Source organism: Lolium perenne, chromosome 6 (genome assembly GCF_019359855.2).
Source record: "Lolium perenne isolate Kyuss_39 chromosome 6, Kyuss_2.0, whole genome shotgun sequence".
Classification (NCBI taxonomy): domain Eukaryota; kingdom Viridiplantae; phylum Streptophyta; class Magnoliopsida; order Poales; family Poaceae; genus Lolium; species Lolium perenne.
The window spans coordinates 99,275,318-99,347,406 of NC_067249.2; the positions used below are offsets into that span (position 1 = coordinate 99,275,318).

The window sequence follows — 72,089 nt, forward strand, 5'->3', positions numbered from 1 at the left end:
AATTGAACTTGAACGGTGACTTTGAATTTGAATCAGAACAGAGTTGTGGGAATGACACTAATGTTCCCACTTGAGTTAGTTAGCACATGAGGAGTTGTTTACTAAAATGTTTCTAAACTAAAATTGGCTTTATGCAAATAACCTTAGAGCTTAGAACACTCTCAATAGCAATGTTAGTACTTACATTAGTATTAGATTGCGAGTACTTAAAGTACTCACGGCTTTGTCCCTGGCTATTCAAATGGCTAGACTATGAAGCCGAGCAGCAGTACGAGGATGACGATCAGCAGGACGCCTACCACAACTAGGAGCTTCTAACGTCAAGTGTTGGCCTGTGGACTAGAGAGTCCATTTATCTTTATGCTTCCGCTATGAACTTGTGTTTGTTCGTTGATCAATAGATCAACTATTCGTGTAATATGGATCATGTGATTCCAATTTGTAAGACATTATGGTTTGTAATGAATGATGACTGTGATACTTAACTATTATGCCTCACAACAATAATATTCCTGGGATTGCGATGTATGACATAATAGGCATCCGGACTTAAAAATCCGGGTGTTGACAAGTTGGTATCAGAGCCATTGTTTGACCTTAGGAGACCCTAGTTAGAAATGGACGTTGACAACCGGAGAGTTAGTAGAACACGTGTCTGAAAGGCCCAGAAAGTTCACCTGCAACCAGAGTTTAGCCAAACCAACCTTGGATCAGATCAGGGACATCTGTCGATACCCTGATGTGTTTCCTGATGATCTACCCGGTATGCCCCCAGATCGGGATATCGAGTTTATCATTGAGTTAATTCCTGGAACAGGACCCATAGCCCAGAGAGCCTATAGCATGAACCCAGCAGAGTTAGTGGAACTGAAGAAACAACTGGATGATATGCTACACAAAGGTCTGATTCGACCAAGTGCGTCGCCTTGGAGATCCCCAGTTTTGTTTGTGGATAAGAAGGACGGTGCCACTCGTTTATGTACGGATTACCGTAAGCTTAACGATGTCACCATCAAGAACAAATACCCCTTGCCAATGATAGAAGACCTGTTTGACCAGCTGACCGGTGCCAAAGTGTTCTCTAAGATTGATCTTAGGACTGGTTACCATCAACTGAAGATTCGTGCCATGGATATCCCCAAGATAGACTTCACCACCAGATATGGATTGTATGATTACAATGTCATGTCATTTGGATTGACAATTGCCCCAGCTTACTTCATGAATCTCATGAATAAGATCTTTATGAACTTTTTGGATAAGTTTGTCGTTGTTTTCATCGATGACATCCTAATCTACTCCAAGTCAGAAGAAGAACATGAGCAACATTTAGAAGTTGTCCTGGATACCCTTAGGGAGCATCAGTTCTATCCAAGTTCAGCAAATGTGAGTTTTGGTTAAAGGAAGTAGGATTCCTGGGACATATCTTGTCTGCAGGAGGAATTGCCGTTAACCCCTCCAAAATCAAGACCGTTGAAGAATGGAAAGCCCCAACCACTCAGACTGAAGTCCGCACATTTCTTTGATTAGCGGGATATTACCACAGGTTTGTTGAAGGATTCTCTAGCATAGCAAGACCAATGACTCAATTGTTGAAGAAGGATAAGAAGTTTGAATGGACTGATAAATGTGAAGAAAGTTTCCAGCGGCTCAAGAGCAGATTGACCTCAGCCCCAATATTGATCATGCCGGACATCACCAAGCCATTTGAAGTCTACTGTGACGCATCCAAGATTGGTCTTGGATGTGTGTTGATGCAAGAAGGCAAGGTGATATCACACCTGTCTAGGCAATTGAAGCAACATGAGCAGAACTACCCAACCCATGACTTAGAGCTAGCAGCAGTAGTCTTAGCCTTGAAAGTATGGTGTCATTACCTCATGGGTAATCGATGCGAGATCTATTCGGATCACAAGAGCCTGAAGTATATTTTCACTCAGAAGGAGCTGAATATGAGGCATAGAAGATGGATAGAGTTAATTAAGGATTATGACATGGAAATTCACTACCACCCCGGCAAGGCCAATGTGGTAGCGGATGCCCTGAGTAGATTGCCGTGTCAACTAAACTCCATGATCGCAAAAGAGCAACCTAGTTTGCATCAAGAATTTGAGCAGTTTAGACTGGAGCTAGTTAGTGAAGGATTCCTAGCAAGCATTGAACTCCAGCCTACCTTGATTAGTCAGATAAAGGAAGCCCAGAAGGGAAATACTAGCATTGATGGAATCAAGAGTCAAATAGTTGCAGGAAAGGCACCGGGATTTACCGAAGATGAAGAAGGAGTTCTTTGGTACAACAGACGCCTATGCGTACCGTCAGATTCAGAATTGAAACAAGTCATTTTGAAGGAGGCCCATGACACTCTTTACTCCATTCATCCCGGAGGAATCAAGATGTACCAAGACTTGAAGGAACAATTTTGGTGGCATGGAATGAAGAGAGAAATTGGAAGTTACATCACCAAGTGTGATATCTGTCAGAGAGTCAAGGCCGAGCATCAGCGACCCGCATGATTACTTCAACCATTACAGATTCCTGAATGGAAGTGGGATTCTGTAGGAATGGACTTCATCACCGGATTGCCCAAATCTAGTAGAGGAAATGATTCTATTTGGGTAGTGGTTGATAGATTAACCAAGGTCGCCCATTTCATCCCCGTCAAGACCACCTATCAAGGCCCTAAGCTTGCAGAGTTATATATCTCCAGAATAGTCAGCCTGCACGGAACCCCAAAGTCAATCGTATCAGATAGAGGATCTCAATTCACCTCAAGGTTCTGGCAGAAAGTACATGAAGGACTAGGAACCCGCCTGAATTTCAGCACCGCGTATCACCCGCAGACAGATGGACAGACCGAAAGAGTCAACCAGATACTGGAAGATATGTTGAGAGCATGTGTGCTAGAATATGGATCTAAGTGGGAAGACTGTCTGCCTTATGCAGAATTATCATACAACAACAGCTATCAAGCCAGCTTGCAAATGGCCCCCTTTGAAGCATTGTACGGAAGGAAGTGCCGTACCCCTCTGAACTGGTCAGAAGTCGGAGATAGTCAAATCTTCGGCCTAGATATTCTCCGAGAAGCTGAAGAGAAGGTTCACAAGATTCATGAATACCTCAAGACCGCCCAGTCGAGACAGAAGAGTTATGCCGACAAGAGACGCCGAGAGATGACCTTCGATATCGAAGATTTTGTGTATCTCAAAGTATCACCCCTTAAAGGAATGCAGAGATTCCAACTCAGAGGAAAGATTGCGCCCCGATATGTTGGACCCTTCAAAGTTCTGAGTCGCCGAGGGGAAGTATCTTATCAACTGGAACTACCGGAAGAAATGTCCACTGTGCGTAATGTCACTACACCACAGCACAGTATTCCCAACTGATGTTGGTCGGCGATAGTCACCATCTCCGATCGATTGTTGGTTGGGAAAACTTATATCGAACCGTTGGTCCGTAAAGTTGTATGTACACCATCTAATTGTTGGTCGGAAATGTTAATTTTTTTTGTGTCCAACCATCGGTCGGGAGTACAACCATCAGCATCAAACTGTCGGTCGGCAATCAATGCTGACCAACAGCTGGTTGCTAACTGGGCCGGCAATGCCTCGCGCGCGACTGAAACTTTGAAGCGCCAAAATTTAGCCCAACCCGCGAATTCGGCCTAAGAAGCGCCAAACCAAGATGGTATATATACAGTAGCTAACCCTAAGGGCATCTCCAACGCGGGCATCCAAACCAAAAAATGGACGTCGCATGTGTCCGTTTGGGTAAAACCTGCTCCCAACGGGGGGACCAAAATTAAAAAGGACAGCTGTGGTGTCCTGCACGACCCAAAGCTGGCCCAAATTTGGGAGACTTTTGGGGCGAGCCGGACGAACGCGGACGTCCATTGTATCCGTGTATGTCCACGGCCTGGCCCATCTGACAGTGACACAAAATACAACCACAAGGCCCCCACCCTTCTCTCTCCTCTGTCTTTCTATGTTTGCTTTTTCCCATGTAAACCTCCATCCTTCCTCGCCGGATTGGATCCCGTCTAACCAAGCTCCGCCGCCACCCTCACCTGGAGGCCCCTGCCGCCGCCGCCTCCTTTTTTTACAGCCCTGCTGGAAGTCGCCGGAGCAGAAACGAGCGCCGTCGGCCTCGATGCCGCCGAGCAAGACGAAGCCGGGGCGGAGCTCGCCGGGGCGGAACGTGGGAGCGTCCAGCTTGGGGACGAACGCGCGGAGGCCGTGGGAGCGTCTAGGTTGCCGGCCGTACGCGCGGTACAGCTCCGCCTGATCTGTAGCTCCGCCCACGCGGCGCCCTAGCCGCTGCGCTCGCCACGCCGCCCTACGCCGGCTGCTCGTCACGCCGTTGGAGCGGGCCGCCCCGCACTGCAGCTCCGCCCGCGCAGCAGCTCCGCCCACGCCGCTCCCTGGCCGCTGTGCTCGCCACGCCGCCCCACGCCGGCCGCTCGCCACGCCGTTGGAGCGGGTCGCCCCGCGCTGCAGCTCCGCCAACGCCGCGCCCTGGCCGCTGCGCCGCCACGCCGCCCACGCCAGCCGCTCGCCACGCCGTTGGAGCGGGCCGCCCGCGCTGCAGCTCCGCTGCGCTGCAGCTCCGCCCGCGCAGCAGCTCCGCCCACGCCGCGCCCTGGCCGCTGCGCTGCCACGCCGCCCCACGCCGGCCGCTCGCCACGCCATTGGAGCGGGCGGCCCCGCGCTGCTGCTCCGCCCGGGCAGCAGCTCCGCCCACGCCGTGCCCTGGTCGCTGCGCTCGCCACGCCGCCCACGCCGGCCCCTCGCCACGCCGTTGGAGCCGGCCGCCCGCGCTGCAGCTTCGCCCATGCCGCGCCCTCGCCATGACACCACCGGCCGCCTCCCGCGAGCACGTCCGCTACGAGCTCGCGCCTCACCTCGACGCCGCCCCGTGCCGTGCCACCACTCGCCACGACGCCGCGCGCTCCAACCGCTCCCGCCGCATCGCGCGCGCACACATGCAGGGCTAGGACGGGGCCGTGAGGAGGAAGCCGTGAACGGCCTGCAAGGAAGCGGCCGGCGATGGGTGCGCGGTGCACGAGCGCCGCAGGAGGTGCTGCTTGGTGTGGTCAACGCGGACCGAGCGCAGCGCGACAGCAGCCGAAGGAGGGCTTGGCGGCGCAACTCGACCTGGCGGTCGCAGGTACGCACAACCAGAGCTTTGTCGCGGCGGAGATGCAGCCGGTGGCGGTGCTTGGGCACAGGTTGGAGCGGACGCGCGAGGTGCTTATCTAGCTGTTGTTGGCCGCGTACGTGCGCACCACAGCAGCCAAAAGCAGGTTGCTTCTGATTTGCGAACGTGCGCATGCACTTGGCCGCTAGCCTCCTTGCAGGCGGAGGAGGGCGAGCTCACCGTGGAGCTACTGCTTTTGGCCATGCGCTGCTGCCGGTGCTCGCGCGCGCAGCCGCTGCTGATTGGGTGCGCTCGGAGACGGGGCAGCGCGCGGCGACAGGGCTACGCCCGCAACGACGGGCCCGCGGTGGCGAACGGGGCGGCGCCCGCGGCAACCGGCCGCCCCGTGCCTCGCCTCCTGTGAGCCAACACCGAGCTGCTCCCAATTTGGATCGTGGGTGCGTTGGGGAGTAAAAATCGAGCAGGACGAGCGTCCACTAGTGGAAAACTGCTCTTTTGCACCGGTTCAAAAGGCCCATATGCACCGGATAGCCAACTGGTGCAAACCATCCGGTGCAAAAGGCCCCCCCCCCCTTTTGCACCGGTTCGGTTACAAACCGGTGCTAAAGGGGGCACCACGTGGCCGTCTGTGGAGAGTCCAGCGGGGGACCTTTTGCACCGGTTCGTAATACGAACCGGTGCAAAAGGGTTGTGCCGCGGCAGGGTTTTGGTGCCATTCGCTGTCATGTAGACTTCGCCACGGCAGAGAATTGCACTAAAACGCTGCCGCGGCAGGAATTTTCACTAAAACGCTGTCGCGGCAGACTCTGCCTCCATTCGAAACACGGTATAATATTAATGCAAACAATTCAAATATATATATAGGAAACCATTGTATTACATATATCGATCAAAGTGACACACGTTCATGCATATATATATATGTCTACATCAACTTTGATATTGGCGGTTGTCCACATAGTGTTCTCCATCTAGAGCTATGACTTGCTCAAGTAAGAACCCCACCAGTTCTTCTTGAATTGCTCGTACACGCTCTGTTGCTAGAAGACCGTCCCGCAACCGTTCGATCTAATAATTTGAAGAAGGTACGATGGTCAGTATATATATATGTGTGTATGTGAATGAAACACAAGGTGATAAAATAAAGCCATGAATGTTGTTTAATTACTTACATCAAGTTGTTCCAAAATGTCCCTCACATCATGGGTATTCTGGCGGATGAACTCGCAAACGTAGAACCTGCATAAATTATTCCCGTCCTCTTGCCTCAAGCACTTTACGAGAACAAAGTTCAATCAAAATAATATATATATAATCAAGGATGATAATAATTGTATTGAAACTAGAATCAAAGAGATGCGCGGCCTAGCCATTAGTACTTACCGGTACATGTTTTATTCGAAGTTCTTTATTCTTTAAACCTGGAGCTTTGTTGGTGAACCGTTTCCAAGCCTTGTGGAGGATATCAGCCATGTCCCCCCACGCCTCAAGGGGTTTACTCTTCGAGTCCATGACTTCTACTATCCCGGTGTCGGGTTCAATGACTAGCAGGATATAGTGAAACCTGCGGACACACACATATATATATATATGCATAACTCATCAATTACACTTAACACATGGAGTAAGCGAAAAAGATTTAATGTGTGAAGAGAGTAACACTCACGCGAAGTTGTAAGGAAATAGTATTGCCCTTTTGTATGAGTTTTTCCTTAAGACATGTACCAAGTTATTCTCCGTGTCCTTGGGAGAGTTGTCGACAGTATACCCATTCACGGTATATGGGTCAACGAACCCAAGATCATAGATTTTCCCCTTGCGGCATTCGCGAATCTTCATTCTGCATAATACAGTGAGAGTATGGTTATATGCATGCAATAATGGACGAGCCGCGGTAGAGACTTAATTACATAAATAATACTTACAGACAGTATGCACTCAGCAGAGATTTGTCGAGGGTGTCTTGGTTGAATAACTGAAATAATTCACAAAATTCGATGTTCATCACGTCAGTTCGCCCGTAGTGCTCATCTCTTATTGCCACCATGATCCAGTTCTGGCCGTCCTTACATGCATCCAAGTACCAATTATGTAGTCTTCGCAGCTGTGTTGATAGATTAGGCAACTCCGCAGCTCTGACAAGAGGTTCCCCGTATGTGTAATGGTATGCTAATTGGACATCGTCCGTGTCCATGAATTCGATGCGGCTTAAGTACTCAGGAATACTCATACCGGCCGCATCTGCCTCATCTTTGTATAGTTTTACCATCGTTGGATCAAGGCACGCTAGGACATCAGGATACACTTGGAGCGGGGGGCACGAGTTTTTCTGGGCTCCAAGCTGGGGAACTGGTTTCCCATCTACCTTACTTTTTTCCCACCGCTCTCTTGCTAACACATTTGACTTGCAATAGACCGGTCATAGTTCGATGAAAGACTTGGCTCAGGTTGATGAAGGTTCTTCAGCAGTTTCAACTTCTTTTCCAGAGATATAGCTGGCTCCGGCTCAAGCTGGGGCTTTTTAAGTTTCAACATTTGTTGCTTGTGCTGTTCATCTACGATCTTGGCATTTTCCTCAACTGTATAGTCATAAGGTCTCTTGGGAGCAACCTTAGGCACTCTTGGGAGGGGCTCTTGTTTGCATCTCGGTGATTTGTTACGACTCAGCTGTGTCGTAGCGGTCCGCCTAATTTTCCTCTTATACTTGGGCGGCGGAGAAGGCTCACGCGGCGGCGGAGATGGCTCACGCGCCGGCGGGGAAGGCTCACGCGGCGGCGGAGATGGCTCACGCGCCGGTGGGGAAGGCTCACGCGCCGGCGGGAAAGGCTCACGCACTGGAGACGGCTGCATCGGTGGAGAATGCTGGCTCGGTGGAGACCTTGTTGGCGCCTTCCAACCCGGAATCACAATGAATTCCTTTCGCCATAGAACTGTAGTGTTCTTGGCCTCTCCCAGCTCTAGCAAATCCCCTTCACCGGCAGGGTGGTCAAGCCTCAGCGGCCCATACCCATCCATAACTTGATCCACCGCGGCAACAGCGTATCCAGGTGGAACCGGCTTGAAGTGATATCTTTGATCAGGTACCGGCGGTAAGACATAGCCGATCGCCGCCTTGAGCGTTAAGTAGCCCATCGTTTGGAAATGTAGCTCACAAGGTGTCGACTCTGTGATAAAGTCCACAGGGTAGAGATCAGAAGGCATATGCGGATCCACAGGGGAGGGAGGAGCCATCTGCGGATCCACATCTGCATCATCACCAGGCAGCTCCGTGGAAGCCACGCTGCTCTTCCGCTGAGATCCCTGGCCGGTAGCATCGAATGCAACTTCTTCTATCCGCGGATTAGGTTGAGGTTGGGTGACTGTGACTGAGCCTGACATTATCATCCTCACTTGCTCCTCTAGCTTAGCAACGCGTTCTTGAACCACATCCTTTTGCCTCTGACGGCTTCTATCGGGATATTTCTTCGTTTCTGCAGGAAACCCAATACACCACGGCTTGCCACCTGGTATGGTTCGTGTTCGTCCTGGGTGTTCAGGATTCCCAAGGGCGCGTGTGAGCTGGTCCTTCTCTCTTTCGGGACGGAACTTCCCCTCTTCAACTTCCTTTGCAGCATTTCTAAAGGCTTCGATGGGAAGTGGGTTTTCCCGATGTCTTTGTGTATATATGCAGAACCCTTGTGCGTCCAACGTGCCCCCATGCGCGTAAAACCAATCCCTTGACCGCTGGTTCCATTTCCGTACCTCTGGCTGGATCCCGTTCTTAATTAGGTCATTCTCCCATTTCTCCCACTTAGGTCTGCCAGCCTTGTAGCCTCCTCGCCCCATGGTATGGAAGTACATCTTATTAGCAGCATTTTTCTTGTTGGTGTCTGACCTTGTCTTTGCCCTCTCCGATGTCTTGTACTTCACAAATGCCTCCCAGTGGTCTTTTATCTTCTCATAGGGGCCCTTGAAATCTGGAGTCTTCTTTTTCTTGACAAAGGAGTTGTCCAATTTCTTCTTGTAGTCGTTGAACTGCGTTGCCATCTTCTTAAGAGCCCACTTCTTGACTCTTCGTTGTATGCTATTCAGCTCGAGATCCTCAGGGTCTGGCCTTTTATTATCACTATCAGAGTCAGCTGGCTCCGGAAATGTGAAATTTACCATGAGTTTCCTAAACATCAGATTTTTGGATCTCGTATCGACGTAAGTAACTCCTTCGTCCGCCTTTGCAGGTTTCTTCCATTCTTGAGTGGTGATCGGGATGGTTTCCCTAACAATAACTCCGCATTGACTTACAAACTTTTTTGCGTGATCCTTGGGAGAAATCGGTTCGCCGTCTATAGCGATTTCCGTGATGATGCACCTTTCATGCTCTTCCATCTTTCTGGCCACGCCTCGTTTAGTTCTGCCAGTAGAGTGTGTTGATTGGGAGGTCTAAAAGAAGAAACAATGTTAATATATGTATATGCACATATCTGTAGGCTTGGTTAATTAATATATATACACCTCGGCGTGGTGAGCTTCTCCCTCGCAGTCGTCACCTTCTCCCTCACCGGAGCCGTCTCCACGGTGGTCTTGCTCATCTTCCTCATCGGAGCCGTCTCCTCGGGTTCGCTCATCTCCCTCGCTGGATTGGTTTAGGTAAAGAGAGGTGATATCGTCATCATCACGGATAATCTCCTCGACGAGGTATTCTTGTTCTAGGTCTCTTTCCATAGTTTCTGCAAAGACTTAAAAGTTATTCTAATGCTATAAACACAACGAAGCTAGATTCTGCAAAGACTTACAAGTTTCTGCAAAGACTTACAAGTAATTAAGAATAATGCTCAATACATGATCAAAATATTAGAGTTATACATATATATATAGGTACTAATTAAGGATAATGCTCAATACATATATAGTTCTTAACTAAGGATCGATAATAGTGCTGAAAGCAGATAGTGCAGTTACATGCATACATAGATTGATAATACATCAATCACTACTACAAACACTCAACCGCGCAGACCGGGTCCTAGAGGGCGCCGACCGGGTCCTGAGCCGCGCTGGGTGTACCCCCAAAGCCACGGAACAACAACGGGAGCATAGCTAACATGAGATCCCTGCATAACGCTCCATCCGGTCCTATACATGTTGTCTAACGCATACATGTAACGGCGAACGTGCTGGTCCCTCCGCTTCAATGCGCTGAGCTACCTCCTCCGGCGGGGCCGGCTCCCTCTGAAACGAACGTGGCCCATAAGACCTCCACCAGAGAATATCCGGGTCGACGACGGGACCCGGATTCCGCACCAAGGTGCGCGCCCCGGAAGATAACACCTCCCAGTGCCACCCCGGCGGAGCCCAGTCCCGGACTTCCCCCATCTGCTGCATCTCCTCTAAAACTGTCCTAGCTCCAGGACGTGGAGGCCGCGGCATCGTATGCAAACTAACAAATATAATATTGAATTTGTAAAGTGCTTATGAATATGAATCAAAGTAATTAAAAATTTTCTAACACATACTAATATAGTACTGACATATTCCATCTAATTTTTTTCCTAATTTCCTAAACTAACTAAAATTAGCTAAACTAACTAAAATTAGCTAAACTAACTAAAATTAGCTAAACTAACTAAAATTAGCTAAACTAACTAAAATTACACATACTAATTTCCTAAACTAACTAAAACTAACACATCCAATTTCCTAAACTAACACATCCAATTTCCTAAACTAACTAAACTAACACATACTAATTTCCTAAACTAACACATACTAACTAAAATTTTCCTAAACTAACACATACTAACTAAAATTTTCCTAATTTTCCTAACACTAAAATTTTCCTAACACTAAAATTTCCTAAAAACTAAAACAAAAAAAAAGGAGGCAGGGGTGGTGCGCGCGGCGCCTACCTCGACTCGGCGGCCGGCTTGGCGGCGCGGGCGGGGCGTCGGAGAGGAGGAGGCGGCCGGGCGGAGGGCGCCGGACGGCGCGGCGGGCGGAGGTGGCCGGGCGCGCGGCGGCGCGGGCTGCGCGCGCGGACGAGGCCGGCAGGGGAGGAGGCGCGCGGCGGCGCGCGCGGGCCGAGGGCGCGGGAGGAGGCGGCGGCGCGGACGGGGCGGAGGCGCAGCAGCGGCGCGGACGGCGGCGGCGCGCGCAGGCGGAGGCGAGCGGCGGCGCGGGGGGAAATTTTGGCAGAGTTTCCCCTGGAAACTTCTCCTCGCGCGATGGAGAAGAAGGTAGGCGCGCGCCCCAGTTTATACTGGGGACCTTTTGCACCGGTTCGTGGCTGGAACCGGTGCAAAAGGGTCTTTTGCACCGGTTCCAGCCACGAACCGGTGCAAAAGGTCCCCAGTTGGACTGAAATTTTTTGAAATTTTTGCTGCTAGTTTGTTTATCTTCCCACCTTTTTTATATGTTTCGCGCGGGATCAAGTTCCCGCCACGACGTTGCGCGGGTTTCCGCCTCGAAGCCGCGCGGGATATGTTCCCGCCACGATGCCGCGCTGGACATTTTCCCGCCACGACGCCGCGCGGGATACGTTCCCGCCGCGACGCCGCGCGGGACATTTTCTCGCCACGACGCGCGGCGCGGAGATTTCCCGCCTAAACACCCTTTATAAATAGTACGCCCCCGTCTCTCCCATTTCACTCATCACCAAACCCTAGCCCATTGCACAATGCCCCCAAAGCCGCACCCGCCGCCGGTGGAAGTGGACCCGCAGCTCGCGGAGATAGAGGAGTGGGAGGAGCTGCTGCGGCAAGAGGCGGCAACCAGGAGGGCAGCAGCGGATGAGGTGGACCCGCAGCTCGCAGAGATAGAGGAGTGGGAGGAGGCGGCGCTAGCGGCTACCATAGAAGCATTTGAGAGGCAGAGTCTCCAGGAGCTGCATAAGCGGCCGCGTGTGACGGATCTGGATAGTGAGGAGATGCATAAGCGTCGTCGTGAGGAGGAGCTGCGGCAGGAGGCGGCAGCCAGGAGGGCAGCAGCGGATGCGTGGAAGAACTAGTAGAAGTTGTTATTTTAGTTTAAATTTTGTTAATGTTCAATTTCAATAAAGCAGTGTTGTCGTTGTTTTAGTTTAAGTTTAGTTAACGTATCTTGTTAAATTTCAATAAAGTCGTTGTCGTTTTATCCCGGTTAATGGCTGGAACCGGTGCTAAAGACGGTTGATTAGTTTATATACCCCTTTTATCCCGGTTACTGGCTGGAACCGGTGATATAGATGGTGGATTAGTTTATATATCCTTTTATCTCGGTTCCTGGCTGGAACCGGTGCTAAAGATGGGGGGGCTAAATCTGGGGGAGGCTTATCTGTTATTTGCCTGGATAATTGCATTTAGTTCAAACGACCAATGTTACTGATACATATCACAACAAACGCTTCACAATATGAGCTCAAGGTACATGATAATAATTAATACATTATGATCGCTTCGACCGTAACCATGGAGTATCTTCAGCATTTAACGCGATGGTTGGATCAATGTTCACTGTGAAGGGCGGAATTTCAGCAAACTTATTATAATCTTCTGACATGTCTGTCTTGTCCTCGACTCCCACGATGGTTCTTTTCCCTGAAAGAACTATGTGACGCTTTGGCTCATCGGATGAGCTCGTTTCCTTATGTTTTCTTTTCTTCGGTCTAGAGGACATGTCCTTCACATAGAAAACCTGAGCCACATCATTGGCTAGGACGAATGGTTCGTCTCTGTAACCAAGATTGTTGAGATCCACTGTTGTCATTCCGTACAGCTGGTCTACCTTTACCCCTTTTCCATCCAGCTTGAACCATTTGCACCGAAATAAAGGGACCTTAAAAGAAGGTCCATAGTCAAGTTCCCATATGTCCTCTATGTAACCATAATATGTGTCCTTTTTGCCACTGCTAGTGTTTGTTGCATCAATGCGGACACCACTGTTTTGGTTGGTGCTCTTTTTATCTTGGGCGAACGTGTAGAAGGTATTTCCATTTATCTCGTACCCCTGGAAAGTCACTATAGTCGAAAATGGTGACCCAGCCAACATGTACAACTGATCTACAATATTGTTGTTATTAATGAGATGTTCTCGGAGCCAACGACCGAATGTCTGCATATGTTTATGCGTAATCCAGTCTTCAGACTGCCCAGATGTTCTGAGCGCACAATATTCTTGTGATCAGTGATATACGGGGCCACCAAGGTGGAACTTTGTAGAACTGTGTAGTGTGCTTGAGTAAAAGAAATGCCGTCCCTACATATCATTGATTTCCTTCCTAGCGTGCCTTTTCCACTTAGTCGCCCCTCATGTCGCGATTCAGGAACACCAATCGACTTAATGTCAGGAATGAAGTCAACACAGAACTCGATGACCTCCTCTGTTCCATAGCCCTTGGAGATGCTTCCTTCTGGCCTAGCACGGTTATGAACATATTTCTTTAAGACCCCCATGAACCTCTCGAAGGGGAACATATTGTGTAGAAAGACAGGACCGAGGATGGCAATCTCTTCGACAAGGTGAACAAGGAGATGTGTCATAATATTGAAGAAAGATGGTGGAAACACCAACTCAAAGCTAACAAGACATTGCACCACATCCTTCTGTAACCTTGGAAGACTAGCTGGATCGATTACCTTCTGAGATATCGCATTAAGGAATGCACATAGCTTCACAATGGGTATTCGAACATTTTCCGGCAGAAGCCCCCTCAGTGCAACCGGAAGCAACTGCGTCATAATAATGTGGCAGTCATGCGACTTCAGGTTCTGGAATGTTTTCTTCTCCATATTTATAATTCCCTTTATATTGGAGGAGAAGCCAGACGGGACCTTGATACTGTAAAGGACTTCAAAAAAGATATCCTTCTCTCGCTTTGGTAAGAGCGTAGGCGGCAGGACTTAAGCGACTCCCTGTATCCTTGTAATCCTGTTCTTGCTTGTCTTTTGGGACTTTCATACGATACTGGTCCTCCCGTGCTTCTGGTGTATCTTTTGTCTTCCCATACACGCCTAAGAAACCTAGCAGGTTCACGGAAAGATTCTTCGTCACGTGCATCACGTCGATTGAAGAGCGGACCTCTAGGACTTTCCAATAGGGTAGATCCCAAAATATAGATTTTTTCTTCCACATGGGTGCGTGTCCGGTAACGTCGTCATTCGGAACAGATTGACCGCCAGGACCCTTTCCAAAGATTACTTTTAGGTCCTTGACCATATCAAGTAAAGCATCACCGGTACGGAGTTCAGGCTTCACCCGGCGATCTGCCTCACCTCCGAAATGATTGCCTTTCTTTCTGACGGGGTGCCTCTTTGGAAGAAATCGACGATGCCCCAGGTACACAACCTTCTTACATTTATGCAAATAGGCACCTTCGGTCTCATCTAAACAGTGTGTGCATGCATTGTATCCCTTGTTTGTCTGTCCTGAAAGGTTACTAAGAGCAGGCCAATCATTGATGGTCACGAAAAGCAACGCTCGTAGGTTAAATGACTCCTGTTTGTACTCATCCCATGCATGTACACATGGTTTGCTCCACAACTGTAAGAGTTCTTCAAATAATGGCTGTAGGTACACATCAATGTCGTTGCCGGGTTGCTTTGGGCCTTGGATGAGCACTGGCATCATAATGAACTTCCGCTTCATGCACAACCAAGGCGGAAGGTTATAGATACATAGAGTTACAGGCCAAGTGCTATGACTGTAGCTCTGCTCCCCAAAAGGATTCATTCCATCTGTACTTAGGCCAAACCTTAAGTTCCTCGCGTCATCTGCAAAATCCGGGAACTCTCTATCGATTGTCCTCCACTGCGACCCATCAGCGGGGTGTCTCAGCATCTCTTCTTTCTTACGGTCTTCTTTGTGCCATCGCAACAACCTGGCATGCTCTTTATTTCTGAACAGACGTTTCAACCGTGGTATTATAGGAGCATACCACATAACCTTGGCAGGAACCCTCTTCCTAGGGGGCTCGCCCTCAACATCACCAGGGTCATCTCGCCTGATCTTATACCGAAGTGCAGTGCATACCGGACATTTTTCCAAATTTTCATACTCAGCGCGGTAGAGGATGCAGTCATTAATGCATGCATGTATCTTCAGCACCTCTAATCCTAGAGGGCAGAGAACCTTCTTTGCTTTGTACGTACTGTCAGGCAATTCGTTATTCTTTGGAAACCTCCTCTTCATTATTTTCAGTAACTTCTCAAATGGCTTGTCACATATACCAGCCTCTGCCTTCCATTGCAGCAACTCCAGGGTGGCACCGAGCTTTGTGTTGCCATCTTCGCAATTTGGGTATAACTTCTTTTTGTGATCATCTAACATGCCCTTTAACTTTCGCTTCTCGTTTTCTGTTTCTGCATCTCTGTGTGCATCGGCGATGGCCCGACGAAGATCATCATCAACGGGCTCATCTGATGCCTCTTCATCTTGATCACCTCCTCCTGCATCTTCATCTTCATCATGCCCTGTTGCAGTATCACCGTAGTTAGGGTACATATCATCATCCTCTTCTTCTTCATTGTCTTCCATCATAACCCCTCTGTTTTCCCCTATAGTGCTAGTCCCGGTTAGATGCGATTACTCACTAGATGCAACAGCTAGAGGTCCTACTAGAAATCTAACAATGGTATCAGAGCATGTCTAGTATCGTTGATCTAGATGAGGTAGTTTATATGCCGGGATAGAATCAAAACAGAGAAGGTTTAGTTTCTTGCAGACCCTAACCCTAGATCGGCATATCCCGAGTAGAACAAGAAATCGAGTAAGGGGAATGAAAGAGAGAGGGAGGCGGCATCCATGCCGGCCTCCACCTACCGGAGGTGCTCCGGGAAGAGGCCCCACCAGGCCGTGCTAGGGCACCGCGGCTAGTCCACTCGGCGGCGGCGCGCTCACCCGCAAGGGGAACGCGCGCACCGGCGAGAGGACCAGCTGGGCGCCGCCGTCTCCCCGCGCGATGGCCCGTCTCGGCGGCCACCGTCGACTCCCTCGTCTGGCTCACGCCGCCGCAGTCGGGTGGTGAGTGAGAGAGGCAGAGAGATGAGAAATGAGGGTTAGGGTTTCGGGGCAGGCTCTCCGGCCGGTTTTGTGTGGCCGTTTTCGGCGCACAGCCGTCGGATCTCATCCGACGGTCCGGAGCCGCCGGCAGCTGCCCACGGGCCAAAGTGAGAGCAGGAGAGGCCGGGGCCGGTTGCTGGGCCAGGCCCGTCCGGCGATGCGGACTGATTTCCGCCCTCCTGCACATTTTCTCAACAGAGACAGAGCCCATCTGGGCTGTTTTGGCCTGTTTTCTTTTTTTTCCAGTAATTTTTCTGTTTTAATTTTCTGGAAATAGTTTAGTAATAAGAATAAATGTGAGATATGAATTTTTTCCTGTGGGTTAAAGTTTGAAAATTAAGTTAAGTTTCCGCTATGTTAGTTAAGTTGAAGTCATATTTTATTGTTTCCTAATTTAATTGGAACCAACGGGAAAATTGAATTAGGAAATGAGAGTTAATTTTGAGTATGATGATTTTATTTAATGACCAACGTTGTTAATAAAATTGTATTCCGCAAGATTCAGAGTTATCATTATTGGTTCTATTTCTGCCCAACGGTGATGTAGAATTAATATTGAGAAGTGCCATGTTTTAATTTGACCGACGTTGAATTAACTCATTTTGATGGAAATTTTGTTTCAGGAAATCCTATGAGTTTTATCTCGGCTATTGAGCCTCTCAATGGAGGGAACTATGGCTCGTGGCGAGAGAAGGTTGAGATGGGGCTTGCTTTGCTTGACCTCGACTTGGCACTGATAGAGGCTTGTCCCATAGAACCTAAGGACCCCGTAAGGGGCGACAAAGAAAGTGAAGATGACTTCAACAAAAGGGTTCTTGACCATGGACCAAAAAGAATGAAGTACGATCTTGATCGTGCTAAGTGGGACTCGTCCAACAGAAAGTGCTTGATGGTGATCAAGAGCTCCATTTTGGAGGCTATAAGGGGAGCAATCCCACAGTGTGACACCGCCAGTGAGTACCTGAAAAAGGTAGAGAGTCAGTTTACTGGGTCTTCCAAGGCCTATGCTAGCACTCTCATAAGAAAGCTTGTCACTACCAAGTACACTGGTGGTGGAGTAAGGGATCACATATTGAGGATGAGCCATATGTATTCCAAGCTCAAGTCTATGGAGATGGAGCTTCCAGAACAGTTCGTCATCCATCTGATTTTTGCCTCACTCCCAAAAGAATTTGAGACTTTTGCTGTGAACTATAATGCACAGCCAGAAAAGTGGGCCATTGAGAAGATGATTGCCATGTGTGTGCAAGAAGAAGAGAGGATCAAGGGGCAATCTGGTGATTCTGTCAATTACCTAAGCCCAACCAAGAAGAGGAACTTTCAGAGTTTTCAGAGTTCCAAGCCACAAGGGAAACCTCAGTGGAATCCTCCTCCGCCTAAGCCGCATGGCAAGGCTCAAGATCACCAGCCGCATGAAGAGGTGGCCAAGGACACTTGCAAGTGGTGCAAGGAAAAGGGCCACTACCAGAAAGACTGTGTGGCATTCCTGAAACATCTGTGCAAGAAAGGTGAGGATTTAATTACATTTGTAGATGAATCCTTATTTTTAAGTTATGCAAAATCTACTTGGTGGATTGACTCAGGTGCAACTGTTCATGTTGCAAATTCATTACAGGGATTCCGTATGAGACAGACCCTGCAAAGAGGAGAAGGTTGCATTAAAGTAGCAAACGGCGTCCAAGCTGAAGTCGAAGCCATTGGAGATCTCCCATTAGTATTAGCTAATGGCTTTGTACTTTTATTAGTAGATGTGCTTTATGTACCCTCTTTGCATCGGAACTTAATAAGTGTATCGCGCTTAGATGATGATGGTTTTGCTTGCCGTTTTGGTGATGGTCAATGTAAGATCAAGTTTAGTAATGAGATTGTTGGTCTTGCCTTCCGACAAGACAAGCTTTATTTATTGTCACTTTGTGATGAGAATGTGAATGTTTTAAGCGCTGATAATGAGAATGTCTCTACATCCCTGAATGAAAATAATAAGCGGAAGAGAATTGATGAAGTCTCTTCGAAATTATGGCACTGTCGTTTAGGCCATATTTCGAGGGGGAGAATAGAACGCTTAGTAAAAGAATCAATCCTTCCGCCTATGGAATTTTCGAATTTAGAACAATGCATCGATTGCATTAAAGGAAAGTATGTAAAGAACATAAAGAAGGGCGCCAAAAGAAGCACAGGAGTTTTAGAAATAATTCATACGGATATATGCGGTCCGTTTCCTGTGAAATCTGTGGATGGCTATGATTCCTTCATAACATTCACGGATGATTATTCGCGTTATGGTTATATTTATCCAATTAAAGAGCGTTCAGAAGCATTGGATAAATTCAAGATATTTAAGGCTGAAGTAGAAAATCAGCATAGCATAAAGATTAAAATAGTAAGGTCTGACCGTGGTGGGGAGTACTACGGTCGGCACACCCCATATGGCCAAGTTCCTGGACCTTTTGCAAGGTTCCTACAGGAACATGGCATAGTTACTTGATATTCTACACCGGGCGAGCCTCAGCAGAATGGAGTAGCTGAAAGACGAAACCGTACCCTGATGGATATGGTCAGAAGCATGTTAAGTTACTCCACTTTACCGGTTAGTTTGTGGATGGAGGCGTTAAAAACCGCTATTCACATACTTAATCGAGTTCCTAGTAAGTCGGTGTCTAAAACACCATATGAATTGTGGACTAGTCGAGAACCTTCACTCAATTATTTGCGAGTGTGGGGCTGTCCAGCTGAGGCTAAACTCTTTAACCCGAACATTGGGAAATTAGATCCTAAGACAGTAAGTTGCCATTTTATTGGCTATCCAGACAAGTCGAAAGGTTATCGTTTCTATTGTCCAGACAGACTCACTAAGTTTGTAGAAACGAGACACGCTGTGTTTCTAGAGGATGAGATGATCAGGGGGAGCACGGTATCCCGAGAAATCAACCTTGAGGAGAAGCGGGTGTATGCACCCACTCCGATGATCGAGGAACCATTTTTCTCGATACCTGCTGCTGCTGCACCGACACAGGACAATGTCATTGCGACACCTGTTGTTAGTTCTCCTGTGGCAACAATGAATGAAAATAGAGAGAATGTTACCACACATGAGGAAGAGCTGCAACAGCCCCACATAGAAAGTGCGCCAGAGATTGAGAACCTTAGAAGGTCTCAAAGAGCAAGAAAGCCAGCTATTCCTGACGATTTTGAGATCTATGTCAGTGAAGCAGTTCAAATGGAGGGTGATCCCACCACATTTGAAGAAGCCTCAAGAAGTGCTCATTCATCGAAGTGGATTGAGGCCATGGTTGATGAAATGAGATCAATGAGTAGCAACAAAGTCTGGGATTTAGAAGAAATTACTAAAGGAGCCAAAATGGTAGGCTGTAAATGGGTCTACAAAACAAAGTGTGACTCTAGAGGGAATGTTGAAAGATATAAAGCACGACTTGTTGCGAAAGGTTTCACTCAAAGAGAAGGAATAGATTATAATGAGACATTTTCTCCGGTCTCATGTAAGGATTCTTTTAGAATTATAATGGCTTTAGTGGCACACTATGATTTAGGGTTGCATCAAATGGATGTAAAGACGGCCTTCTTAAATTGAGACTTGGAAGAAAATGTTTACATGGCACAACCCAAGGGTTTTGTCGTGGAAGGAAAAGAACATATGGGATGCCGTCTGAAGAAATCCATTTATGGGTTAAAACAAGCCTCCAGACAATGGTACTTGAAGTTCCATGAGACAATCAAAAGTTTTGGGTTTAATGAGAATAGAGAGGACAATTGCGTATATGCAAAGTTTAAGAAAGGGAAATTCATTTTCCTTATCCTATATGTGGATGACATTCTGCTTGCTAGTAGTGATGTTAGTCTACTATTGGAGACGAAGAACTTCTTGTCCTCGAATTTCGATATGAAAGATCTTGGTGAAGCTTCATTCGTTCTAGGAATTGAAATTCACCGAGATAGACAAAGAGGGGTTTTAGGATTATCGCAAAAGGCATACTTAGAGAAAGTTCTAAAGAAGTATGGTATGCATGCGAGTAATGCCACGCCTGCTCCTATAGTCAAGGGCGATAGATTTGGGGATTTTCAATCTCCCAGGAACCAATATGAGATCGATCAAATGAAAGCGGTTCCATATGCTTCAGCTGTCGGAAGCCTAATGTATGCTCAAGTATGTACGCGCCCAGACTTAGCTTTTGTTACCGGGGTACTTGGGAGATTCCAAAGTAATCCAGGAAAAGATCACTGGAAAATGGTGAAGAAGGCATTGCGTTATGCGCAAGGCACGAAAGGCCTCATGCTAACATATAGAAGAACTGATTCCCTTGAGATAGAAGGGTATTCAGATGCAGACTTTGCGGGAGATGTAGATGACAGAAAATCCACATCAGGTTATGTATTCACTCTCGCAGGTGGAGCTATATCGTGGAAAAGCTTCAAGCAATCTATCACGGCACCGTCCACGATGGTTGCTGAGTATGTAGCATGTTATGAGGCATCGGGGCAGGCAAACTGGTTAAAGAAATTTATACCCGGGTTGAGAGTGGTAGACAGCATTCAAAGACCACTTAGAATGTACTGCGACAATGAGCCAGCAGTATTTTATGCTCACAACAATAAGTCAAGTGATGCTGGCAAGCACATTGACATCAAGTATTATGTTGTGAAAGATAGAATCCAGGATCATACCATAAGTTTAGAGCATATAAGCACAAAGAGAATGCTCGCGGATCCGCTTACGAAAGGCTTACCACCCAGTGTGTACAGAGAACATGTAGCCGGCATGGGTTTACGGGAAAGCCTATGATACCTGGATATTAAGGGCCTAGAGGAAGAATCTATTTTAAATGGAAAGGTGTGTAGTAGCTGTTGAATCTGATGGTGCGTAACTGGCCATCATAACGAGACATGCTCTATATGCTAATCTGTGATAAAATGGATACCAAGAAAAGTATAAGTCTAAGATTAAGATTAAAGTAAGATGAGATCAAGGGGGAGAATGTTAGTTTGATCTCCACGTACGACCCAACGGTCGTACGACCCTATCTCGCGCCCTGATCGGGGGCGCCCAACCACGTCTGGTTGGTGGGCCCCTGTCGCCAGCGCCACATATAAAAGAGGTGGGGGCCGGGGCACGGACGCCAAGGTTCGTCCGTTGCCGTCCTCCCCACCGACATACAAACCCTAAGCCACCCGATCTGGTGAGGCGCTGTAGCGGCGGGAAGCTCCACCGACATCACCGCCGCCCCTCCGTCGCCGCCATGGCGAGCTCCTCGTCGACCAAGACCGACGGTATGAACCCCACTGTTTTCCCCTCTAGTGCTAGTCCCGGTTAGATGCGATTACTCACTAGATGCAACAGCTAGAGGTCCTACTAGAAATCTAACAGTCTGCTCGTTCCAACTAATGGTTTGCGTTTATGTACTCCATTACAGCTGAAGCAATTATGTTCTCAACTCTTAGAAATCACCAAGAATCGAGATTTGCTTTAGTAACTATCCTGGAAGGTACATTTTGTTGTTTCTGTGAAGATATTAGTCACTAGCATCTAGTGGAAATACATGTAGCTGATTAGAACAGTATAAGATTTGGACTGTATATGTGTAGTTGTTTAGTACATGATTGATACATGAATATAACATTCTAATGAGTTATGTAACCTGAAAAGCAATCTCAAAGCGATCTGTAGCATAAGTTCTTCTTGCTTGGCTGTGAAGCTCTGTTCATTCTTTTTGGAAATAAATGGTCTGGCTGGGCATGGACTCCCAGAGATGGCCATGTTCTGTGTACTATCGTACGGTGTATTTTCATGTCTATACCTAATAATAAAGAAAATAAGGTTTCTTGTTGGTCCGTTTTACTTTTTCCGATTTTGCCCTCCCACCACACATGAAATTACCCACCAACGCCATTGGCAAGTGAAAATAACGGTTCGGGAAAAAAAATTGCGGCATCGTCTGTCTATTCACCAATCGTCACAAACCACCTCCGAGGTAGCGCCGCCCCCCATCGCAGAGATGGCCGTGCATGCACGACGCTCGCCATCAAGGCCGCTGCGCACCAGACCTTGCACACCTACTCCCCCGCCAAGTAGCCGTCCACCATAATCGTCGCCTCCACTGACTTCCCCGTCCCCGGCGGCGCCAATCTCAAGATCCCCGACAGCTGCGCCTTGGTTCTTGTGAACATGGTGGCGGGAAGACCCCCGATGTACAGCATGGTCCGATGCCATACTCCGGTACAAGATTGATGAGGGCTGATTTTGGATCCAGGCCGGGCCTTAGAAGCCAGGCTCCGTCTCGTCGGATCGGTGCTGAAAAGCGGCGGAGGACGTCACTCACGGTTCCCAAGGCCGGTGGCATCTCGCCCTCTTGCGACGCCTCCCTTTTCTGTGATTTTCTATCAGCGCAGTGCTACAACCAAATCGGTGCAATTATGTCTTCAGCTAATGTACCCGATGGCCTTGGCAGAAGATTTACTCCATGATTAGCAATATGATCCCAAATAACTGGTACGGTCTCAGGTACTGCCCACACACTAGCAAATTCATGGCTTCGGTCAGTGTCGCATCGACCGATTAATTCTGTTTTCCTGTGTAACAAATTCATCATTCCGAAGATTAATTCGCACTGTACTTGGGACTGGTGTACTTGCATTTCATATCATCTGCTATGGATAATTGAAAGCAAAAATCTGTTAAGAATCCCGAAATTTCTTAGCAAAACCATATATGGAAAAGTTTTTCATATGGGTAAGTTGATTGGTATATGTGTCTTCCTATCCACCGTTCAGATTCTTAATTCTAGAGTTTTAATCTTCAGTTATTTCTGCTATATATGTATTGCTTTAGATGCATTGGTTCTGCTATACCAACTTGCTACAATTTTTCTTGTAGTACATTTTTGGTTCAGCTTTGATCAATATTTTGAGCAAAATACAGTTTTTTTCATTTCAAGTTTGGTCATTTTTCGTTTTAGGCGTAAGTTTTTATTTTGAGTTGTTCGATAAATTTATTCGGATACACCTCGCTTATGCGAATAAGACGATAGCGATGTCTTTCTATCCATAGGTGAGACCCACCAAAAATATTCAAGAACAAGAGTTAGGGGGATTTTCTTTTTGGCTTCTACGTATAGTTTCACCCAAAAGTTACCCTTGCTCAGCTTCTTCGAGATGCCCGTCTTTCAAACTTATTTAAATTTATAAATCGATCTTTCTAATAATAATTTACAAGTTTAAACAAGTTTAGTAGACGGGCTTCCGAGAAAAGCTGAGAGAGGATAAGCCCTTCTAAAAGCCAAGAAGAAGTTCGCCTTATACTTTTGTTTTATCTTTGCAGCCGTCTTTATTAAGAAATGTAAAATTGTTGATGTGACAAAATGTAATAAATGCCCAGGAAGTGGCTTAGATCCTTCAGCTAAGGATTTTGTGGGGGATTTTAGCTATTTAGAGCATCTGCAGCCACGTTCCGCAAAGCGTCTTTTAAAGGAATTTGGAGCGTGCCGAACAAAAAAAAAGTACCTAGCCGCGTGCCCTAAAGTCTCTTTTTGTCCGGCGCGGTCCAAGACGGTGTCCGGCGCGTCGAGCCCGCTACACAGAGGACGCTCCGGGCACGCCAGACACAGCGAAATGCGACGCTAGGAGACACGGGACCGACGCGTCAACGACTCACGGACGGCCGCTCAACCACCGCCTACCTAGGGACGGTGCAGTTGCCGGGAAGGGGAACCGTCGGATTTTGGCTATTTAGAGCATCTGCAGCCACATTCCGCAAAGCGTCTTCTAAAGGGATTTGGAGCGTGCCGAACAAAAAAAAAGTACCCAGCCGCGTGCCCTAAAGTCTCTTTTTGTCCGGGGCGGCCCAAGACGGTTTCAGGCACGCCGAGCCCGTCCCCGCTACAGAGAGGATGCTCCGGGCACGCCGGACACAGCGAAATGCTACGCTAGGAGACACGGGACTGACGCGTCAGCGACTCACGGACGGACGCTCAACCACCGCCTACCTAGGAACGGTGCAGTTGCCGGGAAGGGGAACCGTCGGATTGGCAACCGCGTCGATCGACGCACGAACCGCTGGAATGGAGCGCGAACTCTACGAAAGAGCAACCGCCGCTCTCTTCGATATTTGCGCCGCCGTTCATCCGCGCTTAATAAGAACCCTACGTATGCGCTTTCTTCGGTCTACAACCGTCCGCCATTCATCGAAAGCTCTCCTCGCTCACAATGAGCGACCTCTCTCAGCTACCATCAGACATCGACATCGAGAGTAAGCCATCGGGATGGCGTCACTGGTGGGACAAAGCTGCGACTCCTAGCAGCAATGATTCCCCGCCGCTGGACAGCGGCGAGGAATGGGAGGCCGAGGAGGAGGAGGAGGAGGAGGAGGAGGAGGAGGAGGAGGAGGAAGAGGCTGACGAGGCGGCGGCCCGGGCGAAGGCAAAGGCACAGCCGGTGAGCACCGTCGATGATGAGGAGGACACAAGTTCCTCCGACGCGTCGAACGACACACCAACTTTTCAGAAGAGGTGACGAGCAGGAAGCGCTACCGTGAGGACAACGAGGCGGGGCTATCATAGAAGAAGTAGTTTAGTTTTTTATATGTAATTTGTTTATATTTTTCAAAGTTTTTATATGCAATTTGTTTATGTTGCACCGCTTTGAATATTAGCAGCAATATTAGTATATCGTAATTACCTATGCATTTCTTCTATCTACTAAACTAAAAAAATAGTATTTTCAAGTTTGGGGACGCCGTTTGGGGAACGTGGCTGGGGAGCGACGCCCCCCAAGTACGGCACGAACGAAACACATCTCCAAACGATAATTCCGGCGCCGTTTGGGGGACGCTTTGGGAGACGCGGCTAAAGATGCTCTTAGAATCCGCAGCAACGCCGCGGGCATATTTCCTAGTAATCACTAATGGTCTTAGTGAAATGTAATATTACTCTTTCCAGGATAGCAAATTAGCAATTTCTTGCCTGAACTTTTGGATGCTTCATACTTCTGTCTGCTGATTTTAACAAGAACATCTGTCAAAAGCATAGTAAAGATACCAGATGGTTCATTAACTATGCCATCTAATTATGCATTAGAAATAAGTTCAGTTATCTTTTACTAGTAAGATGTCGCAAGTCACAATGTATGCTACATATTACGTCTTTCTTTGTTAGACTATCATTTCTTTTTGTTAATAGTTGTAGATGTAAGAAAGTATTTTCCAGTTGGTTGCAAGTCTCACTTGCACTGAATAAGTTATGTTAAACTCAAATCTCGTATCAACATATTGGGAGGTTAATTAATTATTATTGTAAATCCTATGTTTTAATTTGCATGTGCATCACCTAAATCATGGAGGCCACCAGCTAACATGTTTACACAATGAATTCCTTGATGGTCACCTGTAGTACAACCTGATGAGATCAAACCAACGCGAGTATTTCCTTTGTAGCATGTAGATATTATTCGTTTTTTATCCCACCGGATAAAACCAATCCGTGAGCACTGGTGCGTGCATGCAGAAGCAAGCAGCAGCAGCGAAACTGCCTGAAAGTGTACAGTCTACCTGTTTCAAACCAATCACGATAAATAAAGAATCACAATTTCAGTTAATTTGGAGGCATAAGCTAAGCTATGTTAACATGCAGCATAATTCGCAAAAAAGACATGCAGCATGAAAATACGATGGAACACTGAAAAGAGATTCTCATAAGATGGATCGACTAAAAAATCTTGAGCACTGATACATAGTACGGATAAGTTATGCATTACCCGGTCGATCGGGAATTAGCCACGCCCTTATTTTTTACCTTAAATTAAATATTACGTATTGAAAGAGCGGTGCACAAAAAGCAATCAATTAATGCTCTCGTACCGCGGTTTCATCGGCAAGCTTGAACGGGTAGAGACCTCAGGTAACCGACCAATGGAATCCAATATCTAGCACATAGTTTCACTTTTATAATCAAAGCAGCAGAGGCACGACGTCCAGTGGTAATCAATCAAAGGAGATCAAGGAAAATAGCAGCGATTGGAGATTTTGCGTTCCTGCCAGCAGATAAAAAAAATCAGTTCACATAAGTATTAAAGTTTTTTCGGGTAACTTGCAATTAAATTTACTAAAAAAAACTATGCGGGAAGACAAAATCAATTGAAATATACAGTACGACCACGTACGTATTGTAAAACAAATCTAGTTTTCAATTCCATTGTCCTTAAATAACGCGCGATCTCACCTATACCACATGGAATCAGCGCATGGAGAAGACATCACTTGCTTGCCTGCCAACACCGCAAAAAATTAATTGCAGCAAAAATAATCTTGTGTGAATTGGGTAATTGAACTACTTTGATTGCAGCCATACATATATAGAAAAGCGGAACTGCAAAATAAACCTGATGCTATTTCCGTTGCAGGCTTGCAGGCATGGAGACTGGTGAGGCTGCGGGGAACCAAAGTCTGCTTCAATCGGAGCCAAGCCAGGGACTACGTGGATGCTAAAATCAAGTCTTTTTTTTGCCAGACCTAGGTGAAGCTGCATGACCCGGAGATGGAGATCCGAGTAAAAATCAATTGGGTGCCTCTAGGATTAAGGTGGTGTTTCGTAGGGAGTCTCCAATTAGTAAATATAAGATATGTACATATTTGGCAATCTGTAATTTATTGAGACACTGCTATCTTGCTTCGTAGCTCTCTTGCTTTCTCTAAGCCAATTGCATATTTCTTTGAAGTCAGATCTGAAATAAGTTCAGCTATCTTTTATCTGTAGATATTTCACAATCTCTAATTTTATTGAGACTAATGCTATCTTCTGGTGGCAGTACTGCCTTGTAGCTCTCCTGCTTTCTCTAAGCCAATTGCATATTTCTTTGAAGGCAGATCTGAAATAAGTTCAGTTATCTTTTATATGTAGATATTTCACTATCTATGTAGATACTTACAGATCTGTCATTTCCTTAATGCTTGTAGAGTGTATCTGTGCTTCAGAAACTACTAATAAATAAAAGACTTACTTTGGTTTAGCTGTTTGCTGTTAATTTGTATTGCCAATGCGAGTGCCATGTTATATAATGCTATATGTTCTTCTGGATGATCAGTTATGTTTTTTAGTTTCTAGTCAACTGGATGATCAGTTATGTTTTTTAGTTTCTAGCCTTCGTGCAAATTTACACCAGCGAATTGTCAGATTTGATCATGTCAAGACCGCTAATGTTCCTGTTAGTTTGTTAATTTGCTATTTCAATGGAAAGCAGCAATGCCTCCAGTATGTTCTCTCACATAATCACATGAGCATCTTCTATATGATATGTAGCATGACAGGTTGATCATTACAAATTTGGTTGTTGTGAAAATAATCAATGCATGTGCTTTAGTGCAGCTGCACAATACTGTTTGTGTGAAACTAATCAATCTCATGCTTGTACGTTTTGTATCTGCAGGTATCCTGTTTGGAGAAAGAATTATCATATGGAGTTTGTGTTGGAGCATGTGTTGGGATATTTAATGTTATAGAGTATATAAACTGTCTCACTTGACATGCAGATTTTAGCCACATTTTGTAACCGTGTTATATCTTGGAATCACGTTTAGAAAAAATGAAAATTATGTATGAGTAGTGGGTGCCATTACTGTTGGGTTGTGGATTAATATCGTTTGATAGTTTGTATCATATGCATGTTGATAAGTTGAATTAAATGTTGTGAAACATGTCAATTTGAAGGATATTTGGCCAACAATGGCAACGGTCAATTCAAAAAAAGAAAAAATGGCCACGGCCTAATTTCTGAAAATTTTCTAAATCTGAACCGATGATTGCTTTGTTGGTCAGGAAAGGCTCAGATAGCCTAGTGGAAAGTTGGTCGGCAATACTTGTACTGTCATATTGTGGGTCGGCATTCCATGTTGGTTGGGAAAAATAACGTTGGTCGGGAAAGTTTATGAATGGTTGACGGACGGTTGGTCGGCAAAGGTATGTCGGTCCGGAAAGCCCTTTGCCGACCGGACATACGGTGACCGACCATGTCGGTCGGCAGAACTGATCCCCGACCAACTTTCTGTCACTGAAAGCGGCTTTCCCGACCAATTTATCTGTTGGGGATGTAGTGCTGTGGTGTAGTGTGTGTTTCACATCTCGTTACTTCGGAAATGTTTGGAAGTTCCGGAGAAGACGGAAGTGTTCAAGAACATCGATCACAGATCGGTGGATATCAACAAGGACTTGACCTATCGTGAAGTACCCATTCGCATCCTGGAAGAAGCTTTCAGAACCACCCGCACTAGAAGTATCAAGTTCCTGAAGATTCAGTGGAGTAATCATACTGAAGAGGAAGCCACTTGGGAGCGAGAAGAAGATATGAAGAAGGAATTCCCAGATCTCTTTAGTACCTAGTTTTCTTTAAGATCTCGGGATGAGATCTTTTGTAAGGGGGAAGGGTTTGTAACATCCCAAATTTCAAATCAATAAGAAAACGAGTTTCCAATAGTCAAAAATTAGAACTAACAAAAACTTTTATTTAAATATGGTGCTATGCTTAGTGTTGCATATGTGCATAGTGATCATGCATGAATAAATTGATGTTTCCATGATGATTTGTTGAGTGCTTATTAAAGATGCTTAAACCCTAGGACATGATCATGGAACCCAAAAAGAGATAAAGAAAAGAAATGGAAAAAAATACAAATCATCACCCACATACACTTATGGCCATTTTTGAAAATCCTCAACCAAGGCCATAATGACTTGTGCCAATGCTTGGGAAACATCAATAGACCAATAACAAACACATTTTCATCAAAGAAACACAAATCAAAGCAAAGGAAAATTCAAATTCAAGCTACATATGATAATGGTCAAATCTGCCACTATTAATATGTTACTCACTTTGAGCCCTTGTATTAAGCAAATCTTAAACCTAACCCTTGATACGCGTACATCACGCGTCCGTTGGGAACCCCAAGAGGAAGGTGTGATGCGTACAGCGGCAAGTTTCCCTCAGTAAGAAACCAAGGTTTATCGAACCAGTGGGAGCCAAGAAGCACGTTGAAGGTTGATGGCGGCGGAGTGTAGTGCGGCGCAACACCAGGGATTCCGGTGCCAACGTGGAACCTGCACAACACAACCAAATTACTTTGCCCCAACGTGACAGTGAGGTTGTTAATCTCACCGGCTTGCTATGACAAAGGATTAGATGTATAGTGTGGATGATGATGTTTGCAGAGAACAGTAGAACAAGTATTGCAGTAGATTGTATTCGATGTAAAGAATGGACCGGGGTCCACAGTTCACTAGTGGTGTCTCTCCCATAAGAAATAGCATGTTGGGTGAACAAATTACAGTTGGGCAATTGACAAATAAAGATGGCATGACAATGCACATACATGTTATGATGAGTAGTGTGAAATTCAATTGGGCATTACGACAAAGTACATAGACCGCTATCCAGCATGCATCTATGCCTAAAAAGTCCACCTTCAGGTTATCATCCGAACCCCTTCCAGTATTAAGTTGCAAACAACAGACAATTGCATTAAGTATGGTGCGTAATGTAATCAACACAAATATCCTTAGACATAGCATTGATGTTTTATCCCTAGTGGCAACAGCACATCCACAACCTTAGAACTTTCTCACATCGTCCTGCATTTAATGGAGGCATGAACCCACTATCGAGCATAAATACTCCCTCTTGGAGTTACAAGTAACGACTTGGCCAGAGCCTCTACTAATAACGGAGAGCATGCAAGATCATAAACAACACATAGATGATAAATTGATAATCAACATAACATAGCATTCCATATTCATCGGATCCCAACAAACGCAACATGTAGCATTACAAATAGATGATCTTGATCATGTTAGGCAGCTCACAAGATCCAACAATGATAGCACAATGAGGAGAAGACAACCATCTAGCTACTGCTATGGACCCATAGTCCAGGGGTGAACTACTCACACATCAGTCCGGAGGCGACCATGGCGGTGAAGAGTCCTCCAGGAGATGATTCCCCTCTCCGGCAGGGTGCAGGAGGCGATCTCTTGAATCCCCCGAGATGGGATTGGCGGCGGCGGCGTCTCTGGAAGGTTTTCCGTATCGTGGCTCTCGGTACTGGAGTTATTACCAACGAAGGCTTCTTATAGGCGGAAGGGTAGGTTTAGGGGCGATGCGAGGGGCCCACACAACAGGGCCGCGCGGCCAGGGGTGGGCCGCGCCGCCCTGGCGTGTTGCCGCCTCGTCGCCCCACTTCGTTTCCCTCTCGGTCTTCTGGAAGTTTCGTGGAAAAATATGATCCTGGGCGTTGATTTCGTCCAATTCCGAGAATATTTCCTTACTAGGATTTCTGAAACCAAAAACAGCAGAAAACAACAACTGGCTCTTCTGCATCTTGTTAATAGGTTAGTGCCAGAAAATGCATAAATATGACATAAAGTATGTATAAAATATGTGTGTATCATCATAAAACAAGCATGGAACATAAGAAATTATCGATACGTTGGAGACGTATCAGCATCCCCAAGCTTAGTTCCTACTCGTCCCGAGTAGGTAAACGATAACAAAGATAATTTCTGAAGTGACATGCTATCATAATCTTGATCAATACTATTGTAAGCACATGTAATGAATGCAGCAATTCGAAGCAATGGTAAAGACAATGGTTAAACAACTGAATCATATAGCAAAGACTTTTCATGAATAGTACTTTCAAGACAAGCATCAATAAGCCTCGCATAAGAGTTAACTCATAAAGCAATAGATTCTAAATAAAGGCATTGAAGCAACACAAAGGAAGATTAAGTTTCAGCGGTTGCTTTCAACTTGTAACATGTATATCTCATGGATATTGTCAACATAAAGTAATATGATGAATGCAAATATGCAAGTATGTAAGAATCAATGCACAGTTAACACAAGTGTTTGCTTCTAAGATGGAAGGAAGTGGGTAAACTGATTCAACATAAAAGTAGAAGAATGGCCCTTCGAAGAGGGAAGCATGGATTGCTATATTTGTGCTAGAGCTTTTATTTTGAAAACAAGAAAGAGAGCATAAAAGTAAAGTTTTGAGAGGTGTTTGTTGTTGTCAACGAATGGTAGTGGGTACTCTAACCCCCTTGCCAGACAGACCTTCAAAGAGCGGCTCCCATGAAAGATTTTTATTTTTGGGTGGCACTCCTTCCAACATTGCTTTCACAAACCATGGCTAACCGAATCCTCGGGTGCCTTCCAACAATCTCATACCATGAAGGAGTGCCTTTTATTTTAGTTTTTATTTAGGTGACACTCCTCCCCACCTTTGCTTTCTCAAGCCATGGCTAACCGAATCCTCGGGTGCCGTCCAACAATCACATACCATGGAGGAGTGTTTTTTTTGTAAAATTATGAAAGTTAATTAGTTGGGGCTGGGAACCCCATTGCCAGCTCTTTTTGCAAAATTATTGGATAAGCGGATGAAGCCACTAGTCCATTGGTGAAAGTTGCCCAACAAGATTGAAAGATAAACACCACATACTTCCTCATGAGCTATAAAACATTGACACAAATAAGAGGTAATAACTTTTGAAGTGTTTAAAGATAGCACTCAAGCAATTTACTTTGGAATGGCAGAGAAATACCATGTAGTAGGTAGGTATGGTGGACACAAATGGCATAGTTTTTGGCTCAAGGATTTTGGATGCACGAGAAGTAATCCCTCTCAATACAAGGCTTAGGCTAGCAAGGTTATTTGAAGCAAACACAAGTATGAACCGGTACAGCAAAGCTCACATAAAAACATATTGCAAGCATTATAAGACTCTACACTGTCTTCCTTGTTGTTCAAACCCTTACTAGAAAATATCTAGACCTTAGAGAGACCAATCATGCAAACCAAATTTTAGCAAGCTCTATGTATTTCTTCACTAATAGGTGCAAAGTATATGATGCAAGAGCTTAAACATGATCCATATGAGCACAACAATTGCCAAGTATCAAATTATTCAAGACATTATACCAATTACCACATGTAGCATTTTCTGTTTCCAACCATATAACAATTAACGAAGCAGTTTCAACCTTCGCCATGAACATTATGAGTAAAGCTAAGGACATATTTGTCCATATGCAACAACGGAGCGTGTCTCTCTCCCATACAATGAATGCTAGGATCCAACTTTATTCAAACAAAACAAAAACAAAAGCAAACAGACGCTCCAAGTAAAGCACATAAGATGTGATGGAATAAAAATATAGTTTCACTAGAGGAAGCTGATAATGTTGTCGATGAAGAAGGGGATGCCTTGGGCATCCCCAAGCTTAGATGCTTGAGTATTCTTGAAATTTGCAGGGATGAACCACGGGGGCATCCCCAAGCTTAGATCTTTCACTCTCCTTGATCATATTGTATCATCATCCTCTCTTGATCCTTGAAAACTTCCTCCACACCAAACTCAAAACAACTCATTAGAGGGTTAGTGCATAATCAAAATTCACATGTTCAGAGGTGACATAATCATTCTTAACACTTCTGGACATTGCACAAAGCTACTGAAAGTTAATGGAATAAAGAAATCCATCAAACATAGCAAAACCAGGCAATGCGAAATAAAAGGCAGAATCTGTCAAAACAGAACAGTCCGTAAAGACGAATTTTATAGGTGCACCAGACTTGCTCAAATGAAAATGCTCAAATTGAATGAAAGTTGCGTACATATCTGAGGATTACTCACGTAAATTGGCAGATTTTTCTGAGTTACCTACAGAGAATAACACTCAAATTCGTGACAGCAAGAAATCTGTTTCTGCGCAGTAATCCAAATCTAGTATGAACCTTACTATCAAAGACTTTACTTGGCACAACAATGCAATAAAATAAAGATAAGGAGAGGTTGCTACAGTAGTAACAACTTCCAAGACTCAAATATGAAACAAAAGTGCAGAAGTAAAATAATGAGTTGTCTCCCATAAGCACTTTTTTTAACGCCTTTCAGCTAGGCGCAGAAAGTGTGTATCAAGTGTTATCAAAAGATGATGCATCAACAGCGGGGTTTGAAGTTTTCTCAACTATGCATTGTATCTTATCTATGTAAGTTTCATAGGCTCCTTTTTCATTACTCTTAGGCTTGCTATTCTCATCAAACAAATTTTCAGGAATAATCCAATCATAATTCTTTTCTAGTGCCTCGCACATTCCTAAGAGCTTGCAAGGTATTGATGTTTTAATATCCCCCTCATAATTAACTTGATTAGTGTACTTTTGTCTATCCTTTTCCATCTTTTCGAGGATACTAATAAAGTTGGTATAAGAGCCAAGCATATTATATTTAGTAAAGACTTTTCTAGCTTCTCTTGCTATACCACCAAATTCTTTAAGAAGGGTTTCTAATACAAAATCTTTCTTTTCTCCTTCTTCCATATCACAGAGTGTAAGAAACATATGTTGAATCACGGGATTGAGATTAACAAATCTAGCTTCTAACGCGTGTACTAAAGAAGCAACAGCAATTTCATAAGTAGGAGCAAGTTCTACCAAGTGTCTATCTTCAAAATCTTCAACCGTACTAATATGAGTGAAAAAATCGTCTATATTATCTTTTCCAATGATAGACCCTCGTCCTACCGGTACATCTTTAAGATTAAACTTAGGAGGAAACATGATGAAATAAGTAAAGTAAATGCAAGTAACTATTTTTTGTGTTTTTAATATGGAGAACGCAAACAAGATAATAAATAAAGTAAAGCTAGTAACTAATTTTTTTTGTATTTTGATATAGTGCAGCAAACAAAGAAGTAAATAAAAGTAAAGCAAGACAAAAACAAAGTAAAGAGATTGGAAGTGGAGACTCCCCTTGCAGTGTGTCTTGATCTCCTAGGCAACGGCGCCAGAAAAATGTGCTTGATACGCGTACAGCACGCGTCCGTTGGGAACCCCAAGAGGAAGGTGTGATGCGTACAGCGGCAAGTTTCCCTCAGTAAGAAACCAAGGTTTATCGAACCAGTAGGAGCCAAGAAGCACGTTGAAGGCTGATGGCGGCGGAGTGTAGTGCGGCGCAACACCAGGGATTCCGGCGCCAACGTGGAACCTGCCACAACAAAACCAAATTACTTTGCCCCAACGTGACAGTGAGGTTGTCAATCTCACCGGCTTGCTGTAACAAAGGATTAGATGTATAGTGTGGATGATGATGTTTGCAGAGAACAGTAGAACAAGTATTGCAGTAGATTGTATTCGATGTAAAGAATGGACCGGGGTCCACAGTTCACTAGTGGTGTCTCTCCCATAAGAAATAGCATGTTGGGTGAACAAATTACAGTTGGGCAATTGACAAATAAAGATGGCATAACAATGCACATACATGTTATGATGAGTAGTGTGAAATTCAATTGGGCATTACGACAAAGTACATAGACCGCTATCCAGCATGCATCTATGCCTAAAAAGTCCACCTTCAGGTTATCATCCGAACCCCTTTCAGTATTAAGTTGCAAACAACAGACAATTGCATTAAGTATGGTGCGTAATGTAATCAACACAAATATCCTTAGACATAGCATTGATGGTTTATCCCTAGTGGCAACAGCACATCCACAACCTTAGAACTTTCTGCCACTGTCCCAGATTTAATGGAGGCATGAACCCACTATCGAGCATAAATACTCCCTCTTGGAGTTACAAGTAACGACTTGGCCAGAGCCTCTACTAATAATGGAGAGCATGCAAGATCATAAACAACACATAGATGATAAATTGATAATCAACATAACATAGCATTCCATATTCATCGGATCCCAACAAATGCAGCATGTAGCATTACAAATAGATGATCTTGATCATGTTAGGCAGCTCACAAGATCCGACGATGATAGCACAATGAGGAGAAGACAACCATCTAGCTACTGCTATGGACCCATAGTCCAGGGGTGAACTACTCACACATCACTCCGGAGGCTACCGTGGCGGTGAAGAGTCCTCCGGGAGATGATTCCCCTCTCCGGCAGGGTGCAGGAGGCGATCTCTTGAATCCCCCGAGATGGGATTGGCGGCGGCGTCTCTGGAAGGTTTTCCGTATCGTGGCTCTCGGTACTGGAGTTATTATCGACGAAGGCTTCTTATAGGCGGAAGGGTAGGTTTAGGGGCGACGCGAGGGGCCCACACAATAGGGCCGTGCGGCCAGGGGGTGGGCCACGCCGCCCTGGCGTGTCGCCGCCTCGTCGCCCCACTTCGTTTCCCTTTCGGTCTTCTGGAAGCTTCGTGGAAAAATAAGATCCTGGGCGTTGATTTCATCCAATTCCGAGAATATTTCCTTACTAGGATTTCTGAAACCAAAAACAGCAGAAAACAGCAACTGGCTCTTCGGCATCTTGTTAATAGGTTAGTGCCGGAAAATGCATAAATATGACATAAAGTATGTATAAAACATGTGTGTATCATCATAAAACAAGCATGGAACATAAGAAATTATCGATACGTTGGAGACGTATCAACCCTCCCAACTCTTTCCACCTCATCCTAGAGCCCATCAAGGTGAACAATTTTTGTGTTGACCAACATGGTTGACTCTGCCTCAATTGCTCAATATAAGATTGACAAGTGGCAACTTTGAAACAAAAAGTAGATCATCTACATTTTTGAATTTCACAAATCAACTCAACTTTGCACACCACCACCACCATTGTGTGCCAAATATTAATTGAATCCACTCCACCAAAAATCTCCACAAAATTTGAAAATTCACTTCTTGCGGCCATATCATCGAACACCTGGCAGGCATCAAACTGAATTACTCACACACCCTTTTATCCAACAGTTTCTTGACTAAACCCGATTTGATTTGTGATGATCATTGTACTTCTATGACTCCTGTACCAAACCAAGTACTAGCCTGTGGTGATTAAAGCTGGGGGAGAGGCAGAACACGGCCATGCCGTGCACCGTGCCCACCTCCATGCCACCTCCCCTCTCAGCCTTCTCCTCTCTCTTTAATCATGTCCAGCAGCTTACCCATGCACCACTGAGCAGGACCACACCAGCCATTGGCCACGGAGAGGCTCGCCATGGCCAGAAAAGTGCGCGCCCAGTACGCCCAGTCTTGCCAGGCGTGCGCGCTCACCGCGCTCTGGACGTGCCAGAGCGACAGCAAGACCCATCGCCTCCGTCCTCCCCTACGCCTCTCCCTCTGCATCGAGCATCGCCACCTCTCCAGCTAGCCCGTAGACATGCTCGAATGCACGCGGAGACACTGTCTCCGTCATCCCCTTCCAAACTTTGCCGCCGGTACAGCCGCAGACCTTGCATCATCCCGAGCCGCCCCATCTCGCTTTCGCCGCGCCAGCTAGCACGCGAGCATCGCCATGATGCTAGCTACCTCGTGTCGTCCTTACCTTGCCTCTTCGCGCACCAGAGAAAGCGCCATGATCGACCTTCACAGGCACCCGCAGCACCCCTCCGCTTCTATAAATAGAGCACTCCCACTCCTCATTTCTCCACACCATCTCACTCTCCTCTCATCCCTGCTTCTCCTCGATCACTTACCTAGCCACATTATCGCCGGAGCAGCGCCAATTTGATGCCGGAGCACCGCCAGTACCCGCAGCACATCACCGTTGATTGGAGCCACCTCGAGCGAAGCCGCTTGTACCTGGAGCCTCGCCGTCCACGCCAACGTTGCTGCGCACCTCGCCGACGATCGCCGGAGCACCGGTAGGCCCTCCGATCCCCTTGCCTTGCTGCCAGAACTGCAGGATCTCGTTGGAGACGACGATGATCGCCAGCCGCACGATCCCCTTCTAATCCTACGCCTCATTTTGCTCATACCGTTTCGCCCTTTAAGTGTCGCTGACAGCGGGCCCCACTGTCAGGCAGCCCACTAACGCGCGACGTGCAGCTGGGCTGGCCCAAGTCTTTTTCTCTCTGTGGCCCAACTTCGTTTCCCACGCAGGCCCACTAGTTTGAATTCGGATTAAATCAATTTTGTCAAATTCAATATTGGTACTATTTCCAAAATTGAATAGAATCAAATCCACTGAACCAAATTTTATGAATTTTATATATTTGGAAAGCTTAGGAAATTATCTAAATACCTACACTGGTTCCAACCGTAGATGTGTTGTAGAATTAAAGTAGCAATATTAACAAGGCATAGCCTTTTTCAAATTCAAACATTTATTTAAAATCAACCATAAATGATTTTGAGTTGATTCCAACTCTCATAAATCACTTTTCAAATAGTCTACATGATTATGTAATAATATAGCCTAGTGTTTACTATGATCATGGCTAGATCAAAATAATGGCTATGGAGCCATATCTAGTCCATTTAAATTATCTCAAATAATTTATTTAAATAGTATGAGGGTTACTCTCTCATTTAAATCATTGTCTTAAGTAATCCAATATGAGGTAATGACCTTAGTCTATAGCACCTCATCTTTAATTACTTAATGATATTAAATTGTTCCATAGTAGTATTTAAATTGCATGAGATGAAGTATCTCATTTAAATCATTTTCCCCAATTAGTAACTATGAAGTGTTGACCTTGGTCAACACATACTCATACCTTATTATTGTAGGAGATTAAATCTTGATAAGATTCAATGAAAGGAAATTACTCCTCAAAGAAAATAAATAGAAACCCTAAGAAATATTTCAATGAGAGGAAACTATTTTCTTAGAAGCAAACCAAACCAACCAACATGTGAATAAGGATGTGATGCTAGAATAGCTTGTGTGAATCATTTGTGTGCTTAGTCTAGCAATTAAGGATTGTTTGGTGATTGTATACCTCGTATCCGTTTATAGACGCTAGTACCGAGGAATACCAGGAGGAGGAGGTCTACGAGGAACAAGAAGAAAACTTTGATCAATATACCACTCAAGGAAAGCTATACTCTTGCAAGTTCCCAAGTGCAAAGCTTTAATAGAGCAAGGCACCATTACACTTCTAATTTTGTTTAAGGATCCAATCCCAATTTTTTATTCTTGCAAGCTTTACTTTATTTATCAAAGCTTACTTTATAGTTAACTTTGGTCTAAGTTTGGAGTGTTACAAGAACATCCAAAGTAGCCTAGAGAAATACAAGTTAGATTAGCACCCCTCATGACTAGTTGCTAGTGCTAAACTAAAAATGACTACTCTAGATGGGAACAGGTGAAAACCAATGACTTTAAAAACCTTGGAATGATGAGTCATTCTATTGAAAGATTTTGAAGTTGAATATGACATGAATGACTTGGTGGCTTTGACAAAACCTGATGATTGGGTTCAGATGCGATACCATTCCAGTTTTTGAGTACCCCCACAATACCTGATTATGGGTAAGGCTTAACTAGAAACTTATGCACTTTAGTATGGGTTCCCTCTAAACAAGCGTCATAGAGGTTATGCTGAGGCTGCCTCCGTTGAAAGTGAAATGACGTGAAATGAGGTGAATGTACGACCCAACCCCTGTGCAGTTCCCAGGGTAACAGTTGGCTATCACCGGGAGGCCAAACTCATGGGGAGAGGTGCCTATACTAGAGTTTGTAAGTGAAAGGTTATGGTTGATGATCCGCATACTGAGTATGATTATTCAGGGCTATCCCTGACGGATGTAATCAAAAGTTGTGGCACAAGTGTGCAACCTCTGCAGAGTGTAAAACTATTCGAATAGCCGTGTCCATGGTTACGGACGATTGGAAAGGCCATACTGTTCCGTTGTCAGATGTTTCTAAAATATTTGGTGAAGTGAATGGTGATTTGACTTGAAAACAACATGGTTGTGGGAATGACACTAATGTTCCCAATTGAGTTAAGTTAGGCAAATGTGGAGTCTTCACGTATAGTGGTTTATGAAATAAAATTGGCTTTATGCAAATAAACATATAGCTTAGCACCCCCTTAATAAAATTGATAGTACTTACACTAGTATTAGTTTGCGAGTACTTTAAAAGTACTCATGGCTGTGTCCCTGGCTATTCAAATGGCCAGACTATGAAGAGGAGCAACAGTATCCGGATGACGGACAGCAGGACGTCTACGATAATTAGGATCATCTCCTAACATCAAGCGTTGCCTGTGGATTAGATGGATTACTACTACTTCGCTTCCGCTATGTATTGTGTTTGTTGATCATTAGATCAACTATTGTTGTAAGTGTGGATCATGTGATCTATTGTTGTAATAGGACTATGGTTTGTAATGAATGATGACTCTACGATATCAACTGTATGTCTCGCAAAAACAATCGTCCTGGGATTGCGATGTATGGCATAATAGGCATCTGGACTTAAAAATCCGGGTGTTGACATCGCCGATGAGGGGAACCGGCGCATGATGGTTATTTGCGTCACAACGACTTGGGTCGGGCGGGCTCTGGGCCAGCACAAATCTGTCATGGATCCGTGATAGCCAAATCTAACTGTCAGCCCAGCCATCTGTGACGCGAGGTTCGCCACGGCCTTCCAAACCATCAGTATGAGGTCTCCGTGATGGTTTTGGCACATTCGCTGACGAACTAAAATCATTATGGACTTGCGAGTTGTTTGTAGTGTGTGCATGTGGCAATATCCACATAGCTGACCAGAACGAAGGTGCCCCAGGCCACGGAAAGGCCGACCTCCACGACCAGGTGGTGTGGGCAAGAGCGGAGGAGCCCCGAAGGGAGTTGGCACTGGTGCAGTAGGACCTCGAGTAGCAAGGACAGAGGGGACCCCAAGCAGACCAGCACCACGCAAACGAGTCTCCTCAGCCCAGAGCTCAATCAACACCTCTAAGATAGGAACACGGCCCCGAGCAAACAGCTGAGAACTGTGTAGTACACCAATGGCTAATTTGACCCAACAACCATTTATATCGATTGGGTCCTTTCCTTTCATCTCTTGCCTTGTTTGTATTCTATTTAAGTCTTTCCTTGCATATAGACCGGTTTGAGCCAATAGCCATATAGACCGGTTTGCTCCATTCCTTTTATCTCTTGCCTTGTTTGTCTTTTCTTTAAATTTATTCTCGTATGATGTGATACACGAATGGCTAGTTTTACCAAACAACCATATAGAGCAGTTGGCTCATTTCATTTTATATATTGCCTTCTTTGTATTCTCTTTATGTCTTTCTTTGTATTGTGTAGTACATTTCACCTAACAACCATATAGAGTGTTGGATCCATTTTTTATCGCTTGCCTTGTTTGTCTTCTTTTTAAATCTTTCCTTGTGTGGTGTAGTACAACCCTATAGAGCGGCTGGCTCCTTTTCTTTTATATCTTGCCTTGTTTGTATTCTCTCTAAGTCTTTCCTTGTATGTGTTTCACATGGGGCTTTTTTTACCTCATATTTAATATGCAACCGAGATAAGATAGAGATCATCGATTCCGCCAACAGCTGGATGTTTCCTCTTTTGCAACCATGCATGAGCACAAAAAACTGGCTTGTTATAATGGTGTCATCTTCTGCTTCGTGATTATCAAGCCGTGTTGCACACTAGTTATTCACCACCGACAAGCAATCTATTTTTGTCTCTTTAGGCAATCGTACATGACCACCAGAGACACTAGCTTGCAACAACTTTGTGATCCCATGGTGAACCCAACAAAATCCACCGCGTGACATGATCACCCCATCCTAATCTGACGGCTCACAGAAGGGCATTGGATGATCCAACTGTGGAATGATCATGTAGCTTTGCAATGTCCACCGGCCAAAGTTTATAAATTGACCCAAGATGCTGTAGTGCTGCGCACTTCGCAAGTTCACCGGGCACTCTGCTCCTTCCCTACCACTGTTGTTCGGTGAGTTCTCTCTCTTCCCCGGGTAGAATACTTTGGGAAAACTTATCATCTATGAACTGCAATCTCGCACATCTCTTGTTTGTGTGTTTTCTGAACCCCGGATAAGTTTCGACCGGTTTTTGATTTGACGGTTATCAGATCGAGCCAATGTTTTCTTTTGATTTTGGTCTACTTCCATGGCTCACCAATTTTATCATGTTTCATCTTATTATTAGTACTCTGTGACCTGATTTTTCCAAAAAAAATATTCTTGTAATTGCGATGGGGAATTTCTCTCATAAATTTGCAGCTCATAGCGCAGCGATGGGAACCGTCCACGTCACGCTCCAACACCTACTCATCCTTTCCGCCGTGCTCCTCCTCGGCATGCCCGTGGAGGGCCTGGTCCGCATCGCGCTGAAGAAGCTACCGGTCGGCCAGAACCGCCTCGTCGCTGGAGAGGACGCTCAGACCTTCCTCGCGCAGCACCACGGCCTCGTCCATAACGAGGAGCCACAGCCACTACCAAAGAGAGATAAAGTATCACTGAAGAACTACCAGAACGCTCAGTACTACGGTGAGGTTGGCATCGGAATGCCGCCCCAGAACTTCACCGTCATCTTCGACACAGGAAGCTCCAACCTATGGTTGCCCTCCTCCGAGTGCTACTCTTCGGTGTGTGCCCTCATCTCGTCAAGTCTTTGACAGTTTGGTTATTATTTATGATAGCACTAATATGGGGTGTATGTTTTGGGAACTTTTGCTGCAGACTTCATACCACTTGCACAAGAGTTACAAAGCCACCCGGTCGAGCACGTACACGAAGAAAGGTTTGTTAATCTAACATATTGTCCATGCACATGTAGTAAATAGCTTATAGGGAAGAAAATACTGCATTTGTCTATAAATAGATATTAAAATTTAGGGATTTCTATTTTCGTGCCCTCGGTTCCTTAGTTGTGCTCAGTTTTCCCCAGCTGCTTAGTTTTTCCTAAGTTTTCCCCAAGTCCTTGTTTGAAACCCGCAGCAGCAGCTCAGACGGCAGGATTCCCTTTAGTTGACCGTTCTGTGCTGACGTGTGGGGCCGCGTCGTGTGGGCCCGCGTCGCGTGGGGCTGGTAGAAAGGGACCGCGTGGGACAGGATGAGATAGCGTTTGGTTGCACGTGAGAAGGAGCTGGGTTTTGTCTCTCTCGGCCCAAATTGGCATTTTTAAGAGCACCTTTTCCCCTCTTTCTCTCTCTGTCTTTTCTCCAAATTAGTATCAAATCTAGAGAAGCTTCTATTTCTGCCATTTGGTCCTCGTTTTTTGCCCAATATGGCAACAAATCTAGAAGCTAGTATATGATAAATTCACAGCAGCATAATCAGAAAACTAAGTATAATACATAAACTGCATACATCAGCCAAAAGCAGCCAATAACGTTGTTAATGTTCACGAAAAACTAAGCTGAAAAAAATACAAGACGCACGCAATGTATGGCCAACAAGAAGATTCCTCATTGCTCATATATTTCTTTGTCGCCCCATTCGTGCATTATCCCAAGGAAATATTCGGTGAACTCCTTCTGTCTGCAGTGTGCGGCCAATACATCCTCCAAACGGTATGGCCTGTGTTCATTTCTCAGACCGTAGTTTCCCATTCTATCCACATATCGTGGCCACTCATCCCAGGCCTTTGTATCATGAATGTACTCTCTGATATAAACCAAATCGGCATAGTAGATACATCCAGGTCGAAGTGTCGGGTGCACTCTGGTGTCGACGGAGATACACCGGATATAATGCATGAAGAAGGCATGACTGCCAATGTTACTTACCGGATGGAGAGAGCGGCTCTGAGTGTCCACACGGTACACCAATGGTTGGTCCTCCAAAAGCATGTTGTCCAACAACACAAGCAGCAGATCACCATCCGACTTCACAAGATAGAACTTGTCATTTCCAAGTTGTGGAAATGAAATTAGTGTCTCCATCTTGACAGTGCTCACGCGCTGCTGCAACTGTACATTGGTGCACACTATTCTTCCGGACTCAAAATTATCCACAGCTATTGCATACAGTTCACCATTGAACGGGGTAATGCAACGCAAACCATGGTTCTCGATCGAAAAACTTCCATCTCCCCAATCTTCATATATATCCTTAGTTGGAGTGCTCTCATCGACCCAACTAATTTCGTTCGGGTAATGTGAGCAAACGAAGACCATAGTCGGGGATTTGATTACAACGACTGAATCCAGAAAAACAGATGGCATCTGCGCCTCAAACATAGTGTTTGATGCCTTTGTGAGTGGGTTCAGAAGCCGTATCTTGTGCGATGGGTTCTTCTGGGCAAGCACGATGACGCCACAGCAAAAGCTAACGAAGTAGTCTCTAAAATATATTGATAAAGATAACATTCAACACTAAGATTGAAAATAAGAATAGATTAACCTTATAGATATGGAGGAATTTGGAGGAATTTGAACCTTGCATGAACTTTCGATAGATCTATGGTGACGTAGCGGGATGTGCCGAGTTGGAGGAAGGTGAACTCAGCGGCGCGTGGAAGGGCGTGGTCTACCATGATACATTCGTGCAAGTGCACGTCAGGCTCAGGTAAACCTGAGCCCAATTTCTACAGACTTGCATCATAGCAGAGTAGGCGTCCACGTACTCCATATTCGCCAGTAAGCATTCGCCGATCTTGTGAAGTGGTCCGTCACCCATGAGAGAGGCCCAGCTCACGGAGGTGCCACGCTTGGATGCGCCACCCTCGGAGGAGACGGGCTCGGCGGCGACGGGCTCGGCGGCGACGGGTTCGGCGGCGACGGGCTCGGAGGCGACGGGCTCGGTGACGACGGGCTCGGCGGCAACGGGCTCAGATGCCGACGGCCTCGGAGGCGACGGGCCCGAGGGCGATGGCCGCCAGCGCATTCTTCTTCTCCATCGCCGGCAGGGCTCGTACGGCGGTTGGGGTTTTTCCTTCTATTTGGAGAAGTTGATGGGATGTGAGAGGCGTGGTTTTGTGCGTGAGCGAGAATGAGATGTACTGTGTGCAGAGGGAGGGAGAGAGGGGCTTACGCGTCCTAAATGTGACCCGCGTCCACTAGTGCACGTTTGCACCGCGACACACGTCAACAATGGCATGTCTTCCACTTCTGCACCGCAACACGCGTCCTCGACTCGAACCCTGGAAATTTTGATATACTCAGGTATAACCTCGGGTCATATACTAGCATTTTTTGTGTGCTCAATTTTCCCCTTGAGTGCTAATACTGGCTAGTGCAATATACTCAATTTTACCCTCAAGTGGCTGGTCAACAGAGAGTCAACAAAATGGGATTAACTAGTTAAATGAGTTATTTAATGTGCAAAAAATTCCGAAAAAGAGTGGCACTTACTCATGGAGTCTTTACCACAAATTGCCACTTCTCAAATCATAGATAAATCAAGTTTTACCACAAATTGCCACTTCTCAAATCACCTAGTAGCTATGAAGGTGCATGGTTTTCCACAATAAGCCCTACCCAAAACAGCTTTCCCCAAAACATATTTTGTCTGAATGAGGCCATAATTTTCACACTCATGTATATTAGTATTGCAAATAGTTTGAGGTAGGCCAAGATGGGTTTCATTGTACAAAACACACATTTTTCATTTTTTAAATCTCATATTTGAATCTCTTAGTCTGTTTACTACTCACTTGCCCTTGGTTTCTTGATACTACTCAGTTTTTCCCTCTTCCTTCACAAATTCTCATAGACGTCCAACATTGCCCTGATTGGTCTAGTCCATGTCACGCGGATCATGCCCGCCGACCGTTGATCGTATGATTTAACGGGCAGGATAACCCCTATCTCTCTCTGGTCGGGTCCACCACCCTCTCTCTCTATGTCGGCGGTTAGCTTCCACCATCTATGTATGCTAAAGGGTGGTTACCGAATACGCCAAAGTTTGGTTTTTGCATTATTTTTCATGAGCTAAATTATAAACTCTTTTAGGCATTATTTTTCACGCAAAAAATGATAAACCATCACCGATTTGTACTTTTCACGCAAAAAATGATACACCATCACCCATTTATTGTAGCCATTACTTTTCACGCAAAAAATGAAACACCATCACCAATTTGTTGTAGCCATTACTTTCTACGCAAAAAATGATACACCATCACCCATTTCTTGTAGCCATTACTTTCCACGTAAAAAATGATGAACAATCACCGATTTCTTGTAGCCATTACGGTAAAATGATAAACTATCACGAATTACCATTTCTTTTAGGCATTACTTTTCACGGTAAAATGATAAACTATATCACGAAGTTCCATTTCCGTCAAGATATCCGCATTACTTTTTTGTTGAGATATATTCCCTCCGTCCACAAATAAGTGTACTTCTAGCTTTTGTACTAAGTCAAATATTTTAAGTTTTGACCAACCGTAAATAAAAAAGTAGCAACATATATGATGAGATTTTGGTATAATTTGAAACTACATTTCAAAATGAATCTCGGGATACTAAATTAGTGTCATAAATGCTACTACTTTTTCCTATATATGTGGTCAAAGTTTAAAAAGTTTGACTAAATACAATACCTCGATGACTACCCCCACAATGGTCATGTCCTCCTTAATTTATTGTGTAAACCCCCACAACGGTCACCTCCTCCTAAATTTATTGTGTAAACCCCTACAACAGTCATCTCTCCCTTATAAACACCCACAACGGCCATCCTTTGTGTCAATAGGTTCTACCATTCTCTTCTTCGTTCACATACACTTGATCCATTGTCATGGCTACCACGTCTCGGACGCGTACCGGAAGGGGAAGGGGAAGGGGCAGCCGGGGTGGTGGATCATCACCACCACCGTCAACACTGCCATTGATCATAGAGGAGTTATTCATCATCGTCTATGAAGACCCTTTGGTCAAGAAGGTACGTACGCGTTCCACATATATGATGCATGTGATTAATTATGGGCATGTTCTAAAAAACCTATAATTTCAAACGATCGGCGCTCGATATCTTTGCAGGCACTCCCAAAAAAGTTTGCGGACTATCTTGACGGCCAGGAGCCAGCTAAGGTGTATCTGCGAGCAGCTGACTGTGGTCCTCGTCTCTGGACCGTGGAGGTCCTATTTGACGGTCAAGGCCGGATGTACCTCGACAAGGGCTGAGAGAATTTCTCCGTCGCGCACGGTTTGGATTTCGGCTGCTTCGTACACTTCAAATATGAAGGCGATGATGTGCTCAAAGTGAAGGTGTTCGACGAAACAATGTGCAGGAAGTACTACTACTCGGATGACGAAGATACTGACGATGAAAGCGACGACGACTGATACGTCTCCGACGTATCGATAATTTCTTATGTTCCATGCCACATTATTGATGATATCTACATGTTTTATGCATACTTTATGTCATATTTATGCATTTTCCGGCACTAACCTATTAACGAGATGCCGAAGAGCCAGTTGCTGTTTTCTGCTGTTTTTGGTTTCAGAAATCCTAGTAAGGAAATATTCTCGGAATTGGACGAAATCAACGCCCAGGGGCCTATTTTCACACGAAGCTTCCAGAAGACCGAAGATGATACGAAGTGGGGCCACGAGGTGGCCAGACGCTAGGGCGGCGCGGCCCAAGCCCTGGCCACGCCGGCCTAGTGTGTGGGCCCCTCGCGCCGCACCCTGACCTATCTCCTCCGCCTACTTATAGCCTTCGTCGCGAAACCCCCAGTACCGAGAGCCACGATACGGAAAACCTTCCAGAGACGCCGCCGCCGCCAATCCCATCTCGGGGGATTCAGGAGATCGCCTCCGGCACCCTGCCGGAGAGGGGAATCATCTCCCGGAGGACTCTTCACCGCCATGGTCGCCTCCGGAGTGATGAGTGAGTAGTTCACCCCTGGACTATGGGTCCATAGCAGTAGCTAGATGGTCGTCTTCTCCTAATTATGCTTCATTGTCGGGTCTTGTGAGCTGCCTAACATGATCAAGATCATCTATCTGTAATGCTATATGTTGTGTTTGTTGCGATCCGATGGATAGAGAATACTATGTTATGTTGATTATCAATCTATTACCTATGTGTTGTTTATGATCTTGCATGCTCTCCGTTATTAGTAGAGGCTCTGGCCAAGTTTTTACTCTTAACTCCAAGAGGGAGTATTTATGCTCGATAGTGGGTTCATGCCTCCATTAAATGCGGGACGGTGACGAGAAAGTTCTAAGGTTGTGGATGTGCTGTTGCCACTAGGGATAAAATATTGATGCTATGTCCGAGGATGTAGTTATTGATTACATTACGCACCATACTTAATGCAATTGTCTGTTGTTTGCAACTTAATACTGGAAGGGGTTCGGATGATAACCTGAAGGTGGAATTTTTAGGCATAGATGCATGCTGGATAGCGGTCTATGTACTTTGTCGTAGTGCCCAATGAAATCTCACAATACTCATCATATCATGTATGTGCATTGTCATGCCCTCTCTATTTGTCAATTGCCCAACTGTAATTTGTTCACCCAACATGCTATTTATCTTATGGGAGAGACACCTCTAGTGAACTGTGGACCCCGGTCCATTCTTTTACATCGAATACAATCTACTGCAATACTTGTTCTACTGTTTTCTGCAAACAATCGTCATCCACACTATACATCTAATCCTTTGTTACAGCAAGCCGGTGAGATTGACAACCTCACTGTTTCGTTGGGGCAAAGTACTTTGGTTGTGTTGTGCAGGTTCCACGTTGGCGCCGGAATCCCTGGTGTTGCGCCGCACTACATCTCGCCGCCATCAACCTTCAACGTGCTTCTTGGCTCCTACTGGTTCGATAAACCTTGGTTTCTTACTGAGGGAAAACTTGCCACTGTACGCATCACACCTTCCTCTTGGGGTTCCCAATGGTCGCGTGCTGTACGCGTATCAAGACTGTTTTCTGGCGCTGTTGCCGGGGACCCGAAGGAAAGTTACGCCAAAGAGATCTCTAACTCCCACGTCAACTTTGCGCCAGCAACTGTTTTCTGGCGCCGTTGCCGGGGAGATCAAGACACGCTGCAAGGGGAGTCTCCAAATCCCAATCTCTTTACTTTGTTTTTGTCTTGCTTTATTTTATTTACTACTTTGTTTGCTGCATTATATCAAAATACAAAAAAAATTAGTTACTTGTTTTACTTTACTTAATTCCATGCATGTTTTTATTTCACTAGTTAGGCTTAATGGAAAACAACAAAAATATTAGAGATCTTTATAGTATTTATCTAGAGTTAGTACATGAGGAGTTTGAAGAGAAAATTAAAAAACCTATGGAACTTTATATGCATGCTAATGGCAATGTTATTAGTATGAATGCTTTGAACACAATTGTTGCTAATGCTATGGAAAATTCTAAGCTTGGGGAAGCTGGTTTTGATGAGCATGATATTTTTAGTCCCCCAAGCATGGAGGAGAAAATTTACTTTGATGATACTTCACCTCCTATGTATGATGATTACAATGATGACTATCATCGACCTACTATTGAGGAGAAAATTGATTATGATTATACAATGCCTCCTATATTTGATGATTATGGTGATAATGATAGCTACCTTGTTGAATTTGCTCCCACTACAATTAATAAGAATGACTATGATTATGTTGGGAGTAGTAATTATTTTATGCATGAAACTCATGATAAGAATGCTTTATGTGATAGTTATATTGTTGAGTTTGTTCATGATGTTACTGAAAGTTATTATGAGAGAGGGAAACATGGTTATATGCATCTTAATAATATTAAGTTTCCCCTCTTTATGTTGAGAATATTGAAGTTGAGCTTGTGTTGCCTTCCTATGCTTGTCACTTTGTTCTTCATGAATTTGTTTATTTACAAGATTCCTTTTCATAGGAAGTGGGTTAGGCTTAAATTTGTTTTGAATTTGCTTTTTGATGCTCTCTTTTGCTTTAACTCTTATTTCTTGTGAGTGCATCATTGAAATTACTGAGCCCATCTTAATGGCTATAAAGAAAGCACTTCTTGGGAGATAACCCATGATTTTACTTCTTCACTTTTATTTTATATTTGAGTCTTGGAAGTTGTTACTACTGTAGCAACCTCCCCTTATCTTAGTTTTGTGCATTGTTGTGCCAAGTAAAGTCGTTGATAGTAAGGTTCATACTAGATTTGGATTACTGCGCAGAAACAGATTTCTTTGCTGTCACAAATCTGGGACTAATTCTCTGTAGGTAACTCAGAAAATTATGCCAATTTACGTGAGTGATCCTCAGATATGTACGCAATTTTCATTCAATTTGAGAATTTTCATTTGAGCAAGTCTGGTGCCTCTTAGAAATTCGTCTTTACGAACTGTTCTGTTTTGACAGATTCTGCCTTTTATTTCGCATTGCCCGTTTTGCTATGCTTGATGGATTTTTCGATTCCATTGACTTTCAGTAGCTTTGTGCAATGTCCAGAAGTGTTAAGAATGATTGTGTCACCTCTGAACATATAAATTTTAATTGTGCACTAACCCTCTAATGAGTTGTTTTGAGTTTGGTGTGGAGGAAGTTTTCAAGGATCAAGAGAGGGAGATGATACAATATGATCAAGGAGAGTGAAAGCTCTAAGCTTGGGGGTGCCCCGGTGGTTCACCCCTGCATATATCAAGAAGACTCAAGCATCTAATCTTGGGGATGCCCAAGGCATCCCCTTCTTCATCGACAACATTATCAGGTTCCTCTAGTGAAACTATATTTTTATTCCATCACATCTTATGCACTTTGCTTGGAGCGTCGGTTTGTTTTTGTTTTTGTTTTGTTTGAATAAAATGGATCCTAGCATTCTTTGTGTGGGAGAGAGACACGCTCCGCTGTTGCATATGGACAAATATGTCCTTAGGCTTTACTCATAATATTCATGGCGAAAGAATCTTCTTCGTTAAATTGTTATATGGTTGGAATCGGGAAATGATACATGTAGTAATTGCTATAATGTCTTGGATAATGTGATACTTGGCAATTGTTGTGCTCATGTTTAATCTCTTGCATCATATACTTTGCACCTATTAATGAAGAAATACATAGAGCTTGCTAAAATTTGGTTTGCATAATTGGTCTCTCTAAGGTCTAGATAATTTCTAGTATTGAGTTTGAACAACAAGGAAGACGGTGTAGAGTCTTATAATGTTTACAATATGTCTTTTATGTGAGTTTTGCTGCACCGGTTCATCCTTGTGTTTGTTTCAAATAGCCTTGCTAGCCTAAGCCTTGTATCGAGAGGGAATACTTCTCATGCATCCAAATCCTTGAGCCAACCACTATGCCATTTCTGTCCACCTTACCTACCTACTACATGGTATTTCTCCGCCATTCCGAAGTAAATTGCTTGAGTGCTACCTTTAAAATTTCTATCCTTCACCTTTGCAATATATAGCTCATGGGACAAGTAGCCTAAAAACTATTGTGGTATTGAATATGTACTTATGCACTTTATCTCTTATTAAGTTGCTTGTTGTGCGATAACCATGTTCCTGGGGACGCCATCAACTACTCTTTGTTGAATATCATGTGAGTTGCTATGCATGTCCGTCTTGTCTGAAGTAAGGGAGATTTATCGCTAGAATGGTTAGAGCATGCATAATGTTAGAGAAGAACAATGGGCCGCTAACTAAAGCCATGATCCATGGTGGAAGTTTCAGTTTTGGACAAATATCCTCAATCTCATATAAGAAAATTAATTGTTGTTGAATGCTTATGCATAAAAGAGGAGTCCATTATCTGTTGTCTATGTTGTCCCGGTATGGATGTCTAAGTTGAGAATAATCAATAGCGAGAAATCCGATGCGAGCTTTCTCCTTAGACCTTTGTACAGGCGGCATAGAGGTACCCCTTTGTGACACTTGGTTAAAACATATGTATTGCGATGATAATCTAGGTAATCCGAGCTAATTAGGACAAGGTGCGGGCACTATTAGTATACTATGCATGAGGCTTGCAACTTATAGGATATAATTTACATAACACATATGCTTTATTACTACCGTTGACAAAATTGTTTCTTGTTTTCAAAATCAAAGCTCTAGCACAAATATAGCAATCAATGCTTCCCTCTGTGAAGGGCCTTTCTTCTACTTTTATGTTGAGTCAGTGCACCTATTTCTCTCCACCTCAAGAAGCAAACACTTGTGTGAACTGTGCATTGATTCCTACATACTTGCATATTGCACTTGTTATATTACTTTGCATTGATAACTATCCATGAGATATACATGTTACAAGTTGAAAGCAACCGCTGAAACTTAATCTTCCTTTGTGTTGCTTCAATACCTTTACTTTGAATTATTGCTTTATGAGTTAACTCTTATAAAAGACTTATTGATGCTTGCCTTGAAGTACTATTCATGAAAAGTCTTTGCTATATGATTCATTTGTTTACTCATGTCATTTACCATTGTTTTGATCGCTGGATTCATTACATATCCTTACAATAGTATGATCAAGGTTATGATGGCATGTCACTCCAGAAATTATCTTTGTTATCGTTTACCTGCTCGGGATGAGCAGAAACTAAGCTTGGGGATGCTGATACGTCTCCGACGTATCGATAATTTCTTATGTTCCATGCCACATTATTGATGATATCTACATGTTTTATGCATACTTTATGTCATATTTATGCATTTTCCGGCACTAACCTATTAACGAGATGCCGAAGAGCCAGTTGCTGTTTTCTGCTGTTTTTGGTTTCAGAAATCCTAGTAAGGAAATATTCTCGGAATTGGACGAAATCAACGCCCAGGGGCCTATTTTCACACGAAGCTTCCAGAAGACCGAAGATGATACGAAGTGGGGCCACGAGGTGGCCAGACGCTAGGGCGGCGCGGCCCAAGCCCTGGCCACGCCGGCCTAGTGTGTGGGCCCCTCGCGTCGCCCCCTGACCTATCTCCTCCGCTTACTTATAGCCTTCGTCGCGAAACCCCCAGTACCGAGAGCCACGATACGGAAAACCTTCCAGAGACGCCGCCGCCGCCAATCCCATCTCGGGGGATTCAGGAGATCGCCTCCGACACCCTGCCGGAGAGGGGAATCATCTCCCGGAGGACTCTTCACCGCCATGGTCGCCTCCGGAGTGATGAGTGAGTAGTTCACCCCTGGACTATGGGTCCATAGCAGTAGCTAGATGGTCGTCTTCTCCTAATTATGCTTCATTGTCGGGTCTTGTGAGCTGCCTAACATGATCAAGATCATCTATCTGTAATGCTATATGTTGTGTTTGTTGGGATCCGATGGATAGAGAATACTATGTTATGTTGATTATCAATCTATTACCTATGTGTTGTTTATGATCTTGCATGCTCTCCGTTATTAGTAGAGGCTCTGGCCAAGTTTTTTCCCTTAACTCCAAGAGGGAGTATTTATGCTCGATAGTGGGTTCATGCCTCCATTAAATGCAGGACGATGTGACAGAAAGTTCTAAGGTTGTGGATGTGCTGTTGCCACTAGGGATAAAACATTGATGCTATGTCCGAGGATGTAGTTATTGATTACATTACGCACCATACTTAATGCAATTGTCTGTTGTTTGCAACTTAATACTGGAAGGGGTTCGGATGATAACCTGAAGGTGGACTTTTTAGGCATAGATGCATGCTGGATAGCGGTCTATGTACTTTGTCGTAATGCCCAATTAAATCTCACAATACTCATCATATCATGTATGTGCATTGTCATGCCCTCTCTATTTGTCAATTGCCCAACTGTAATTTGTTCACCCAACATGCTATTTATCTTATGGGAGAGACGCCTCTAGTGAACTGTGGACCCCGGTCCATTCTTTTACATCGAATACAATCTACTGCAATACTTGTTCTACTGTTTTCTGCAAACAATCATCATCCACACTATACATCTAATCCTTTGTTACAGCAAGCCGGTGAGATTCACAACCTCACTGTTTCGTTGGGGCAAAGTACTTTGGTTGTGTTGTGCTGGTTCCACGTTGGCGCCGGAATCCCTGGTGTTGCGCCGCACTACATCTCGCTGCCATCAACCTTCAACGTGCTTCTTGGCTCCTACTGGTTCGATAAACCTTGGTTTCTTACTGAGGGAAAACTTGCCGCTGTACGCATCACACCTTCCTCTTGGGGTTCCCAACGGTCGCGTGCTGTACGCGTATCAACGACGTGAAGCCATGCATCCATCCCCTTTAGATAAGGGGATTATGACCAAGAATATATATGTAGCTTCATATGCATCGATTTAGAGATCTAGCTATTTTCCTATATATTATGCATTTAAAAAGTTATATTGCAATTTCCACCATGATTCGAGCACCACAGCCTCCAAACGATGCCGATATCGGCATGGTCAGAACGGCTATGCTCGCCGCCACTGCTAGGTCACCGTCGGGAAGCACCATGTTTAGCATAAGATTCACTTTAGATTAAGCTGCAAAAATAGTCACCTGCCATTGGCTGAGGCGGCCCCACAGAGCGGCTCTATATGATATTCTCTAAATAAATAGACGACCCCATCGGTCATTGGCTGTGGAGGCCCCACAGAGCGGGAATATATGATTTTCTCCAAATAAATAGAAGACCCCACTGGTCATTGGCTACGGCAGCCCCACATAGCGGCAATATATGTCTTTTCATGAAAAATAGACGACCCCACTGGTCATTGGCTGCGGCAGCCCCACAGAGTGGTTATATATGTCTTTTCCTGAAAAATAGACGACCCCACTGGTCATTGGCCGCGGCAGCCCTATAGAGCGGCCCCATTTGTCATTGGCGGCACCGCGTATACAATCAGGAAATAAAACGGCCCACACGTCAGCGACAGATGGATGGCCACCCGTCAGCACGAGACGGTCAGAGAGGAACTACCCTCTGTGCAACCCCACCCGTCAGATTAACGGTAACGGTAAGGCCTCTGACCTGACGGCAACCCTCCCGTCCGAGCGTCTACGAGGGGTTTCAAACTAGAGGGAGGAGAAAACTGAGGAAAAGTTAAGAGGCTGGGGGAAACTGAGCACAACTAACGAACAAGGGGAACGAAAATAGAAATCCCTAAAGTTTATCAAAATTTAGATGTATCTAGATGTTATTTAGTGTCTAGATACATCTAGATTTACACAAACCTCAGAAATCTATTTATAGACGGCGAAAGTACTAACGAGCTAATGCACCACTAAGGTATAATGTCGCGGATCTTTGGGCCGAAATATTGCTGACGTCTTATATAGTGGTACACCGCTAATAAACAGGTTATTGGTGGCATACTAGCCAAATAGCACGTCACCAAATGTGGACATGTTCTCAACTGCCGGTGGTGGTGTGAGACAGTATCGCACGCTGCAAATACACCATGCGCTCGTTGCATGGGGATGCGTGTCACTCTGTTATCACGTGGGCTTGGGCAATTTTGCACGCTGCTATTACTTGCTGCCTTGAAGCCCACCGAAGCGTGACCTTAACCTTGCAAGTAAGCCCACTTCGGTGCCCTATGACCCCCTGATATTTTTTTCCTTCTACCTCCGGCCCGCCGCAAAAACTCCCCTCTCTTTCACATATCTCTTCTCTCTCCCCTTGGCTCATCTCTCCCCCTCGTCCCACACATCACCATGACACCACAGTGCGCAACGCCACCTAGTCCAGACCACCGAAGCCCCCACAAGCCAAACGCTCCATGCATGTCGCTCGAATCTGCCATCGCGGTGAAGGAGTCCTCATCTCTAACGTCCTCGATAGCCTATTTTCCTACTGGTCATGTATGCACTATGAGATGATGATATCCTTACACATTGTCCACGTATTTTCTTCACCTAGGCATTAATCAGATGGTTTAGATTAAACTCTAGTAACCAGGAAAATGATGTTTTCCATGAATATAATATTTCATTTCCAATCTTGGTAGGAAAAAGGGTATCAATTCACTACAAAACTGGTGCAATTGCTGGTTATATTAGCCAAGACAATGTGCAAGTTGGTGGTCTAGTTTTGAAAAAACAGGTTTACGCGCTGCACCAGAAGGACACATTTATATTATGCAATGTGATGTGCATCCTATTTCAGATTATACTATTTTTATTATGCTGCCCTATTAGGATTTTATTGAAGCTTCGTTGGAACCAAGTATTACTTTCATGCTTGGAAAATTTGATGGCATTGTTGGTCTTGCGTTTATAGAAATGTCATTCAGGGGTGCCGAACCTGTTTGGTGAGAAATGTTGCTTGACTGAATTTGTCTGTTTTTCCTATTTATTAACACTATCAACACTAGACATGAATATTTTAATTTATGTGTATTGTTTTATGTATTATATTAATATCTAAATGGTGCACTGTGGGTTCTTCTAATTTAGTGGCATATCGTATAACCAAATGTGTATCATATAACAAGATTTCTTATCCCTGACATCACAAGCGAAATTATAGGTATAACATGGTTAGCCAAGATCTGGTTGGTAGCCCCGTTTTCTCATTCTGGTTCAGTCGACATGCTGGTCAAGTGAAGGGAGGAGAAATAGTTTTTGGAGGAGTTGATCCTAATCATTACAAGGGAAGACATACATATGTCCCTGTTACTAAGAAGGGATACTGGAAGGTGAAACCATTTCGTTTAGTTAAGTAATCTTGAAATTCAAGCTGGAATAACTAGTTTGTGCTCATAAATTTTGCCCCACTTGCTTCAGTTTGACATGGGCGACGTCTTGATTGGAGGAAACTCCACAGGTACTAACATGTCATTTTGTCATGATAAATCATACACAGTATATGCCCGTATATAAATACAAAATGTTTTTAATCATTTTCTTATACCCCTATTTCTATTAGGATTATGTAAATCTGGTTGTGCAGCAATAGTAGACTCGGGAACTTCATTTCTTACTGGCCCCACGGTATGTGTTTGAGATCTATTCATGTTTATTCCCATAAGTAAGGAAAGGGGCTTTTAGTTAATGCATCTAACCTTGGTTTATCGATAAAACCTCACAATCAACATTTATTGTAACCTAAACGAGACATTCCTTCGCTATTTAGGCCATAACCCATATGCTTTTGCCTTGAATTTTACCTTTTAGTGGAGGAAATGTCCATTGTGAAGATAAAATGTATGGTTAGATCCATTGTAGATGTTTCTTTTGATTGAATTATGGTAGTTACAGTAGAAGGAAAAGCTCAATAGAAAACTTTAAATATATAATTTTTGCAATTACCATCTCCTTAGAAGCAGAACTAGTAATATTACATAATGTGAAGATCATCAAAATAAAACCTAATAGACCAGCATGACACATTTTGAAGCATATTAGGTATAACATCTTTGTCGACAGCTCATAGAGTCATCTCCGATGGGTTCATTTTCCATTCTTTTCCTTTAGTCTCAATGTGTTTGCTGAATCAGTACTGAAATATATACAGGCGATAATTACTGAAATAAATTGGAGAATTGGTATACCTAGGTGAGTGAGCAAAGCGTGCAAGAACGTTGTTTCAAAGTTTGGGCAGTGGATTTACTGCTAAAGCAGGTTTGCTTATTTCCAAAAGTTGCTTTCTAGCTTGATCAGTGATGCATAAGGCTTGTAAAATCTTCTTTTCCGGGACTATGATGCAGATATTGCCAAGAAGGATATGTGACACACTTCGTTTATGTTTCTTTATTGGACCTCATGGTGTATGGTAAGAGTTGAGTCTCGCTTGTACCTTTTGTAGTTATGGATGTTCTGCGCAATATATATGCTGTGAAATATGCATTAAAACATGAAACATAGATATTGTGCAAGTAAGAGGATAATTAATGTGTGGGCAATTATAGTGTATATAATATGTATTCATTAATACATATGATATGAATTCATTAATACATATGATATGAATTCATTAATACATATGATTTATATGTCAGAATATTGCTCGCGCATTCTGTTTACAACACTTTGAAAATACCTTCATTTGTTATGTCTCTTATTCACAACCGCATACAGGGCGACGTTGTAACAGAACCACTTTGCTAATCAAGTTATGTTGCTGGTTTGTTCATAAGCATGCATGCATTTGCATTTAAATTGAGAAAATTTGCACTAATATGTGTTGAAACAATGTTGCCAATGTTGTTTGGTATAATAAAAATTTGGTGCAAAAAGCCCCTCAAAATTTTGGGTCAAAATACCCAAAAAGTGCCAAAATCCATCCCTGTTTTAAAATTCCAGAAAAATCCCTAAAACCTAGGGGGGGTTTCGCAAAAAACCCCTTTGTCATCTTCCCCACGCACACACGCAGGCAACTTCCTGGCGCCCGCGCGGCCGTCGATAGCGCCGGCGGCCTGGATGCCTCCCGTCGCCCCCGAGCGCCGATAAAGGTCGCTAACGCCGCGAGGAGAAGCCCCGTCTCGCCACCTCCCTCCCTCTCCTCCTCTCTGCGCCGAACAGGAGCAAACCCTTGCTCCGGCTACTTCACCGTCGCCGATGTTTTGCGCCGCCCCGAGCCCAGCCGACGCCGCCGTTCACTCCACCTCATCGCCAGCAGCCCCCACGCCGAAGGAATCGACGCCGGGAGCCCTGGAGCGCCCGGAGTCGACCGTTCCCGAGCTTCCCCGAGCTCGCCGGCCGCCGCCATCCTCGCCGACTCCGGCCTCCCCTCGCCTCGTCGACGCCACCACGGGCTCCACGGTGAGCTCCTGGTCCTCCTGGTGCCCGCCGCTCGCCCTGGGTCGCCGCCTATCGTGCCGGCGATGTGCGCCTGCATGCTTCAGCGACCATTGGAGGGCGGCGCCGCCCTCGTTGGGTTCGCCATGAGCTCGCGCGTCGAACACGCCCCGCCTCGCTGCCCCGCGCGCACGGGATCGCCCAGGCCGTTCCCGACCTGGCCGGCCATGGCCTTAGCTGATGTCGTGCTGACGTCATGATGATGTCAGCCGACCCTTTTTATATTTTCTGTTTTATTTATAATTCAGAAAATGATGTATATTATATCAAATTGTTCAGAAATTGAAATACTACATGTTTATGAGCATTTCATACATCATTTAAACATTTAAACATCAAAATGTAGTGAAAGCCTAATCGAACCCTCTCATATGGCGGTATCCGGTGCCGGAACACCTTTAATTTGACGATGCACCTAGGGTTGCTCAATTCCATTCACATGACATGTCATTCATATTGTATGCGCATTGCATTATGCCATGTCGTGAATGTTTGTTTCCCTTTCCGGTATTTGGTTCTTCGCGATAGGATCTGAGTCGGAGTCTAAGTCAACGCCACCGAAGAATAGTACTCATCCGCTGAGGGACAAGATAAGCCCTAACCTGGTTCATCTATGATTTCGAAATGTTTTATATGTGGTTCCTCCATATCGCATACGATTCAACCATCTTTTATCGATAGATAGACTTATCCTATCTGTTGTGTAACATCCCAATTTTCAATAAAAGAAAGAAGAAGAATTCCAGAGATCCAAAATTTAGAACCAACAAAAACTTTTATTTGCATATAGTGCCATGCATAGGACTTGTGAATTTTGAGTGATATGCCATGATGATTGTTATTATGCTTATGGGATAAACCCTAAAATCCTAAAGTGATCAAGTGAAGATCACAAACCAAATAAATCAAAAAGAGAAAGAAATCAAATAAGAACAAAACCCTAAAACCCTCACATATGGTTTATGCCATTTTTGCAAATCTTTACCCTAGACCATTTTGGTCTTCACCATTAGTTGTATTATGTTACTAAACACTCATTACAACTTTTGGAATCAAAGAAACACAAATCAAATCAAATTCAAACTCAAATTTTGATCACATATGATAATGGTCAAATCTGCCATTTATATTCTGGTCACTACTTTGAGCCCTTGCATTTCAAGTTTTTCAAACTAAACTTTCCCAATTATTTACACCTCATCCAAGAGCACATCAAGGTGAACAACTTTGGTAAAGACCACCATGCCAAATCATCTTGGATCAAAAACTATGCTCATGCAAAGTTGAGACTTTTTAATATGTGCAACAATCTCACTTTGTGCAAATTTGCAATTCTTTGATTTTTAAAATTCCACCACCACACATGGTTGTCTCTGGTCATTTACAACTCAACCAAACCAACCACTCTCAATTTTTGCAACCATTTGAACTCAACCAAATTTGGCAAGAATTTGAATTGGGCAAATATGGAACAAATCAAAATCACTATTTGCATAGTGTTTGGCCTAACCCTATTTGCCCCATTTCATTCCACCCTATCCCCTGGTCCCCCTCTCTCTCTTGCTTGCATAGAAACCCTAGGATGAACCCTAAGGTGGCAAGGACATGGCCATGCCGGCCATGTCACACCATGCCGCACACTCTCTCTTCTCCTTCCTCCTCCACACTGGCCCTGGTGCCCAAACCATCCACCTCGCCTCCCTACCTCACCCTATGGCCGCCGTTGTCCAGGAAGACGCAGAAGCTCGCCGGCATTCGCGCGCCAGAAACGGCATCGGCATGCCGATGACATCGCAGCAGTGCACGCGCGGATGCCACTGGCCACGCGCCACCTCGCCAACTCGAGCATGCCCTGGACCCCCTGCGAGCAGGTTGAGACTCGCCGTGCCACCACGAGCCCGTTGGACACGCGCAAGACAACGACCCGTGCCCGCCGTCGCCGGAGACGACGAGCATATCCCGCGTCTGCCGCGCTACGCCCAGCGACCACCTAACCGCATCAGATGCACCCCTACCAAGCTGTCGCTGCCAAACGCACCGCCCGGACACGCATCACATTTTCCCGCCATCTTCTAGCTCGCTAGATCGCCGGAGCCGCCGCGTCGATGTCAACCTTGCCACTGCCCCGCGGCACCTCCACGATTCTATAAATAGGGAGTTCCCTGGACCAAACCAAGCATACCATCTCACTCCCCACCCTTCACTGCTTCTCCTCGCACCATTAGCTAGCTCGATTGTCGCCGGAGTCGCCGGAATTGGAAGATCGGAGCCGCGGAAGCTCTGCAAACATCACCGTCGATTCAGGCCGCCCCAAGCTCTGCCACTGCTACAGGTTGCCTCAGCGTCGTCGACAACCTCGCCCTGAACCTCGCCGCCGACCGCCGGAGCCCTGGTTAGCCCTCCGACCCCCTAGGCTCGCCGGAGAAGCCACGGCATCTCGTCGGTGACAACGATGCCTGTGCGTCGTTGATCTCTGTTTTAATCCAACGCCCCACATCTCGTCCTGACTTTGAAATTCAATAGAATCTGTTTGGCTTGGCCAAATTTAGCAAAATTGATATTTTTGGAAAGCTACTAAAAAGTTCTAACCAATGCCACTGGTCTCACTGTGAGATCAGTTGTAGAAATAATGTGACAAAAAGATAAAGTCAGGGACTTTTGCACATTCAAATAAATCTTAAAAATCAACCAAAAATGTTATTGAGTTGATTCCAACTCTAATAGCTCACATTTCACTTATACTAATTGTTTCTGCCAAAATATGGTGTGGTCACTTTGGATGATCATGCCCTAGTTTAAATATTGGACTATATGGCTAGTTTAATTAAGTGATATTGTCCAAAACTATTATGCAAATCATATGAAGTGTTTCACTTCATTTAAATCTTGTCCCAAGTACTTTCATATGAAGTTTGGACCCCTGGTCATATACTCTCACATGAAATACTTGGTGAATTTAAATCATAATTAGAATTGTTAAATAGTATGAGGTATTCTACCTCATTTAAATCATTTTCTCAAATGATGATGATGAATGGTTGACTTAGGTCAACATGATTTCATGTATGATTGTTTGAGAAATTAAATCTTAAGAAGATTCAATGAGAGGAAATTATTTCTCAAGAACTAAATGGAAACTATCATTTACATATGTAATGAGAGGAGATTATTTTCCTAAGAAAAGAAACCAATGCACCTAATTTTATTAAGTGTGTGACTAGGATAGTTTGTGTGAATATATGTGATGCTTAGGATAGCTATTGAATTTGTTGAGGGATTATACCTCATATTCAAATTTAGAAGCTAGCACCGGAGAATACCTGGAAGAGGAAGGTTGCTACCAAGAGGAGGAAGAGCAGAACTTTGACCACTACCAAGGCAAGCTAATATTCTTGCAAAGTGCAAAGCCCTTTGGGGCAAGGCACCATTAGTCTTACCTTTCTTACCACAAGCCTATCCCAAGTTTTTACTTATTTACTTAAAGTTGTACTTTTATAGTTAACTTTGGTCTAAGTCAAGAAGGTTACTAGAGTAGCAAAGTTAGTCTCAAAGCTAGCCAAGCAAGATAGCACCCCTCATGATTAGTGCTAGTGCTAAATACTAAAACTTGACTACTCTAGATGGGAACATGTGACTTGAAATGAATTTGAAACCTTGGAATGATGAGTCATTCCATTGAATGAATATGACTTGGAGAAGATGGTGATTTTTTATAAAATTGATATTGGTTTTAATGCGATACCTTTCCAATTTTGAGTACCCCCACAATACCTGATTAAGGGTAGGGCTTAACTGGAAATTTATGCATCTTAGTATGGGTTCCCTTTGAACACACATCATAGGGGTTATGCCGAGGCTGCCTCCGTTGTTGAGAAATGATGTGAATTGAGGTGAATTGTACGGCCAAGCCCTGTGCAGTTCCCAGGTTGACAGTTGGTCTTCACTGGGAGGCCAAGCTCATGGGGAGAGGTGCTCATACTAGGGTTTGTAAGTGAAAGGTTATGGTTTGATGATCCGCGTACTGTGTTACTATGATTCGGGGTAATCCCGACGGATGAAATCAAATGTTGTGGTACAAGTGTGCAACCTCTGCAGAGTGTAAACCTATTTGAATAGCCGTGTCCACGGTTACGGACGGTTGGAAAGGCCATACAGTTTCCGGTGTCAGATCCTTTAAAATGTTGGTAAAGTGAATGGTGAATTGGTGACTTGATTTTGAATCACCACATGAATTGTGGGAATGACACTAATGTTCCCACTTGAGTTAGTTAGCACTTGAATAAGTCTTTCTCAAATACGTGTGAACTAAAACTGGCTTTATGCAAATAAACTAGAGCTTAGCACCCCTTACTAGAATTATTAGCACTTACACTAGTATTAGTTTGCGAGTACTTAAAGTACTCACGGCTTTGTCCCTGGCTATTGATGACCCACAAGTATAGGGGGTGTATCGTAGTATTTTCGATAAGTAAGAATGTCGATCCCAACGAGGAGCAGAAGGTGTTGACAAGCAGTTTCGATGAAGGATTCCCTGTAAATGCTCACAGACAAGTATTCGGAGGGTTTTGATGTAACAGTTGAATAAAGTACGAGTAAGTAAAGTGCGAGAGTAACAATTGCAGCGAGTGGCCCAATCCTTTTTAGCACAAAGGACAAGCCGGGTTGTTTACTTATAATGACCAAACGTTCTCGAGGACACACGGGATTTTAGTCTAGTGCTTTCGCTACATATGGCTAAATAATCTTCATTGTTATGATAAGTGTTGTGTGGGTGAACCTATGCTAATGTACCGCCCTTCCTAGGACTAATACATACTTGTGATTATACCCCTTGCAAGCATCCGCAACTACAAGAAAGTAATTAAGAATAAATCTAACCACAGCCTTAAACTCTGAGATCCTGCTATCCCTCCTGCATCGATATACCAACGGGGGTTTAGGTTTCTGTCACTCCGGCAACCCCGCAATTGGCAAACGAGTACAAGATGCATTCCCCTAGGCCCATAAAGGTGAAGTGTCATGTTAGGGTCGACGTTCACATGACACGACTAGAAGAATAACACCACAACTTAAATATCATACCATTGAATATTACTCAACCATAGTTCACTACTAACATTTAGACTTCACCCATGTCCTCAAGAACTAAACGAACTACTCACAAGACATCATATGGAACATGATCAGAGGTGATATGATGATGAATAACAATCTGAACATAAACTTGGTTCAATGGTTTCACTCAATAGCATCAACAACAAGTAGAAATCGATACCGGGAGAGTTTCCCCTATCAAACAATCAAGATCAAACCCAAATTGCTACGGCGGTGACGGTGTCCAGCGGTGGAGACGGCGGTGATGATGGTGGAGATGATGATGATGGTGATGGAGATGATGTCCAGCTCGATGACGGTGACGATGGCGTCGATTTCCCCCTCCGGGAGGGAATTTCCCCAGTGGATTCCTGCCCGCCAGAGAGCTCTTTTCTCTCTGGTGTTCTCCGCCCCGCAGAGGCGGCTGTAACTCTTCGTGAGGTACCCTCTGTGGCTTAGGTCTTCGGGACGAAGGGTTTCGCGAAGAAAATGAGGCGAAAGGGGCTGTGGGGCCCCCACACCACATGGTGGCGCGGCCAGGCCATGGGCCGCGCCGGCCTGTGGTCTGGCCCACCTTGGGCCTTCTCAGCTCCTCCTTCTGGCTTCCTTCGTCATCTGGAAAAATAGTATTTTTGGTATAATTTCCTTCCACAGTTGATCTTCCGAAATATTGCGTTCTGACGGTGCTTTTTCCAGCAGAATCCTGGCTCCGGTGCTTGATCCTCCAATAATGATGAAACATGCAAAATAGATGAAATAACATAAGTATTGTATCCAAATATGAAATATATCAATGAATAACAGCAAATTATGATATAAAATAGTGATGCAAATTGGACGTATCAACTCCCCCCAAGCTTGGACTTCGCTTGTCTCCAAGCGAAACTGAACTCGGTAAACAGGACCACATGTTTATGGAGTGAAGAGTCGATAAATAAAATACGGACAAGAAGCATCATATTCATTCACACAAGACATTATAGTAAACAACTTCCTCATATAACTCAACTTGAAACAAGTATAAGGTAATCACAAATAAAGGTGCATAAGAAATCATAGTTGGTGATGGCAAACTTCGTCCTTGGTCAAAGAACAATTAACAGGTTATATTTATCTCATTGAGCAGCGCTCTCATGTTAAAGTTTATAAGGCACAACTTGCATACTCAATCATAATGGTCTTCTCATGATCATTGATAACTTGCAAAGCTATATTCATTCAGATAAAACTTGAACTAAACAAGGAAAAGTAAAAGACATGATAAAGCAAATCACAATATAATGGTTTGATCACAACTACTCAAATGCTTGCTTGAGATGGAGGGAAATAGGTTTACTGACTCAACATATAGTAAAAGACAGGCCCTTTGCAGAGGGAAGCAGGGATTAAATCATGTGCTCACTACTGCAGAATAGGCCATTAGTGACAGGCTCAAAAGTCCCATTAGTGACAGGCAAAGCGCCTGTCACTAATGACTAGTCACTGGTATGGGGTTACTAGTGACAGGCACTTCGCCTGTCGCTAGTATGCGTATGCCAGTGACAGGCTAAAGAATTTCATGTCACTAGTTGCGATCAAAGACGGCAACCCCGTGGGCTTTTGCCCATTATCCTAGGCGTTACTGGTGTGAATTCCGCTAATAAAAAATGCGCTTTCAACGAATATTCTACATAGCCCAATAAGATGTTAAAAAAATGCACTTTCCACAAATATTTCAGATAGCACAATAAGTTGTTGTACAAAAGATACCTTCACATCACCCAACATGACATAATATTTGCACAACTGATACACTGCCATAAGAACTTGCAATCTAACAACACAACCACAATCCATAAGAACTTGCAATCTAACAACACAACCACAGTACATGTATTACGGTCATAGCTGCAAGTTCCTTTCATTGTTCTATATTGCCATCTTCTTGTTGAGGTGCAAATTCTTTCACTACATCTTCCTTGTATGGACCTCAATGGCATAGGACACTAATGACGTGCTTAACCTGATACAAACAAGGAAATGAGCATACAAAAATAGTGAAATACTTGGATAATAATCAAAAAAAAGTTCTGGGGGTATTAAGATCAGTGCAGATCTGCACAATGATAAAGAAAAACTTAAGTCCTTCATATTACTGTGGTACCTAATCTAGAGGAATATGTATAGTAAAAGATGATTTTGCTAATCAATCAATCCACTTGATTTATGTAACGACAATTTCTTTTAACTCATGTACATATGTGCAGGGTGCTAGAAAATTTACAATTTTCAGTAACCTTATTAAAGATGGGAGCATAATACATGGTATCTAATCTAGAGGAACATATATAGCAATGGATGATTTTGTTAGCAAATCAGTATGCTTGATTTATGCAACAAATATTTGTCATAGGCGAGGCCAGATGATGCAATGGAACAGATAAGTGTAAGACATTTTGTAAAATGTTAATCTAAGAGAAACTAGAATGTGCGTCAAATCCATTGTCATGAGCCAAAACCATGTGCCATGTTCTATCATGAATGGAGTTCTTTCTTCCAGTATGTAGTAAGGGAGCTAAGTATCCTATGAAAGCATATACATCATATAAATACAGTAGAGTACTATAGTCCCAACGACAATGGCTTACCTGCATTCTTCCAATAAAACTTCCAATAAATTTTATTTTCTAGTATCCATGCCATACATAGTATTATCATGTCTACATTCTTCAGGTAAGATTCGTAAAAAATACAAAGTTCAGTAAGTTTAAGATTCATATTTGTCTTCTGGATTCACATTTATCTTCTTGATAGCGTTGACATAAGCTATCTTCAGAACCTTTTTTAGCAATATGAAGGCTTAATATCTAACAAACAAAAGCAATGAACAGTAGTCATGTATCCTTTACCTAGATACTTGTGTCAGGGAGTTAAATATGATCCAAAATTCATAGTTTAGCTTAATACACTGATTCGTGGCCCCTTTTATTTATCAAGTTTGAAGGCCACTTTAATTATTGATCAAATTTCTGCATGATTTTGAACCAGTATCCATCGGAGATTTGGACTGGACGATCAATATTGGTACAATTCATCGTCAGTGCAGTAGCTGATTTTGTTCATAAAAGCTTTGATCCATAGATTGTTTGATGAAAGTCTAAGTACTTCGTATATATTACTGCCAACTTCCATTCTTTTCCTAAAACTGATGCATATATATCCAAGATGCGTGCTATTTCAGAAGTTTTCCCGGTGCAAAATTAATGTACTAACACACTACCACGTGTATTTTTTTGTTCTGTACAGGCTGTCTTTCAAGCCAATAAAAAAATTCTTTAATGGTTTCGGTCGTTTGCTCTAGATGTAGCTATGTCTTAAGGTATGTGAGATATATATGGTCATCCCATTTAGTAAATTGATTTGTATGTATGATATTTGGTCATCCCATTTAGTTTGCAGTATAATCACTTCGAATCATGCCAAGAGAAGTAGGAGTATATCATTTCTTTTAGATCTGCATATAGCATCCTATATATATCAAGTTAACTGAACCTGATGCATTGTCTATATAAGCATATATAAAGTTGCCTAGAATTTCCGCATGTCATAGTGAGTTAGCGTGCATAGCTAAGCAGTTACGGCACTCGAAGTTAGTTATTGTCCTTAAACAATTTATCAGGCATTAGCAAGGCTTCATATCAACGCAGCAAGCAAGACGGGAGAAAGAAGAGCGGAAGCACTTAACTTACTGCTGGTGACGGGCAGCAGCGGAGGCAACCCCCGGCGGTGTGGGGAGGGCGAATCCAGAAGGGGGCAAGGGGAAACCAGGCACGGCCGCGCAATTCCGGGAGGCGGCGGCTGCATGCTGGATCTCTTTCCTGCCAACAGAACGTATAGAGAGAAAGCGTTGGGGCTTGAATTTTGACGACGGAGGGACGAACCTCGAAGAGGCGCTCGCCCCGGGCGTGCTTGAGTTTGACCCTCCCGCAATGGCTGTGAGGGAGCCGGCGGTGGCCAGATTCGTCCGGTTGTGTCCGGGATCGACCGGTTCCCCTCGAGGCCGGTGGAATACCGTCCAGGCAGCGGCCACCAAGCAGATCTTCGGGGCGGGATGGAGTGGGCCGGATGTCCTACTGGCGAGTTCGCCCGATGGGAACCTTCGCAGCGGTTGCAGGGGCAGGAGGCGGTGGTGGTTGGCGGCAAGGGGGGGACTAGGCCTGAGCTGGGGGAGGGGCGTGGCCAGGGAGAATAGAGAACATGGATGGGAGACGGAAGGGAGACCATGGCCTCCAGGTCTCTGCTCGCTGCCGTCGACGGGAGGGAGGCGTCGATCGCGTCGGGGAGAGGCTCCCTCTGTTTGTGGAGATGCACGTGGATGAGCTTCCAACTTCCAAGCGATTTAGGGGCCAGCTCTCAATCGAGAGCGGGTTTTTTGCACGGCGGGGAGGCTCGGAATTTCTTTTCCTTTCAAGCACCAATTTAGAGGGCATCACAAATGGCGGAAACTGATACCCGTCGAAAATTTTCGGCGGAAACTGATCTCAAATTTTTCCAGCATGTCTACACGAAAAATACTAGTGCCTAGCGCATTTTAAATCTGATACTATTTATCGTGTTTTTAGTGACAGGTATTTATGAACGCTTGTCACTAAGTGATTTATTTCATTCGGCTGGTTTGCATAAGAAATGCTAGTGACAGGCACTTCTATATGCTAGTCACTAATATATTGAACTAGTGACAGGCTTATTTTTGCCTGTCGCTATTCATACTTACTAGTGACAGGCACAGTTTTGCCTGTCAATAATCATCTGGCGGCTATAAGCATTTTTCCAGTAGTGGCTAGAGCTTTTTCAGTTTTGAAATCATATAGAGATAATAAAAGTAATATTTTGAGAGGTGTTTGTTGTTGTCAACGACTGGTAGCGGGTACTCTAACCCCCTTGCCAGACAACCTTCAAAGAGCGGCTCCCATATTATTTTCATTTTATGTGGCACTCCTTCCAACCTTTCTTTCACAAACCATGGCTAACCGAATCCTCGGGTGCCTGCCAACAATCTCATACCATGAAGGAGTGCCTTTTTATTTTGGTTTTATTATGATGATGACACTCCCCCCCAACCTTTGCTTACACAAGCCATGGCTAACCGAATCCTTCGGGTGCCGTCCATCAATCACATACCATGGAGGAGTGTCTATTTAGTTTAATTAATTTGGGACTGGGAATCCCATTGCCAGCTCTTTTTGCAAAATTATTGGATAAGCGGATGAAGCCGCTAGTCCATTGGTGAAAGTTACCCAACAAGATTGAAAGATAAAACACCACATACTTCCTCATGAGCTATAAAACATTGACACAAATAAGATATAACAAGTTTTGAATTGTTTAAAGGTAGCACACGAAGTATTTACTTGGAATGGCAGAAAATACCATGTAGTAGGTAGTTATGGTGGACACAAATGACATAGGTTTGGGCTAAGGTTTGGATGCACGAGAAGTATTCCCTCTCGGTCTGGGTTTTGGCTAGCAAGGTTAATTAGCAAGCATAAGAGTTGCGGGAAACAAACAAATATACATGTGATAGAAACAATCATGCATCTTCCTTGTAAGCACAAACAATTTTAACTTCAGAATAATAAGCTATGAGCTAACAAGAAAGAAAGACAATGAAACAACTACATGTATTTCTCTTTTCTACTTAAACCTCAAAGTGTTGTTGCTATTGACCAATGCTAAGTTTGCCAAAACCAAATAGATTTATTCAATGCTCCCAAAGTGATACCAATACTAATGACAAGATAAATCATATAATAGAGATTGCAAACTAAAATAAGATGTGCAATATGTAAATGATAAGTCTTCTCATTAATATTCCATAACGACAACTCACACCAAGGGATACATAGATAACCAACTAAAGGAGAGATACTTCCAAACTGCAACCCATCTTATATGATAACTTCCCTACTCATGATATGACACTACTTGACAGTAAAAAGTAAAAGATAGTGATGATGTGATACCGCGGCACTCCCCCAAGCTTGGAACAAACCAAGGGGATGCCAATACCGATGATGAATTACTCCTTCGGCGATGGTGGTGATGAACTCCTCCCGCGCTTCTTACAGATCTCCTTCAGCTTCAGTTTCTCAGCTTGGCAATTCTGCACTAAGACTCGAAGAGATTCATTGTTATCTGAAGTTGGCGATGATGACCTTGTGATGTGAATCGAGTGGTATTCCAGCATTCTTCGGAGATGGCAATTCTCCTCCTGGAGTATCTCCACTTCTCTTCTCAGAGCCCGATATTGATCACAAAACTCATCGGTAGTCCGTAGAGCTTCTTCCAACACAGGGAAGGATTCGAGGCGAAGAGCGGGTGGTAAAGGTCCCTGCAAGTTATGAGAAAAAGAACGTCGAGTGTCAACAGATCCCACCAAGATTTGCTTGCTCCCAACGGCTTGCTGCTCTTGTCTTGATGGCACCCTCTTCACTTCTTCCTCCGAAAACCCCTTGCCCTTGTTGTTGGAGGCCATGGTGCTTCTAGACCGAAAACAGATCCTGGCAGAAACAGCTCGAAACAAAACACGTCGAGAAAACGATATACGGGCCTCCAGGGGTCCGGGGGATTATATAGCAAAAATTTTCACGACAAAAGGAAAGTACCAGATCGAACCAGAGTCGGAAAGGGGCGACGAGGCGGCCAGACCATAGGTCGGCGCGGGCCCAGGTCAGGCCGTGCCGGCCTATGGTGGCACGCCCTCGTGCGTCTCTTCCACTCCGTTTCGATCTCGTAATTTTTCATATTTTCCAAAAACAGCAAAAATATTGTTCGGAAAGTAAATTGCGTACTTTTCATTACCAGTACTGTTACCTATTCAAAGTCGGGTTCTGGCGGCCTGTCAATTTGCCCTTTGATGAAAGCCTCCGGTGTTTCCACTCGAATAATATCAACATCAACATTATAGGAATCACCTGAGATATAATGCTTGAGTCTTTGTCCATTCACCACTTGCGTAGCATTGCCTTGGAGAGAGATAATTTTGATTGCTCCTGAACGATACATCTCCTCGACAACATATGGTCCTTCCCATTTCGAGAGTAATTTCCCTGCAAAGATTATGTTACGAGACCGATACAATAGGACTTTATCCCCAATATTAAATTCTCTTTTGATAATCCTTCTATCATGCCATTTTTTAACTTTCTCTTTAAAGAGTTTAGCATTTTCATAAGCTTCACTTCTCCATTCATCTAGAGAACTCAATTGCAACAACCTCTTATTACCTAAGTTTAGGATCTTTATTTAATTCTCTAACTGCCCAATAAGCTTTGTGCTCTAGTTCTAAAGGTAAATGACAAGCTTTTCCGTAAACCATTTTATAAGGTGACATTCCCATGGGATTTTTATAAGCAGTTCTATAAGCCCATAGTGCATCCTTCAATTTACTAGTCCAATTCTTTCTAGTTTTATTAACAGTCTTTTGCAAGATAGATTTAATCTCTCTATTTGATAATTCTACTTGCCCACTAGTTTGAGGATGATAAGCGGAAGCAATTCTATGATTAATACCATATCTAGCAAGAGTTTTTCTAAAACCTCCATGAATAAAATGAGAACCTCCATCAGTCATAATATATCTAGGCACTCCAAATCTAGGAAAAATAATATCTAAAAGCATTCTTAAAGAGGTCTCACCATCAGCACTTTTTGTAGGTATGGTTTCCATCCATTTAGTAACATAATCAACAGCAACAAGTATATGAGTGTTACCTTCTGAAGAGGGAAAAGGTCCCATGAAGTCAAATCCCCAACAATCAAACGGTTCAATAACAAGAGTATAATTCATAGGCATTTCATTACGTCTGGATATATTACCAACCCTTTGGCATTCATCACAAGATAAAATAAACTTTCTCGCATCCTTGAAGAGAGTTGGCCAATAAAAACCTGATTGTAGAACCTTTTGCGCGGTTCTTTCTCCGGCGTGATGTCCTCCATAAGCACTACCATGACATTTACTCAATATCTCTTGTTGTTCATATTCGGGAACACATCTTCGCATAATACCATCCACTCCTTCTTTATATAAGTGTGGGTCATCCCAGAAATAGTGCCTCAAGTCATAAAAGAATTTCCTCCTTTGCTGAGCTGAAAAGGTTGGAGGCAAGTACTTGGAAACAATAAAGTTAGCATAGTCAGCATACCAAGGACTGTCTCGCAAGCTCACCTTTATTATAGCCAATTGTTCATTTGGAAAACTATCATTACTTGAGAACAGGATCATAAGCAATATTTTCCAATCTAGACAAATTATCAAGAACAGGATTATCGGCACCTTTCCTATCTACAATATGTAAATCGAATTCTTGCAAAAGAAGTACCCATCTAATAAGCCTCGGCTTAGCATCTTTCTTTGTCATAAGGTATCTAATTGCAGCATGATCAGTATGAATCGTAACTTTTGAATCAACAATATAAGATCTAAATTTATCACAAGCAAAGACTACAGCTAATAATTCTTTTTCAGTTGTAGCATAATTTCTTTGAGCAGCATCAAGAGTTTTACTAGCATAATGAATAACATTCAGTTTTTTATCTACTCGTTGTCCAAGAACAGCGCCTACAAAATCACTAGCATCACACATAATTTCAAAAGGCAAATTCCAATCGGGAGGTTCAACTACAGGAGCAGTTCTTAAGGCTTTCTTTAGAGTTTCAAAAGCTTCCTTACAATCATCATCAAAAACAAAAGGTACGTCTTTTTGAAGAAGATTAGTAAGAGGCTTTGAAATCTTGGAGAAATCTTTAATAAATCTCCTATAAAACCCAGCATGACCAAGAACACTACGAATACCTTTAACATCCCTCGGATAGGGCATCTTCTCAATTGCTTCAACTTTAGCTCTATCAACTTCAATACCTCTCTCAGAAATTTTATGTCCCAATACAATTCCTTCATTAACCATAAAGTGGCATTTCTCCCAATTAAGAACAAGGTTAGTTTCTTCACATCTCTGCAAAACTTTATCAAGGTTTCGCAAGCAACTATCAAAAGAATTCCCATAGACGGAAAAATCATCCATGAATACTTCCACAATACTCTCACAAAAGCCATGAAAAATAGCAGACATGCATCTTTGAAAAGTAGCAGGAGCATTACATAAACCAAAAGGCATACGTCTATAAGCATAAGTTCCATAGGGACAAGTAAAAGTGGTCTTCTCTTGATCTTTAGTTTTAACAGCAATTTGTGAAAACCCAGAATAACCATCAAGAAAGCAAAAATGAGTATTTTTAGACAATCTTTCTAGCATTTGATCAATAAATGGTAAAGGGTAATGATCTTTCTTAGTAACTTTATTAACTTTTCGAAAATCAATGCACATTCTATACCCTACGACTACTCTTTGAGGGATGAGCTCATCATTATCATTAGGCACAACAGTCATTCCTCCTTTCTTGGGAACGCAATGC

At 44.1% G+C, this 72,089-nt stretch overlaps 1 protein-coding gene, 1 long non-coding RNA gene and 1 pseudogene across 2 annotated transcripts; all 3 read left to right on the forward strand.

The window, feature by feature from the left end:
- The first annotated feature begins 16,792 nt into the window (after nt 1–16,792).
- LOC139831974 (uncharacterized) lies at nt 16,793–17,823 on the forward strand. The gene is made up of 2 exons (XM_071821369.1): nt 16,793–17,669; nt 17,777–17,823. The coding sequence occupies exons 1-2, from the start codon at nt 16,793–16,795 to the stop codon at nt 17,821–17,823; spliced, it is 924 nt and encodes a 307-aa protein (XP_071677470.1).
- A 3,763-nt stretch (nt 17,824–21,586) lies between these two features.
- Nucleotides 21,587–26,982, forward strand: LOC127307407 (uncharacterized). The gene is made up of 2 exons (XR_007855533.2): nt 21,587–21,659; nt 26,574–26,982. It is a non-coding gene; the product is annotated as an uncharacterized lncRNA (long non-coding RNA).
- A 14,208-nt stretch (nt 26,983–41,190) lies between these two features.
- LOC127310352 (phytepsin-like) lies at nt 41,191–57,739 on the forward strand (annotated as a pseudogene).
- Nucleotides 57,740–72,089: the final 14,350 nt, after the last annotated feature.

Bases quoted from the DNA above. Each gene is read 5' to 3' on its own strand.
- LOC139831974 (XM_071821369.1), top strand. From the start codon at position 16,793: ATGAGTTTTATCTCGGCTATTGAGCCTCTCAATGGAGGGAACTATGGC. The intron at 17,670-17,776 runs GTGAGGATTTAA...AATTCATTACAG, and splicing joins GAAACATCTGTGCAAGAAAG to GGATTCCGTATGAGACAGAC.